The sequence below is a fragment of the Schistocerca piceifrons genome, chromosome 7 (genome assembly GCF_021461385.2).
Source record: "Schistocerca piceifrons isolate TAMUIC-IGC-003096 chromosome 7, iqSchPice1.1, whole genome shotgun sequence".
NCBI lineage: Eukaryota > Metazoa > Arthropoda > Insecta > Orthoptera > Acrididae > Schistocerca > Schistocerca piceifrons.
In genome coordinates this window covers 94,667,567-94,739,655 of record NC_060144.1, presented here as the reverse complement: position 1 = coordinate 94,739,655, position 72,089 = coordinate 94,667,567, and the positions used below count along the sequence as shown (strand labels likewise).

The window sequence follows — 72,089 nt, the reverse complement described above, 5'->3', positions numbered from 1 at the left end:
CCGCACTATTCATTGAGTCTCATCTAGGTACGAGGCGAGTGATACTATATTCTTCATCATCTTCCTGTCCAATATGAATTCAAGTAGATCATCGGGAAGAGATGAATCCATAGGATCTTTGGTAGGCTGGTGTACAGGACACGCAGATATCCTCATATAAAATCAAACAACGAATCAGTAAGCAGGCAATGACCACATACAAACGGGAAAATATCAAAAAACATTTTAAAAATGAGATAAAAGAGGTTTAAATCGAGTAAAACCTGGTGTAATTACAACAAATTGATGGTAAATACATAAAATTGACGAAATATGTAAAGTCGCCAAAAAACTTGCAAAATTGCTTAAACTGACTAAGAATACATAAAATTATAGAAAAATTCAGGAATTTGAGGTGAGCTGATTGTAACCAGACATTGAAGACCGAGGAAAGCTTAAAAATTTTACTCTCGCTGCATTCACGTTTAACACTCCCCCTCCCCTGTAAACTAAATCGGTTTTTGTAACACATACTCCAAGAAAAGTGACGTAAGTATTACACACGCAGGTGGCATATTAAAGCAGACAAAACACATGTTTGCCAATCCATAACTGTGTTTTCACTCATGCAGTCGAATGTAGCTATTACAAAACTACGACTGGTTCTCACAAACAATCTTATTCCTCAAATATTATGCAGAAGAATCAGTGAGTTTATTAGACTTAAGAAATTCCCTAGAGTGTTCCGTAAAAGAGTGGACCGATGTCAGATGCATCACCTTCAGTAGCATGAGAGGGATGTACTTGAGAGGTGTGGCGTTAGGAGGAAATTGCCGTATTATCCTACACATGAGCAAAACTGTCTAACATCAAATGAGGACTTCTTTGTGCAAAAGGAATGCTACCAGAGCTGTGGTGATGCTACTGTAAACAGAAACAAGACTGTTACATCTGCTTTGGCAACTGATAATCTGATCATCGTGCTTACTCCCTCATAAGAAGATGCTGCTTCTTTGTGTTAATTTTCATGCAGCCGAATAGGGGTGGTAGACCAATGTATCAGCTATCGAAAATATTCATGTCGGATTTGCTTCGCTCTATTTCCTAGTGAGACCTAGCTATCAAAACCGATGTTACTACTAATGATAATATGCACGACTGATGCAGGAAGTGTGATTGAGGGTAAGTACATTTCCGACTTAAAAAGACATATAAAACCCACTAATTTCTTAAAACACAGAACAGCAATTAAAAACTTTGTTCTAGCTGATATATAATCAGCTCGAATGGCGCATATGCACTTACGATGCCATACTAGGACACCAGAATAGTGTAGAAGTAAGTAGTTTTATCATTATAACGGGACACGGAACTGTTGTGTTGTGGATAGCTCTGCATGTAAGAAGCATTGTTAGTATGGAGGTTGAGCAATCATCTGCGCCGTGTTCGGTCTCTCAGAAAGAACTAATGTGAATCAGCAAAAATTAGTTACCATAAAAGAGTGCAAACAAGTGCCAGTGTCTTGTAGCGAGCGTGAGGATCATCGCGTTTCCGATCAACAATCAGTCGCGTCGCGACGGTTACGCGCACGCTCTTACAACTGAGAACTGTGAACTGTAAATTTAACTTTGTGAACAGTGTTAAAATTTATTAATAGTGTCAAGGAGGACTGGTACCAAATATCTGTTTATGCGTGACGAGCCTAAGAAATTTCGTGCGATCATTCGGCTTCCGCATCGTCAACAATCACCCGAGTCGTGTCGGTTACGCGTACACTCGTCCAAGTGATATTGTGGACAGATAATCATCAAGATTGTTAAATGGGATAAACATTTACGACGTAGAGTGTAAACAGTGCAGCCTGTGATTTCTTATTGTCTCAGAATATAGTTTTTCATACCAGACGTAGAACAGTGTTGTGCTTTGACGTTGAGTGGCTCCCCTAACTCCCTTGCGTATTTCGATAGATAATTTCAGGCAAGCCAGCTGTGGAGCAGAATAGTACGACCGCCGCGGGATTACCAGGTACGTGGTGGGGATAAGGCGCACGGTCGAAACGAGAAGCCAGGTTAAGAATTCCCCCCACCCGTTTGTACTCCCGGGGGTGTTACAACTTGTGGGGTGGTTGTATGTCTGATGTGAGACATATATATTCTGCATTAGAGTATTAAGAGCGTTGTGTTCTGCACGATTAGTACATTGGAAATCGTATGGCTTGAACAATATAGCATTTTTAGGTGCAGAACCATGTAACCATTGGAGTGTGTGTTTATGCTCTATGATCATTCCTCTCATGCCGTTACCTTCCTGGTACTAATTCCAGACAGTGGAATAATGCTTCAGAATACATAGCACAGTTGATGTAAATGAAATGCTTCAAACTCCATCTGTGTGGAGCTCCATCATGTATAAAGCACACATTTCTTCTTAACCATCTGTTATATTACTACAGCACTGTCATGTCTACTATACACCGATAAGAGGAGTTGCACTCCTCAACATGCACGCATGTAGAGAGATCTTTTGTTTTGGAAGAGTGCTGTGGTAAGACTAGTGTTGCAGAGAGCATTAGTTAAGTTAATGTGGGAGGGATCTGTCAATGTCCGACTTTATTCTACAAATGCGAGAATACTCTGTGACGCCCATCCATACAGGGAAATATAGTCAGTCATAATTGTAAATACTACACTATGATCTATGCCCTGGAAATATGTAGATAACCTAACAGCATCGCTTTAGGACGCTGTCTGGTATACTTCGGCGTATCTGGTCGAATGGACGTAGTGCACAGTCATCTAGCTGCATTTGAAATCTAGTATATTGTATCTGCAAAGTAGTGGAGAGGTGATTTAGCGATAATACAAAATTTGGGAGGCATTTTCACAATCTAGTATATTGTGCTTGCGATGTAGTGGAGGGGTGATTTAGCGATGATTGAAATTGAGAAACATTCTGCTGTGTCACTGGTACGCATTGCAATTACGGAACAGCTCATGTAATTGCTGAAATTGATTGTCCTATCAACTGCAGTATTTTAAGGTACACGAACTTTGTCTTTCCCATCCTGCCCATCTTCTGGTATGCTGTTGATTAGCATATAATGACTGAGTGGAAACACCTGGTTGATATAGAGAGCATTGGCTGAACACTGGATATCTGCTGCTTGTAGCTGTGGAGCATGGTATTAAATGTAGAGGTCACCACTTTCAGAAAGTTGTTTGGAAGCATTCCTTAATGCTGCAGACTAGTCTTATTTCCATACGCTGCGACACCCTACACATATTTCTTTTTTCTTTTCATCAATAAGATAACAGTACCTCCTTTTATTTCTACTACCTCACATGTGTTGAGAACAGCACCTGCCAGCGATGACCAATACCAGAACAGTAATCATGTACATGACTGCAAAATGAGGAATCAATGCTCTTTGAAACAGACCACCGAGACATTTGCTACCCTGTCGCTCTGGAAGACGAGATTAATTGTACAGGTGACCATCTTCGGATAGCTGTTGGAAACACTCTACAATGCCAAAAACTCTTCCTGTTTCCGTATGTGGCAATGTCTTCCACATTTTTGTCAATGAGAAACACCACCTCGTGTTTTATTTCTACCAACCTGTGCACTTTAGGAGCTTCATAGTTTACACTATGCAATGTTCAGCTTTCTGTGAGAGCCAAAGACATGGTAAGAAAACAAAGTGTATGGCGGTGTACGAAGCTGTAGTCATAGACAGCTCGGATGTGTTACGGCAAAAAAACAATACACTAAACAGCTTATGAAAGACCAATACAGTAACCCTCTCTTGTGATTTGTAGTCTGTTTTGATTTGGTCATCCTCTAGTACAGTTATGAAAACTTTATGCAGGTCTGTGCAAGCGACTTCGATCACTGGCCACGTGCCCCAATGGAGCGATAGTGTATATGTAATATGCTCGATGTCAACACGCAGATGGTATTTGTTTTTTACGTACGCTGGAAGAGAGAGACATGGTAAAATCTTATAGGAGGTTCTGTTACAAAGAGTGGTAAAAATGGTTAAAGTTTGGATGCATATAATTCGGTCAATACTACACCAATTTTGATAATTAAAGTTACAGAAATCGGCTGTATCTATTCTCGTGGAATCATGACTTTTTTGGTGTTATTGTCATGAGTGTGTGTTTAAAAAATAGGTGTTACTGCAACTTCTGTACCGTTGCATACTTCATAAGCACTAATTTATAAAGCAGACACCACTAGAATTATAGCTCGTTGTGGAACACAGAAATAATAGTCTTTTTTCCCAATGTGTGAGTAGAGTGTGTGAAAGAGGATGTGATGGTTAAATTGCTTACGAAACTAGAACGCAAGTATCTGTTGTGTCGTAGAAACTTTACAGACGTGTTTCACAGGGAAGTTATGGAGAAAAACATGTCAAATGTAAGCACACAGGTGGTAACTGGTTTTATGTAACGGAAGAGAGAGAGATGGGGTAAAATCTTATAGGAGATTGTGCTACAAGACAGGCTCTCACAATTTGTTTCATAAACACAGATGTGATATAGCTTCAGACTGGTAAAACGGGGCTTGCCATAGTGTACAAAACAACACTGTCCTCCTGAATTAAACCTTGTCTTGTCGAACATAAAATGATTGTATTTTTTCCAATGTGTGAGTTAATGGCGTGATATGTTGTCTTCTTTAATGTTATTTAACGTGTTTGAAATGTTTGTGATACACAAATGCATGACAGTTTATTTACAGACACTGACTTGAACTTGAGAGACGCTCTCAGATCATGTAATTTGTCCATCAGAGTGAAATACACTGCTTAACATAGATTTTTTTCTTCACAGTTTCTTTACTCAGATGAGAACATCCTGCAGTGATAAGTAGTTTTCACATAAAAATAGTGGAAGACTTTCTTTTCCCGGTTTTAAACAGAGTGGACATGACTTTGCAAACTGATTATTTGTAATCAGCGGTGGTGCACTTCATTAGATGTCCAGAAAATATGAGGTGCGAATTGCATACTGCAGTTAAACGTCAAAATTAAACAGATTTTGCTCATAAAAGTAAAAGAAATTGAATTGAGTCTGTTTTCATGGAAAGAGGACATTTATTATCATCACGATTATGGTTTACTTTTTAATAGATGCCCAATTATAAGAGATCCGTTGACATTAAATACAATTACTACAGTGAATTGTTTTTGCTCCTCAAAACGGCAGTCAGTTGTGTTGCACGGTGTGAGGTGTGGTCCAGTGTGTGTGTGGATGCTCGCGCTAGGCAGCTGTGTCCCAACCAGGATGTGGAATGTGGGACAGGGTGTCCATTTATCTCCTTTTGATTAGTCAGGTTTACATGCTTTTATGTTGGCGAAGGCCCATTGCATCAAGGCAGGCCGGCTGCCTATTGTCTGCCAGCGGAATGGTGGTGGACTGCAGAAAACCAAGGCACTCAGTGTTAACAGTTGACCATTTGAAAAAGCCTGTGTCCCCCATAGGTGGTAGCAGGGAGGCAGGGTTGTAGAAGAGGGATGTAGGGGTAGGACGGCCTTTAATTTTCGGCAGCTTGTGGTCATATATCGAGGAAAATACACGTTCAATTACCGCTTCCTCTGCAACCTTTTAGGACTACAATTCACCCCAGTAGGCGAGTTGCATTATTACCCTTTCATTATGAGTGCTGGTTATTTTTTCATGACAGTTTCAGTGTGTAATTATGACAGTTGTGGTAGCGGGTATTGGACTTATTACCTATGCTGCAGGATGATTTTAGAGTAAGCATCTGTAGAAAACCCTGACGTCAAACAGCGATAGATAAAGGCCTCAGCTGTATGTTTGCAGGTAATGCATATGTTACATTCCTCTCTGCACAACACCAGCATCTTGTCAGATAAACACATTTCCTCATAAAAAGAATAAAGGTAGTACGTTACACCCCAGCCTTTTTCCTAGCAGCTTGTAGGTGATTTTGGCTGCGTCTGTCCTAGTTTCGAGTGGTATTATGAAACGTTTTCCCAGCAGGATAACACCAGTTGAACGCCATCGTGAATTTTTGAGCTGTATTGCACTTTTAAGCGGTCTTTGTGTAGCGCTATGCACACAGTTGTGTAATTAGGACCGATCTGTATGATTAATTAGAAATTAGGACAGACCTCTACTTCTGTTTCCCAACCAAAATAAACAAAATATACTAAACTGACCTTCCTTTCATGTATCTGGACCGTTTCCATGTGTTGGGGAGATGCACTTGGGTTTTCCATCCAGGAGCACCAGGGTCCAAGTCCTGGAAAGCGCACTGTTGTTCTCAATTTCCCTCCAATTTCTGTGGGAGGAGGTGGAGTTAGACGTCAGCAGAGTTCTGGTGCAAAGAATTCCCACTAAATTTCGAAATTCCCACCAAAATTCGAAATTACCCCAAAAATTTTGAATTACAGCCAAAATTCGGAATTCCCGGCAGTAGGGTAGGTGGGGGAGGGTCAGAGGGTGGGATGGGGAGGGGAAGCTGTGGGGACCCACTTTCAGGCTGAGGAAAAGACATGATATCATCTGGGAGTTTGTTGGATGGAGTATGGGTGTGGGAGTGATTAATTGATCAATTTAGTTAAATCGCATATCAGCCTGATATGAAAATTGCACTAGCAGTCCAAATCTCCCTAGTACTGAAATCTACCTCATTTTGGTCCTCACTACTTTTTTACTGTGAATAATGACGAAACATTATTTCAGTACTCTTCCTCACGATTCCTGTATCGTAAATGTTTGTTCAATAAAGTGCTATATAATAATACCATATCTAAGCAAATGTTTACTATTTAACTTTGACAACAGGTGTTGTATACTGACCGCTGTCAGTCAGCAGCAAAGTTCTCTAAACGAGTTTTGTGAGATCTTGCGGAGTGACTAGCTTCACCATCGCACTTCTGATTTATTTGCATTATTATGAGTAGATGGTTCGACATGGTTATGCAATGAGTTTACCATCTTACTGGCAGAATACGTTTCACAGCATTTCTGCAATCATCAAATGGCTCTAAGCACTATGAGACTTAACATCTGAGGTCATCACTCCCCTAGAACTTAGAACTACTTGAACCTAACTAACCTAAGGACATCACACACATCCATGCCCGAGGAAGGATTCGAACCTGCGACCGTAGCGGTCGCGCGGTTCCAGACTGAAGCGCCTAGAACCGCTTGGCCACTCCGGCCGGCTGCAATCATCAATGAGTCAATTTTATTCAGGTTAGGTTGTACAGGACACTCCTCATAAATTCATATAGCTGGGCACAGTTTCCTCTGTAGTTCTTGTCCTCATGTCCCCTTATTCATGAAACATTAGTTTTCAAAATCAGAGAAACGAAATTCCCGTAATTTAATCTGAAAGCACAGCTTCTCTTACAGAAATAAAATGACAGCAGATCTACAATACACTGATTGAAACGTTTTTCTTTTATTTTTTGAGAACGTTGCAATTGTCGGTCGCCGTATAAATTATTGAAACTGCTAATTGTAAGTAGTCTTTGCAAGCTATTTTGTTACATTTCGGCTATCGGACTCGAAAATGGGAGTATCACATAGAAAACACAGTTCGTTACGAAATAATACGTGCGTCTTATACTTTTCAAATGTAAAACTACATCAGTTACGAAATGGAAACGTCACTAGTGTCCGTCTTGTTTGTGGTTAAGTACTTTGTTAGATAGTCGTGGACTAAACATCGTGAACATCCATAAAACCGACAAACTTTGGGGACGGATTCCTCACTGGAAACGGAGGACAAATGGTCCTGTCAACATGTGTCCAGAAATGCATCGTTGCCACTGTAGCTTATGGATATGACGAATGACAGTTCCTCTGACCACGCGCCGTGTCTTTCTAGCGTGTTCCAGGTTGTGTGATTGATGCAGCGTTCTGTAAGCAAAAGAATGGTCCTGTACTCATGTCGGTAACAATCGAGATGGTGTGTGTGTGTGTGTGTGTGTGTGTGTGTGTGTGTGTGTGTGTGTGTGTACTTCCGAGTAGGTGGAAACGGCTGAGAGGCAGCACAGTTATACTCTCACAAACACGAAGCACATCAGGTATTTACACAGAATTTCAAGGCAATTGGAGAAGGAGCGGTTCAAAATAGAGTTCCGAGATTGTTACCTAAACAAATATTGATGATGTTAAACAACATGTTGTCAAGTACACTCTAACTGCAAAAAAAAAAAAAAAACCGTTTCAAGAGAAAGAGCTTCACAAACTGAGCAAGTCGATAACGGGTTGATCGAACTCTAGTCCTTATGCAAGCAGCTATTCGACTTGGCATTGATTAGAAAAGTTGTTGGGTGTCCTCCTGAGGATTGTCTTGCAAAATTCAAACCAATTAGCGTGTTAGATCTTCGATAACGCTACAAAAGTTGGCGATAGATCTGGCAACTTTGCTGGCCAAGTTAGGGTTTGACAAGCACGAAAATGAGGAAGACACTCTCACCGTGTGCGGGCAGGCATTATCGTGCTGAAAAGTAGTCCCAGGATGGTGTAGCCGCCCTCCGTTGATAAGCTGTCGTCTACTTCTCTGACGTAAGATATTGATGTTGTTATCTACTGTATATGACCGACTTTTCGTTATATCTACACATCAGATGGAACAACCACAAACATCAAACCTACTTAGACCTCAGTACAAGTATCAGCGGAAGTCTGTCCCGTATAAATAGTCACTTTTCTTGCAGTTTAATAGAAGTGCCCTGATTCCTTCCGCAGCATATCACACAGAAATGCAGGCTATATCGCACGCCGCAGCTACGTAGACTTATTCAGAGCGCAGAAAACAAGATAAGAGAACTAACAATACCCGCGCATGGTTTATGTAGTAGAATTTAGAAACAAAGTAGCCGCGTTGAACCCTGTTTGATTTCGCTGCGACGCTACATTGTTGCGGGCGTTATTCTGATGAGAGATTATATGAGAGATTATACAGGGTGGTCAATTGATCGTGACCGGGCCAAATATCTCACGAATAAGCGTCAAACGAAAAGACTACAAAGAACGAAACTTTTCTAGGTTGAAGGGGGAAACCAGATGGCGCTATGGCTGGCCCGCTAGATGGCGCTGCCATAGGTCAAACTGATATCAACTGCGTTTTTTTTAGATGGGAACCCCTATTTTTTATTACATATTCGTGTAGTACGTAAAGAAATATGAATGTTTTAGTTGGACCACTTTTTTTGCTTTGCGATAGATGGCGCTGTGATAGTCACAAACATATGGCTCACAATTTTAGACGAACAGTTGGTAACAGGTAGGTTTTTTAAATTAAAGTACAGAACGTAGGTATATTTGAACATTTTATTTCGGTTGTGCCAATGAACTTATCATTTCTGAGAACGCATGCCGTTACAGCGTGATTACGCGTAAATACCACATTAATGCAATAAATGGTCAAAATGATGTCCGCCAACCTCAATGCATTTGGCAATAAGTGTAACTACATTCCTCTCAACAGCGACTAGTTCGCCTTCCGTAATGTTCGCACATGCATTGACATTGCGCTGACGCATGTTGTCAGGTGTTGTCGGTGGATCACGTTAGCAAATATCTCTCAACTTTCCCCACAGAAAGAAATCCGTGGACGTCTGATCCGGTGAATGTGCGGCCCATGGTATGGTGCTTCGACGACCAATCCACCTGTCATGAAATATGCTCTTCAGTACAGCTTCAACCGCACGCGAGCTATGTGCCGGACATCCATCATGCTGGAAGTACATCGCCATTCTGTCACGCAGTGAAACATCCTGTAGTATCATCCGTAGAACATTACGTAGGAAATCAGCATACATTGCACCATTCAGGCTGCCTTCGATAAGATGGGGGACAATTATCCTTCCTCCCATAATGCCACACCACACATTAACCCGCCAAGGTCGCTGATGTTCCACTCGTCGCAGCCATCGTGGATTTTCCGTTTCCCAGTAGTGGATATTATGCCGGTTTACGTTACCGCTGTTTGTGAATGACGCTTCGTCGTTAAATAGAACGCGTGCAAAAAATCTGTCATCGTCCCGTAATTTCTCTTGTGCCCAGTGGCACAACTGCACACGACGTTCAGAGTCGCCGCCATGCGATTCCTGTTGCATAAAAATATGCTACGGGTGCAATCGATGTTGATGTAGCATTCTCAACACCGACGTTTTTGAGATTCCCTATTCTCGCATAATTTGTCTCCTACTGATGTGCGGATTAGCAGCGACAGCAGCTAAAACACCTACTTGGGCATCATCATTTGTTGCAGATCGTGGTTGATGTTTCACATGTGGCTGAACACTTCCTGCTTCCTTAAATAACGTAACTGTCGGGCAAACGGTCCGGACACTTGGATGATGTCGTCCAGGATACCGAGCAGCATACATAGCACACGCCCGTTGGGCATTTTGATCACAATAACCATACATCAACACGATATCGACCTTTTCCGCAATTGGCAAACGGTCCATTTTAACACGGGAATGTATCACGAAGCATATACCGTCCGCACTGGCGGAATGTTACGTTATACCACGTACTTATACGTTTGTGATTATTACAGCGCCATCTATCACAAAGCGAAAAAAGTGGTCTAACAAAACATTCATATTTCTTTACGTAATGAACGAATATGTAATAAAAAATGGGGGTTCCTATTTAAAAAACGCAGTTGATATCCTATATTGTAACAAATAAGCCCTCGGTCACAAATATTAAGTCAAAAATTGACCTGGTTTTTACGCTACTATGAGCGTCGTCTTCAGAGTTAGGCTAACTGTGCTAAAACATTAGGTATACAGTACATTAATAAAACTAAAGTTTGTACTGACTCGAAAAGATGCAGTACTTACAAGTCACATAGTAAAAAAGATCTCAGCCGGAAAGGCGACGTCATGAACACTTGTCAGATGGCGAGCCGCTAAGGGCTGCTCGTAGTGTGGACAATGGTTGCAACAAGACCGAGGTGCCCACTTTAGAAAGTGTGGGCAAGTAAACATGGTGTTGCTACGAGCGCCATCTCGTAGCCGCAGAAACAACTAGGCTACTGTACGTTCAAAATTAGACACATGAAATTGTGATGCAGCTGATTCAGGCATAACGTAAGCATTAATAATAACAGGATGAAGTTACATATTTATCTGCTTTACATAGAGATACATTTTGTAACGTAAAAACGTTAGTTATGACATACAAGAAAACAGAATAGATGTCACAGGAAAACAACTTTTCGGTAAACTGCATGAGGAAATATGAATCAAATATCAAGCAATGGCCTTATACAGTCACAAAAGTTTTTATTTCGCAGCTGCAGCTGTTCGTTGAGAATGAGGCCATCATGACGAGAGAGGTTTGAAAATCGCCAATTCCTCTAAGACATCTAACCTACACCCCTTCTTTTCGGTATGCAGAATATTGTTATCGCCTATGGCTTTAGGCACGTGTCCAGTAATTAAGAGATGATCGGCAAAGGATGAATACAGGGGACTGGTGCCGTTCTTTCTCAAAAGATGTTCTTTATATCTGATGGTGAAAGCATGTCCGGTTTGCCCTATATCGCAGATGATCGTATAAACGTCAGAACTTTCTGTAGGGGAGCGAATGGGTTTCAAATTATGAATGAAGTTTCTCTTTAGATTATTATTAGTAGAGAAGGCAACATTACAATTGTATTTGTTGCGAAGCATGCGCTGAATCTGATAGGAAATGGGTCCTATGAAAGGAACAGAAAAACGTTTTTTTTGCGTTAATTTCAGTGCATGAGGTGTTGAGCGTGGTAGTTCTTGCAGTTTTCTTTTTCAGGATATCGTCCACTATGTTAGGCGTATATTCATTATTGACTGCTATGGTTTTAAGTAAATTAATCTCCTCATTAAACTTTTCCGTTGAAAGTAATACGGAGGTGGCTCGGTGGACGGCAGAGTGAAAAAATGCCATTTTTGGAGACTGTGGATGAAAAGAGGAAGCAGGCACGATTTGGTCAGTATACGTTTCTTTTCGAAAGATATTGAAAGTGATGTTATTGTCTTCTATTGGAAGCGTCAAGTATAAATAATGTAATTGGCGGTTATCGTTTTCGAGTTCAATAGTGAAAGAAGTCTTTTCATGGAGGTCGTTAAAAAGTTTAAATATATGATCAATTCTATCGGCGGGTCCGTTAAAGATGACTAGAATATCATCAACGTATCTTGTGTAAGAAAGGATACATAGTGAAGCGGCTGAGACACGGTTAAACAGCTTTTTTTTCCAAGGAATAAGATGTCGGCGAGGATGCCGGCTGAAGGGTTGCCCATAGCGAGCCCATCAGACTGCTGGTACAGTTGTCCGTTGAATTCAAAGAAGTTGTACTTGACAACGACATTAATGTTAAATTGACGTAAGTTTTCTTCCACAATGATGAGCGTCTCATGTACCGGGACATTGGTATACAGATTTTTAATATCTAAGGAAAAAAGCTTGGTGTCTGAACTGCATACTAAGTTTTTAAATATTTTAGACCAAAACGTGGCTGTTAGGAACGGAATAATTATTTTCGAAGACGAAGGATTTTTTCAAAGTTTCGTGTAGAAATCGGGCCAAATCGTGATATGCGCTATTCATGCTATTGGAGATAGGACGTATTGGATGATTAGGTTTATGAATTTTGAACTGGGACCGAAGTTTAGGGGGCTAAGGGTTCATATTGATGAATAGTTTCTTTTGGAAAGGTTTTATAAGAAATTTTGCATTGTTGATGGCTGACCTTACTTCTTTCTGTAATTTAGGAGTCGGATCATCATGCAGCTCCGATATGTTTTTTTCACTGAAGAAATTTTCAGTTTTAGAAATATACTCAGAAATATAAGCAATGACTAGACAACAACCTTTATCGGATTTAGTTATTAAAGCATTTGCTGTTTTAAGTTTATTATTAATGGAAGTTACTAAAATTATGTCGTTATGCGTAGCATTAGACAAAGTAGCTGAGTTTTTCTCTAGCATGCGGATTACATCATACGCAATTCTGGATTGAGAAGCATTATCTATCTTATTATAATAGAGACCGATTTTTAAATCAACAAGCATATTTTCTCTTACATTTCTGTCTGACAGGTTAGGCCTGACATTGTATTTTAGTCCTTTTCCTAACAGGACGTTTTCATTCTCAGTAAAGACGATGTTGGTTTTATTTAAAATTCTTTCATGAAAGATGTGACTGCTTTTTTGAAATGTATTCTGAGGGCATTTTTCATTACAAAGCGGACAAAAAAGACTGCTGAGCTTTTTCTCGTGTTTCTGCATCATACCTATTTTACAAATCTCTAGATGAAACTTCCTGGCAGATTAAAACTGTGTGCCCGACCGAGACTCGAACTCGGGACTTTTACCTTTCGCGGGCAAGTGCTCTACCAACTGAGCACCGAAGCACGACTCACGCACGGTACTCACAGCTTTACTTCTGCCAGTATCTCGTCTCCTACCTCCACCAGGTTCGCAGGAGAGCTTCCGTAAAGTTTGGAAGGTAGGAGACGAGGTACTGCAGAAGTGAAGCTGTGAGTACCGGCCGTAAGTCGTGCTACGGTAGCTCAGTTGGTAGAGCACTTGCCCGCGAAAGGCAAAGGTCCCGAGTTCGAGTCTCGGTCGGGCACACAGTTTTAATCTGCCAGGAAGTTTCATATCAGCGCACACTCCGCTACAGAGTGAAAATCCCATTCTGAAATCTCTAGATGTTCGTTAATTTGCGTCCACATGTTGTCAATATTAAAATTATAGTTAACACGATAAGTGTTTGTGATATTTAAGTACAAATGGTTAAGACGGTCTTTTTTAACGTACAGCTCTTTTATCCTATTACAAATAATATTCTTAATGATAGGTCTAAAGGACTTTGGATTTTTCTTACATACAGAAAAATTGGTATAGGCTTTTGTATAAGTCGGGACAAGTCCCCTTTCTTCACACTGCTCGTTAAAATAGATAGTCATACTTGTATTTAGAATTTTCTTTTTTAATTCTTTATATTTAGAAGCAGCCTTAGGTACCTGGGCAGGTAACAAACGTAAAACTTTGAACATAGCTGCTAAGGTTCAGTGACCGTGTCAGAATTATATTGTAACAAATATGCGCTTTCCTATCACATTCACCGCATGCTTCGCAACAAATACAACTGCAATGTTGCCTTCTCTACTAATAATAATCTGAAGAGATATTTCATTCATAATTTGAAATCCATTCGCTCCCCTACAGAAAGTTCTGGCGTTTATAAGATCATCTGCGATACTTGCTCCTCCTACTATATAGGGCAAACCGGACGTGCTTTCACCGTCAGATATAAAGAACATTTATTGAGAATGAACGGCACCAGTCCCCTGTATTCATCCTTTGCCGATCATCTCTTAATTACCGGACACGTGCCTAAAGCCATAGGCGATAACAATATTTTCCATACCGAAAAGAAGGGGCGTAGGTTAGATGTCTTAGAGGAATTGGCGATTTTCAAACATCTCACTCGTCGTGATGGCCTCATTCTCAACGAACAGCTGCAGCTGCGAAATAAAAACTTTTGTGACTATAAAGCCATTGCTTGATCTTTGATTCATATTTCCTCATGCAGTTTACCGAAATGTTGTTTTCCTGTGACATCTTTTCTGTTTTCTTGTATGTCATAACTAACGTTTTTACGTTACAAAATGTATCTCTATTTAAAGCAGATATATATTTAACTTCAACCTGTTATTATTAATGCTTACGTTATGCCTGAATCAGCTGCATCACAATTTCATGTGTGTAATTTTGAATGTACAGTAGCCTAGTTGTTTCTGCGGCTACGAGATGGCGCTCGTAGCAACACTATGTTTACTTGCCCACACTTTCTAAAGTGGGCACCTCGGTCTTGTTGCAACCATTGTCCACAGTACGAGCAGCCCTTAGCGGCTCGCCATCTGACAAGTATTCATGACGTCGCCTTTCCGGCTGAGATCTTTTTTACTATGTGACTTGTAAGTACTGCATCTTTTCGAGTCAGTACAAACTTTAGTTTTATTAATGTACTGTATACCTAATGTTTTAGTACAGTTAGCCTAATTCTGAAGACGACGCTCATAGTAGCGTCGAAACCAGGTCAATTTTTGACTTAATATTTGTGACCGAGGGCTTATTTGTTACAATATAATTCTAACACGATTACTGAACTTTAGCAGCTATGTTCAAAGCAGTTGATATCCGTTTGACCTATGGCAGCGCCATCTAGCGGGCGAACCATAGCGCCATCTGGTTTCCCCCTTCAAGCTAGACGAGTCTCGTTCTTTGAATTTTTTTCATTTGACGCTTATTTCGTGAGGTATTTGGCCCGGTCATTATCAATAGACCACCCTGTGTATCGATAATTTTAATTAAAATTATTTCAGTGCTATTAAATATTTCCGATATTATCGATCACCTCTCCCCAACATGAGAATAAGCCTGATAAAATTGTTCTCAATTAAAAGAGCGGTTGCAATGGCTTGCCAAAAAGGGCTACTAATCGGGGCATATAGTATCTTCGAAGTACCAGTGTCTTGTAAGTGTGCCACAGACGACAGCCAAGGAGGTCCTGCTATAAAAAGAAGTGGCACCTCATGTCATCACTTCTCATCGTCGTGCCGTATGGCGGACAACACTCACATTGGTATCCTAACGCTGTCCAGAGCGTTTGCACATACGTCTTCGGCCTGGAAGCTTATTGACTGGAGTAGAATTGTATTCGGTGAGGAGTCCCGCTTCGAACTAAGCCCCGCTGACCAGCGAAGAAAGTTATTTGGTCGTTTTAGAGTATAAAGTAATTTAATTTTATGTGCATGCTACGTATTCGTGATGTTATGATTTTCTTTATTTATATCATGGTTTACTGTTGTTACAGTCCATCTAAAGTGTAAAGGATACATGTAAATGGAGCATCGTATCAAAAGGAAAATCAAGGAGGTAGTTATCGGAAAAAAATGAAGCGGCTATACTTAAGTTAGTAGAACTTCTTTGGATACTCCAGAATCTACGCAAGGATCACCAAGTGTGAGTTCTTCAGAGGCTAGCGTTTTTCAAAACCAAGAAGAAGCTAAGGTACTGTAGTGCAAGTGACCTGCACTGATGAGTTGTTAGGACCTAAAGCTGATACTACTAATTTTTCAGCCTCAGGTGCTTCCGATGCGACTGCTGAAACTGCTACACCAGAACAATATCTAGCCACATCAACTGGGTCAGACTTTGACAGAAGCGATAGTGAAGTATTGGAAGTATTTATTCAAATAACTGTTCATATTGACACGGCGACATCCCGAAGTCTTTGAGCACATTAATACAGACTTCGAAAAAGTTCCAACAGTACGATGCTCAGTTCAGTCAACAGTCAGACACGGACTCCATCGTACCCAAAATATTTCCAAGGAGACGTTTAACACGAGAATAGTCCTGGCGCAGTGACAAATGGTGACAAAGTTTTACTAAGTAAGAGAGCTTATTGTCCCTCTAATAAACACTGAATTGCATCTGTTATCGTTTGTTTGAGAACGCACCGAAGTTTTACTCCTCCGGTGGTTTATTACTTAATTGCAACTGAGGTCGTCAGAGTGCTACACATAATCAAAATTTTTGCAAGTGAAAGGAGTCTGAAACAATACTTCAAAAATGACACACTATTAATAAAAACGAGGAAGAATATGTGGCCAAATAAACTAAAAAATGGCATGATATTCTACCAAGAATATTCCTGGCTAAGCAACATTAGGCGTTACATGGCCACATAGGAAATGACACCATTGTCAATAGAGGATTCTTTTCAAAAGTAGTGTATCTACTGGAAAAGCATAATCTTCTTCTCCGAGAACATTGTTTCAGTAAGAATAAAAAATAGACTGAAAAAGTCACTTACTTATATGTCATTAGAATTTCAAAAATAGATCACTGAAATTTTAGGGAATATAGTTCGCCAAAAGAAGTGTAGGTTAGATTAGGTCAAATATTACTCCACTATATCTGACAGTGCACTGAATGTTCCCCACAAAGATCAAATAAGGCAAATGTTTCTATACGTGATAAATAAGGAACGGGAAGTACGAGTAGTGGGATCTTTTATACATTTTGTTGAAAGTAAAAAAGCAAAACAGCTAAAGGTATTTGTGAGATGATACTAAGTAACCTCGATGCTGATGCGCATGGCATTATGAGCATTAACATTAGCTGTAGTGCCCGGAAGAACAGTGTGAACGCAGAAGTCTTATAGCTCAGTCGCTTACGTCACTCAAGTTCCTTAGAAGACAATTAACGCTCTCTTTCAGCACCCAGCCATACAAAGGGAGACAAACTCCAGTGAGGACTGCTGAATCATGATTAGGTGCAACTGAATAGCGGGGCTACCGATGCAAACATCAAGACAGACGAGTGAGAGAAATTTACTGAATAAATCTACTAATGTCTAACGCGAAATGAGATTTTGATGGGACACAGGAAATGTAAAATTGACGTCATACTCAAAATAATCCGACGTCGCATTTCATTATTACAACCTAAGAACAGGACGTGAATAAGCGGCTCCAGGGAAAGTGGGAATAAGAAAATTTTACAACGATTTCGTCACAATACTTTGAGAAAGAACGTCGTTCCATGGACGACGGTTATCAACAACAAATAACAACATAGAAAAGACGTACGCTGTGTTGGGCAGTAAACTGAAATATGAGAAGAAAAGTAACTTCCAACAGCATCTAAATAAAGGACTTAATAACGTTGAAGTGAAAAGAGAAGTTCGGGATTATGCAGGGTGTCCATAACTAAAGCTGCAGCTTCAAAGCGCCGCAGAGAGGGATCCACTGCTCAGGATGACGCCAAATTTGAACAACATATTCCTGAAGCAGGGGGAAACGTCATGGAACAAAACAACATTTACAAAAATTTGCCCAAATGATGGCGCTGTAAGAGTCAGAATATGCACACCAATAGACGCTCTTTTACAAGAACGGTGAGTGTGTGCCAGTAGCCCAGCAGAAGCTTCTGTCACACAAGTGTATGGAAAAAAGGCTGATGCCTATTAAGGGTCTAGAGAAAACGATTGCAGAATTCGACAGGTGCTTTTGAAGTGCATTGTGTTAGAGGAAGGAAAGCAGTTAATACGACGTTTGTTGATGATGTGGCCACAGTATTGAAGGAGGGGTCAAGCGACGGTACTCAGGCAGTGCAGGGGGACTGCCGGTACATTAGACATGCCTGAGAGCACGGTGCGTAAAATCCTATGAAACATCCTGCGTTGCTAACCATACAAAATTACCCACATTCAGGATTTGCTGCCTGCTGAGCTGCTTGCAAAACAAACATTGGCTCTGGGCGCACGTAAGTGGACAATGAACGGCCATGAAACATTCTGTGCACAGACGAACCCCGTTTTCATGTGAAAGGTTATGTCAATACTCAGAATTGCAGAGTATGGGCAACCGAAGAACCGCACGCACATTAACCGGTACCACTTCTTTTTGCAAAGGTGACTGTATTGTGTGGATTGGAGGTATTGTTTAATGTAGGGCCGCATTTTTTCGAGGAGGTGCGTCTTGCAGGTACCGTCACTGGCAAGCGCTATGATAGTCTTTTCCGCACCAACGTCAATCCAACCCTTCAACAGCGTTGTACATCCAGTGAAACGGATAATTCAGAGACATATCGTAAATGTTAGAATCATCAACCGTCATTTCGCTGCAGCCCGAACGTCCAGATCACCTGATCTTAATCCGTGTAACTTCCGGCTGTGCATTTATCTGAAAGATGTTGTAATCAGTGGTCCAATTACGAACATATCTGCTGTGAAGGCACAAATTGTGCAACACATTCTGAACGTGACCCCTGAGGCACTCAAATCTGATGTAGAAACATGCTGATTCTCCACCTCAGCTTGTGGCAGAAAACCGTGGACAGCATAATGAACATGACCTGCGCTAGTCTCACAACAGAAACGGACGTCTTTACGCGATTTTTGATCCCGTGAAAATTAAAAACCGATGTCGTCTTGCACTGTAAGCGATTTTTAGTCTCAGGACAGTTAATTCCGATTTCCCCCATTCGATCTTGCCGTGGTGGATGGGCTTACCTAACTAAGTGCCAGAACTGTTGATTGGCGAGTTTGTGCAGTCATGCACATTGGACAGAAAGGATTCTAATGTGCAACTCATACCGTAGCCGGTGTATTGCGATTCGTCTGTCATTTGTAACTAACTCAATTTACGTCAGGACGCTTACAGCGGTACCAACCGGTAAAAGTTCTGTATCTCTTTTCGGTTGTTTGTTTGTTTGTTCCATGACGTTTCACATGGCTTCAATAATTTTATGTTGTTTGATTGGACGCCATTCTGAGCAGTGGTTATGTTTCTGCAGCGTTTTGAAACTGGAATTTTAATTACGGACACCCTGTACTTTTTGTCAATAGCAGCCTGGTGAACAACGGTAGATACGACCATATTCAAGTCAAAGTACACACGAAAATACCAGAAGATTTCGTGGTGGACTAAGGAGATCTCCTGTCTCGGGTCACAGGGATGTAATTGACTCAGCAGTCGACGTCGCTGCTGCAGCAGCCGACGACCGATACGTCGGCGGGTCATCTCCACACAGCGCAGCTCACCGGCAAGCCGCGTCGGCTATTAGGTTAGATCAGATTAGATTAGATGTACTGATTGCCGGCATTGCAACGCAGGGAGCTGTCATCTGCTGAGCTGTACTCAGTCCAGAACTGGTATATCGTTTGCTTTTTTCTTGTAGAAGTGTTGTGTACATAGTTCCGCGTAGTCAGCGCGTACACAACGTTCCCACTAGAGAGCGCCCCGCTAAGCACAACAGTGCAGGTGCAGCGCTCGTCCATCTCCGCACTACGAGATGGCGCTGCCATAGAGATGGACCAAATTCTGCTTCCGCCGATCCGTGTATTAATATGTAACGCAGCCAATGAGATTGCTGCTAACGTAGAGCCTTTTCTCCTTGCGGATCACACTCGCGCAGTGATACATGAACGCGCGAGGTATTATAACGAGTGTAAAGACCTCCGGTTAGTCAGTATGCATTTGTCTGCATCAGTCTGTACCAGTCTATAGTCAAGTTTCAGTCTGCGCCTAATACGATTACCATATTCCTGTACATAGCCATGAAGATAAATGTATAGACACTTTTGTCAAGTATCAGAGATATGTGTGAGAATAAGATTAACATACCAATACCAAAGGAACTTCAGATTGTCAATTGTAAATAGCATCCAGAACCAAGTTAAGTAATTTTTATGCTTGTTATTATTTTAATAAATGTGTGCGAAAGTTAATCAAGGTTTGTTTAAGGTTGGTCACCGTCAATCTGCTACTCTAAGCATGCAAGTGGCATTTCTATCGTCTGATATAACGGCAGAAGATAAACACGCCACGATAACACCACGAGACATATTGCTGACACTCGCCCACTTCGTTGGAGCGACAAGTCAAATAATCTGATGGTGTGTGTACGGAAGGTCTTACTGTATGCACACCACAAAAAGCTTCCAAAACAATTGAATTGTTCTAGAAGGGTAGACACGAAGCATTGTCATTAAAAAAATTCAAAAAATAAATATTACTTTGGTGAGTATTGACATTGGAAGTATGGAAGTGAATGTAACTGCCGAATTTGCAAAATTAGAGAAGTTGATGACCAAGGTTAAAGCCACTGAGACAGATTTAACTACTACCATTAATACACAAGGGCGTAATATTTCGAATTTGTGTAAGGAGTTACAGATTGAAATAAATAAACAGTGTGACTTAGTAAAAAACAAACTGAACTGAATGAGCAGTTTAAAAAAGAACACGGGGACTTAAAATATTAAATGCTCAAACCTCAGGTACAGGAGGACGGGTAGCGGTGCTAGAGCGTGATAAAGAATTTAACGAAACACATTGACTAGTTTGGGGAACGGCTACGTGAATTAGTGGAGCACTAACTACAAGAAAAAGTTGAATCTGCCATCGCTACTCCTAATTATGTAGAGGATGTAAAAGCTTACGAGTTCCAAAAATTGTGGGATGAATTAGAATGGGGTTCCGCGTACCAGAACAATTTTGAGACAGCATGTAAGTTCAATGAAGCCTTTAAGGGAGAACTTTGGTATTCGAGTGAGCTTACTAAAGTACACAGTGATCGTAAACCTAAGAATGATAAATATTTAACTTGTAATTAGTACACCGGTGAAGATTTCAAATTGGATTTCAGTGATGCGGATGGGTGTGTACTTGCCAGTACTGATATACATACGTGTTCTTTATTTAAAGTGTGTTGTTTTTGTAAAGAATGTAAACAAAATGAAAATTTAAAAGAAGCTTTACGCAACGAACGTGTATTTCTTAATCTGTTTTCTGAATTCGTGTTGGTTGGAAGGATAAAGTTTATTAACAGTAGAGGCTGTGTAAGGACACTCATACTAAGCTACGTAGGTGAGATGTATACAAGATAAATACACTACTGGCCATTAAAATTGCTAAATCGCGAAGATGACGTGCTACAAACGCGAAATTTAACCGACAGGAAGAAGATGCTGTGATATGCAAATGATTAGCTTTTGCCGCGCGGGAATAGCCGAGCGGTCAAAGGCGCTGCAGTCATAGACTGTGCAGCTGGTCCCGGCGGAGGTTCGAGTCCTCCCTCGGGCATGGGTGTGTGTGTTTGTCCTTAGGATAATTTAGGTTACTTAGTGTGTAAGCTTAGGGACTGATGACCTTAGCAGTTAAGTCCCATAAGATTTCGCACACTATTGAACATTTGAACATTTTGGAATCGGTGGGTTCAGGAGGGTAATATGGAACGCTCTGCTGGATCCCAACGGCCTCGTATCACTAGCAGTCGAGATGACAGGCATCTTATCCGCATGGCTGTAAAGGATCGTGCAGCCACGTCTAGATCCCTGAGTCAACAGATGGGGACATTTGCAAGACAACAACCATCTACACGAACAGATCGACGACGTTTGCAGCAGCATGGACTATCAGCACGGAGACCATGGCTGTGGTTACCCTTGACGCTGCATCACAGACAGGAGCGCCTGCGATGGTGTATGCAACAACGAACCTGGGTGCACGAATGGCAAAACGTAATTTTTTCGAATAAACCCAGGTTCAGTTGACAGAATCATGATGGTCGGATCCGTGTTTGGCGACATCGCGGTGAACGCACATTGGAAGCGTGTATTCGTCATTGCCGTACTGGCGTATCACTGGGCGTGATGGTATGGGGTGCCATTGGTTACACGTCTCGGTCACCTGTTGTTCTCATTGACGGCACTTTGGACAGTGGACGTTACATTTCAGATGTGTTACGACCCGTCACTCCACCCTTCATTCGATCCCTGCGAAACCCTACATTTCAGCAGGATAATGCACGACCGCATGTTGCAGGTCCTGTACGTGCCTTTCTGGATACATAAAATGTTCGACTGCTACCCTGGCCAGCACATTCTCCAGATCTCTCACCAGTTGAAAACGTCTGGTCAATTATGGCCAAGCAACTGACTCGTCACAATACACCAATCACTACTCTTGATGAATTATGGTATCGTGTTGAAGCTGCATGGGAAGCTGTACCTGTACACGCCATCCAATCTCTGTTTGACTCAATGCCCAGGCGTATCAAGGCCGTTATTATGGCCAGAGGTTGTTGTTCTGGGTACTGATTTCTCAGGATCTATGCACCCAAATTGCGTGAAAATGTAATCACATGTCAGTTCTAGTATAATATATTTGTCCAATGAATACCCGTTTGTCATCTGCATTTCTTCTTGGTGTAGCAATTTTAATGGCGAGTAGTGTATTAATAAACCGTCAAACTGCAGGGCCTGATCCCTGTCTGGAAATGCAGGAAAGAAGTGCTATGAACATGTATCCGTGAATGGATAGTGTGCGTCCAACGACAACAAATCGTCCCGGAACACAGAGCAGAGTTGCATCCCATTCTCGTCGCAACAGGTGCTCACAGTGGCCTCCAATGGACGCAATGCAAGCGTTCACTTGTCGCACTCATTTGCACATCCAGGACTCTGTTAGAATAGTGTCACGGGTGACACGGACATGCTGATGAAGGGTGTGGACATCAGGAACCGGTAAAACATACACAAAGCGTTCCAGATGCCCTCAGAGGTAAAAATCCCAGCGGTTAAGTTCGCTAATGGAAATGTCGTGTGGCTAGGGCCTCCCGTCGGGTAGACTGTTCGCCTGGTGCAGGTCTTTCGATTTGACGCCACTTCGGCGACTAGTACGCCATCCAACAGGTCCTCTGAGTTCCACCCAGTATCCAGATATGATGTTGTTGAGGTGTCGACGGACTGTAATGTGGAAGTGGAGTGGTGGTCCGTCATACGGAAACCACACAAGCTGCCGTACTGCCAAAGTCACGTTCACAAGCAGGCTGGGCAGAATATTTTGCAGGAAGTCCTCCGTCGAGGCGCTCTGGAATAAAAACCGGTTCAAAGGCGTGGTCGCAAAAATCCCTGCCCACACATTGACGCTGAACCGATATTGACGAGACGCCTAAACCATTCTCCGAAGATTGTCTGTAGCCCACGGATAACGATTATGCAGATTTATGATGCCAGTTCTGGTAAAGGTTGCTTCGTCGGTAAGTAAGACTTACGACAGAAATCCCATAATTGTGATGGTCTCGTGTAAAAACCACTGACAAAATCCTTCCCACAAAGGGAAATTCGCTGCTAATAGTCCTTACACTTGTTGCATGTGATACGGACAATAGCGGTTGTCATGCAAGATCCACATAATAATACTTTGGCTAACACCTTGCTGGCGGACCATTTGCCTTGACCTTGTACTAGGGTTCGTCTCAATCAAATCTGTATAAAAATATACAGCTTACAGTTGCAGGTTAACTTTATAGTTTACCTATGTTTCAACGTTAGTAATAACGTCTTCTTCACAACCTGCAAAAAGTTAATTTTGTTTTCTTTATTGTGATTTTGATCACATTATACAAAGGCGGGCTAGCAGCAGCATAGTACGCCGCTCTTCAGCCCTTAGTTTTACAATAAGTATTACATATAGGTAGCACAGAGAATACAATCAAATAGGCGGGCAAAAAATGTAGACACTAAAAAACAAGAAAAACATGGAGCCGTTCACGCTGGACGAGAAATATCACTAACACTAGTTGACACTGCGCACATAACATGGATGTCGGCGACGGCACACGTGAACAGTGGTGGCGTGGCGGCGAGAGAACACGAAACACAAACGAAGGCACACACACGAGACACTGATGGCGATGATCTCCGGCGCGCAAATGTTCACTGAGCGTGTGCGAGTTCGGGGACCTGCCAAGAGAGGAGGAGGAGGAAGGGGAGTGGGAGAGGGAGAGGGGAGAGCAGAGAGCAGAGATGCCAGGGGCAGGGGAGATAGGGGGAGGGAGGAAGGGGGAGGGGAAGCCCGGGGGAAGAGGGGTGGAGGAAGGGGGATGGGGGAAAAGGAAAGAGAAGGGAGGGAGGGTGCCTAAAGGAAAGGACACAGGAAGTGGGGTGGATCAAAGTTGATAGGAGGGGTAGATGGAGGGGAGAAGGACATCATCAGGGAGGGGGAGCTGGCGGAAGCCACCTTGGGAGAGCGTAAGGAGGGTGGAGAGATGGAGACCTGGTGGGACGTGGGAATACAGGTGCGGCAGCAGGCGGGGTTGGGAGAGGATGGGTGAGACAAGCGGGTGAGGAGGATCGAGTTTGTGAGAGGTGTACAGGATCCGTATCCTTTCAAGGAAAAGGAGGAGGTGGGGGAAGTGGATGAGATCGTACAGGATCCGCGTGGGGGAGGGGAGATGGATGCGATAGGTGAGGCGGAGAGCATGGCGTTCAAGGATTTGGAGGGATTTATAGGGGGGGGGGGGCGGAGATTCAGGCCAGATGGGCGTAACAAAGGATAGGGCGGATGAGGGATTTATAGGTGTGGAGGATGGTGGAGGGGTCCAGACCCCACGTACGGCCGGAAAGGAGCTTGAGAAGACAGAGTCGGGAGCGTGCCTTGGCTTGGATTGTCCGGAGATGGGGAGTCCAGGAGAGGCGACGGTCGAGGGTGGCGCCAAGGTACTTATGGATGGGAGTGAAGGTGATAGGATGGCCATAGATGGTGAGATAGAAATCAAGGAGGCGGAAGGAAGGGGTGGTTTTGCCTACAATGATCGCCTGGGTTTTGGAGGGATTGACCTTGAGCAACCACTGGTTGCACCAAGTGGTGAACCGGTCAAGGTGGGATTGGAGAAGGTGTTGGGAGCGCTGCAGGGTGGGGGCAAGGGCAAGGAAGGTGGTGTCATCGACAAACTAGAGAAGGTGGACGGGGGGCGACGGCAGCAGCATGTCCGTCGTATACAAAAGGTACAGAAGGGGGGAGAATAAAAAAGTTAATATTATAATGTGCTATTTAATTATATTACATATGGTCATCCTACAGGATGCAACGTGTAGTACTTACATAAAATATTATTTAAATGTCTCCCTAAAACAAGCCATGTCGTAAGTCAACTCTATAAAACTTGATGCATAACCATAAGGTTTTGTCACTTCTGTTAAACAAGCTGTAGCAAATTCACTTTAAGCCCGTTGTATGGGCCTCATCGTGATTCTAGAGACTGCGGACCGCGAGGGCTTCGCGGTCTGCCTCACAGAGGGCGGCACGCATGCGCGAGGCGTGTAGAACCAAACTCTTATTACGCACGCGTCAGATAACATTTTTGCTATGAATTAATTTTATGCTTTACTATTGTAAATTAATTACAGTATCCAGCATGACTACGTTTTACATTCTACTACAGAGCCTTATAAACTGACTAACAAATCTCATATGAACATCTGTAGGAAAGGTTCTATTATCACAGAAACTGTAATGGTCACATATATTATGAATTATTGTAAACCTAATATAGGCTGGAAGCCTTCGAAGTATGCCCCTAGTTGATCGTTCAGTAAATTGCCTCTATCTGTAATTAGGTGTGCATGAATTTGTAGTTCCTCAAGCGTATCGAGTCTATAGCCCTTAACTTCATGATGTAATAGCTCTATGTCACGTAAAGGTTTAAGTGAATGAGCCATTTGCACCTGATGGTTCCGCAAAGGCTGACCCCCGTGTTCCTACGCCCTTTATTGGAAGATGTTCTTTAAACCTTACTGCTATAGCTCTGCCTGTTTGACCTATGTAATAACATGGGCAATCATCACACATAATCTTATATACGCCTGATTTCGCAGACTTATCACTGTTTTTCTCAAGGGTATGAATCAAATTTCGCTTTAAACTATTACTCGTCGAGAAGGAAATTTTAAAACCTGAAATTTCCAACAGGCGCCCTATCTTGTAGGAGACATTACCTGTATAAGGAACCGACAACCATTTCTTTGTGTGATCTTGGGTTTGAGTATTTGAGTTTACTAAAAATGTTAAAGATCAATCAAATGTGGTGCACGCCACCTCCCTGCACATTCTTCTGTCTGAAAGGACCCATAATCTCACAAACGCTCAAAAAGGGCTTGAAATTTTGTGTGATGTTGTTGGTGTCTATGAGGGTTCTTGTTTTGGTACATCCGTGCTGCCTCTCGACCGATTCCATCTGCTCCGCCGTACACAAACACTACCTCGTCTCGTTCCCGACATGATTACCGGACCATTCTGCTGCTTACAGTACGCTGCGTCAATCACACAGCCTGCAGCACACAGCAACACCCGGCACGTGGTCAGAGGAACTGTCATTCCACAGCGCCATCTACCACGACAACGATACATTTACTGACACAACTGCATAGGATGTTCCCTCTCCCATTTCCAGTCAGGAATCCGTCCCAGCAATTTGTCGGTTTTATTTACGTTTACCCTATACACTTGTAAAGCAGGAAAAGATTTAAGGTATAGCTATTCTCCTGACCCTAGAGGAGCCTGTCATCTACTCGGCTGAGAGCACAAAAAAGATCATTGCAGATGCAGTGCCCCTCAAGTGAAACAGTCATCGAACTGGAAAAAGAGCTAGGGATTATTTTAAAGCCGTAGGATAAATTTTTACGATTTCATTTATTTTTATTACGAGGGCAGTTCAATAAGTAATGCAACACATTTTTTTTCTCGGCCAATTTTGGTTGAAAAAACCGGAAATTTCTTGTGGAATATTTTCAAACATTCCCGCTTCGTCTCGTATAGTTTCATTGACTTCCGACAGGTGGTAGCGCTGTACGGAGCTGTTAAAATGGCGTCTGTAACGGATGTGCGTTGCAAACAACGGGCAGTGATCGAGTTTCTTTTGGAGGAAAACCAGGGCTTCTCAGATATTCATAGGCGCTTGCAGAATGTCTACGGTGATCTGGCAGTGGACAAAAGCACGGTGAGTCGTTGGGCAAAGCGTGTGTCATCATCGCCGCAAGGTCAAGCAAGACTGTCTGATCTCCCACTTGCGGGCACGCCGTGCACAGCTGTGACTCCTGCAATGGTGGAGCGTGCGAACACACTCGTTCGAGATGATCGACGGATCACCATCAAACAACTCAGTGCTCAACTTGACATCTCTGTTGGTAGTGCTGTCACATTTGTTCATCAGTTGGGATATTCAAAGGTTTGTTCCCGCTGGGTACCTCGTTGTCTAACCGAACACCATAATGAGCAAAGGAGAACCATCTGTGCGGAATTGCTTGCTCGTCATGTGGCTGAGGGTGACAGTTTCTTGTCAAAGATTGTTACAGGCGATGAAACATGGGTTCATCACTTTGAACCTGAAACAAAACGGCAATCAATGGAGTGGCGCAACACCCACTCCCCTACCAAGAAAAAGTTTAAAGCCATACGCTCAGCCGGTAAAGTCATGGTTACAGTCTTCTGGGACGCTGAAGGGGTTATTCTGTTCGATGTCCTTCCCCATGGTCAAACGATCAACTCTGAAGTGTATTGTGCTACTCTTCAGAAATTGAAGAAACGACTTCAGCGTGTTCGTAGGCACAAAAATCTGAACGAACTTCTCCTTCTTCATGACAACGCAAGACCTCACACAAGTCTTCGCACCCGAGAGGAGCTCACAAAACTTCAGTGGACTGTTCTTCCTCATGCACCCTACAGCCCCGATCTCGCTTCGTCGGATTTCCGTATGTTTGGCCCAATGAAGGACGCAATCCGTGGGAGACACTACGCGGATGATGAAGAAGTTATTGATGCAGTACGACGTTGGCTCCGACATCGACCAGTGGAATAGTACCGTGCAGGCATACAGGCCCTCATTTCAAGGTGGCGTGAGGCCGTAGCATTGAATGGAGATTACGTTGAAAAATAGTGTTGTGTAGCTAAAAGATTGGGGAATAACCTGGTGTATTTCAATGCCGAATAAAACAACCTCTGTTTCAGAAAAAAAATGTGTTGCATTACTTATTGAACTGCCCTCGTACTTACCTGAGTCTCTACAGCCGAATTACCTATTTATTTAGGTGTCAGTTCAAGTTAAACGAGGGGGTTTGAACAACGCGACAAACAAAATGGGCAGTACCTACAGTTTTCAGGAATCAGCTGTTAGGTTAAACGAATTAAAGATGATCTCTGGAGCTGCAGCTATGGCACCTGAACGCTGTGTAATCTCTGGAACATGATGAATAGTACGAGACATCGTAAATATGATGAGCTCAACTACTTATTAACCTTGTTAGACTATTGTTGGAGGGAAGGGTTGTTTATTTGTGTGCGTGGTAGGTTTATTTGGAACCAACAGTAATATTAAACAGCGTTTTAAGGCAACACATTAAGTTACACGAACACTATATTTTTACGAATAGACAATGTTTTTTGACACATTATAAATTATAGGATCATTTACGTTATTGTTTAAAAACATCTAGGCAGCTTCAATTGAAAGAAGGAAAGAGAAATGGGGACCATTCCCTCAAGGAGGCTGCGACATGCTGACATGTAAACGGGGAGAAGTGGCCAGCATATCAATTGTTTTGTCGCAGAAGCGATGAAATTAGGCAAAATATAGTCGGTTGCACGTACGTATATAACAAGAGCTATAAAGATGAAGGGATGAAAGAGTAAGAGAAGCTATAACGTCGTATTCTTTACCTATTTCACGTTTTAAGAAGAGATAGTTCCGAAAGAAAGGCTGCCATGCATGGATAGAGAAGAGTTTTTCACTATTTTATGGCTCGCTGGGAACACGCTGATGGTACCGTACGTTCAAAACAAAAATAAAGCAGTCATTTTAGTGTTTACATGATATATTCGACACTAATCTATATGAGAAGAAAAAGTCAGAGGTTATTTCATTCTACAACAGCATAAAATCTGGAGGAGACAATGTTGACATGATGGCAAGGCAATATTCAATTAAACGAGCTACTAGGAGATGGCATAGTGCTATTTTTTGTGATATGATAGATACGGCAAGTATCAATGACCATGTTCTTTACTGGAATATAGCCACCATGCAGGAAAAAAATAACAGAGCAAGGAGGCAGTGTCTAATAGGCCTTGCTAAAGAAATGGCAACACTACAAAAAAGTGGAAGAATCAGAATGCACAGAAAAGAACTAAGGCCATAACAGGTACAGTAAACTCTAGTGGTTTTCAACATGTGCTGAGATTCTGACAGGGAAGTGGATGGGGAGGAAGAGAACTAAATGTGTCTTGTGTTCACGGAAAACAAATTGAACATGTGATGGCTGTGGTGACTTTGTATGTAACAATCATTTGATGTGAAAATACTTTGTAACAAATGTCTTGGTCGTTCTGTGAAATAGGACTGTGAGATATTGAAATGAACACTAGAGTGAAAAAACTTTGAATGTTTTATGTAAGATTTATTCTATAATTTTCTTTCATGATCTGTATAAGTGTGAGACAACATTCCACATAACAATTATCTTATAACTTTTTCATGATTTATTTAAGTGCAACAAATAAGGAACTTTATATATCAACTTCCTAATTAGTTTATAACAATAAACAATAGAAATATCAGTAAAATAAAGAAAAAAACATTTTAAAAATTAGAAAACAATAAATAGCTTCCGTATAAGAATATAACAGACATAAATTGCTGGAGCTACACATGACGCCCATACAGAGTTTATGTGATTCTCGAAGAAACTGGGTACTGAGGTTAAATAGGATGCTTGAAGTAGGAAAATTGAAGAATGATACTGAATTGGCTATAGAAAAATTACTCTCCTTATTTCCTCAGAGATCAAGTAAAATCACACACCACAACACTCATACTAGGGATTATCAGAAATGTCATAGCAAAATCAATGAAAACTACCTTAAATGTTCTCAAGTGCTCCAATTCTGATTGTACTTTCAATAAAATTTTCAGCTCATACCGGTCATGATATATACAAAACTAGTGATACGTCTTAATGCATTATTTTTACATCACTGCAATGGTAAATGAATTGGTACCACGCTGTACCACTCTATTGGAATTCTGCATGTTTTGAATGTATTGCTTTCTAGCTCTGTATCATACTTATAATTACATACTGAATATTGTGAAAGAATTTTCCATAACACAGCTAAACATGCTTTTCCATATGCACATTAAAATAAATCTGATAAATATACAAATAGAATATATGAGTGGTTTCTGTCATTATTTCCTGCATAGTGGTATTAATGTGAATCAGAATATGCAGTTGGTATATATGTTCATTGTTCATGTTAACTCAAACTGCTCATACTGGAGCCTTTTGGCAACTCTTATATCACATCAATGTCTATACATGACAAATATGTGCAAACTAAGCATTTCAGACCTCTCAGAATTGACTCATTAGTATACACTGGTTACATATATATATATATATATATATATATATATATATATATATATATATATATATATATCGTCACTATAGTAACAATAATAATAATTAAAAAATAATTACAGTACTATGACATAAATAACATCTATAAAGAGATCAGTGGTAATTATAAATACTCTAACAACTATAATTAAAAATAGATTTACTTCTCTCTTTCAGTGTCATGGACACGAGACAGTAGAAGAATAGTTGTAGAGAATCAAAGGCATGTGGGATAAAGTGGAAGAATGCTTGATTGGAGCATGGAACTTGCCTTGAGTCTCAAGGCAGTTCAGAGGAACCATGAAATCTTTAACTCTCATACTGGCGTGTTTGTTTAAAGGTTTGCCTTCGATATAGCAAGTATGAACTTTATTCCTGGTGAAAAGGGAACCACATTTTTCCATTACCAAGAATTTATGAGTTTTTCTGACTCTTTGAAAAAAAAATTTAGGCAATGAATGGCGTTCTCATGGATGGACAACAACAGAACATTACTACATAGGATTATGAGAAACGACTTCATTAATATTTTTTATTGTGACAGCCTTTGCCTAGTATCTTACAATATTCCATAATGTCTTTCTATAATTGTATTTCTACATTCAGTTATTGAAGTTAAATTGTAATGAGTCTGCTGTTTAGAATGTACCAAAATATTGTTATTACTTGGACTCATAATACTATCAATATTCAAAATGTGTTTCAGGACCAGTGCTCACGTCATTCAAAATGTTCAAAAGAGTGTAAGCATTATTTTAAAGGCAAGAGTTGACGTTTGTAAGACATTATTGAAGGTGAACGACAAGCAAATTATGTAAGTAATCGGCGGAAGGCAAGTGAACAAATGTACAAAAGTACAGTACTGCTTGCCCAACTGGAACCTGTTGCTGGAATGAACAGTCGAATCTGTGAGGAACCTCCAGTGGCGTCAGCGACATCTGAAAGACGAAATGCGTTTATTAGGAAACTTACAGCAATGCTGTTACATTTCGTAAGAGTCTGTATTCCTCATGTTAGGCATACTGTTATGATCTATGAGGCACGCATACCAGAGGCTCGGGTGAAGTAAGGCAGGACGCTGAGTGGAGCCGAGTAGTTGGTGAGCCAGATAGGGCCCTCTATGATAGGGTGTTTTGGGTCGGCCTCGTCCCTCCAGCTGCCTCTGGGCAGGTAGATGTCGCGGCTGACGGCGCCCTCCTCCAGCACCGGCGCCACCAACAGGTCTTCTCCAAGCAGGAACTCTACACAGAAAACGGCACATGTCACAACCGTCTGAATAGTCCAGACTCTTGGTAAGAGACGAGCAGTACGAAAGTGCCAGACACGTAGTGGTATCACGATACAACATATTAGTTCCTTAGTATTCACCAGTCCAGTGTGTGAGGCTATGCAGTCCACTATGCTGAAATCCAGTTTCGGTACTGTGTTATTGGAATCGTCATTGTTTCCTTAATTTGAGGTTAACATCAAGCATTCCTATGCTCTGCCTGATTCACAATCTCTACATAAGTTACAGGGAATGGCATAAGTTCATATGCTGGATTTGCATGTGCTGACAAAGTTGGGGGTGATTCGGTTGCTCCTAGCGTAGAACCCGTAATTCTATATCCGACCTTCAAAAACCAAGCACGAAATGTTTATATTCTCTCGTTCGAACGCGCATACAATTGGACCTACAGAAGAAAACTGAGAATGATTTTTCTGTATGAAATTGAATGTAGTTAAATTGTACTGCGATTCGTTTTCGCTGGAAGCCCCGCTTTTCGAGTTATTCAGGAAAAAAGTACAAAAGTGACCTTCAAACGCACCACCAGTCCCACACTCACTCCTAGCTAGTCAGATTTCCTGTTACGTTGGCCGGCCGGAGTGGCCGAGCGGTTCTAGGCACTACAGTCTGTAACCGCGCGACCGCTACGGTCGCAGGTTCGAATCCTGCCTCGGGCATGGATGTGTGTGATGTCCCTAGGTTAGTTAGGTTTAAGTAGTTCTAAGTTATAGGGGACTGATGACCTCAGAAGTTAAGTACGATAGCGCTCAGAGCCATTTGAACCATTTTTTTGTTACGTTGCTCGTGGTACTTCCTCCCACCACTTTACAAAAATTTCCGACGACACGAACTATTCGCGATATTCGACCTGTTTTCAGTCTATTGATTGGGCAGTTACATCATTATTAATTGAAAGGTCCTCTTGACGGTGATGAAAGGAAAACTATTTTTGTAAACGTTACGCTAAAACATATTACGTTTTGCATTTCGATCATTTACAAGCACTATAGATTCGTGGTCAGAAGGCCTGAAGAACACAACGATTTAATTGTTTCTTTTGTGCTGTTAAATCTTCACTATAAAGATGGTGTTTTCCTGAATAAAGACCTAACACTGTACACCAAACTGATGGTGTACAAAGCTGTAGTCATTTCCACCCTGCTATATGGTTACGAAACCTGGACGTTATATTGCTGTGATCTGAAGAAACTAAAACGCTTCAACCAACAGAAGCTAAGATATATCATGAATCTGAAATGGGATTTCATACCCAACACGGCTGTTCTTGAGAAAGCAAAAACGTATAGCATGGAAGCTCTTATCATTGGGCATCAACTCAGATGGGTCGGACATGTCCAGCGCGCGGATGAAAAGTGACAAGACTTCCACGCCAAATGCTGTACAGCGAAGTGAGAACAGGTAAAAGGCCACGAGGTGCGCCTCTCAAACGTTATAAGGATCATTACAAGAAAAATCAGAAAAATTTGAACATCGATCCGCGTAACTGGTCCACAATAGCAGAAGATCGAAGTCACTGGCGCTCAGTTACCTCGAATGCTCTTCAAAACTTTGAGCTGGAACGTCGAAGAATGGAGAATGACAAACGCCAGAGACGTAAACTCCTCCAGGCTGAGCCACGTCCTCCACCTTCCATCAGCTGTAATGTCTGTGGCCGCCTGTTCCACGCAAGGATTGGATTGCTAAGCCATCAACGACACTTCAACGCCTGAACCGTGACAAAAAAAGCTCAGGAGAGAAATAAAAACTCGGATACGAGTATCAGCCGACGACGACGCCGATAAAGATGAACATGGAGTCTGTGATATCGTTACACAGTCGATACCGCATAGGGTTCGGTCACCGTCGTAGACGCTGAAGTTGGCAGCACAAGTGCAGCGGCCGTCCACCAGCGGTCGCTAATGCAACGTTCGCTTTCCAAACGCAAGCGGCGCCAGGCCCGCGACTCTTGTGTGGCAGCACCCACCAGGGTGCGAGACACAGCCGCGTGTAGAGGCGTCGTCTGCAGTGGCAGACCATGCACTCTCCAGTTACTCTCCAGTTACCCTCCAGTCACTCTCCGGGGCCCAGCCAGGCCAGTCCACGACGACGCCAGCGGAGCCACTTAGCAGTACAGTGATGTACATCGCTATTCTGTGTTTACCTGACCTCAGACAGGGGATGTCAAATTGATTCCATATTTTTAGATTTCCAGAACGCTTTCTACCCAGTTCCTCACAAGCGTCTTCCAATCAAACTGCGTGCCTACGGAGTATCGCCTCAGTTGTGCGACTGGATTCGTGATTTCCTGTCAGAAAGGTCACAGTTCGTAGTAATAGACGGAAAGTCCTCGAGTAAAACAGAAGTAATATCCGGCGTTCCCTAAGGAAGTGTTACAGGCCATATATTGTTCCTGATCTATATTATCGACATAGGAGACAATCTGAGTAGCCGTCTTAGATTGTTTGCAAATGATGCTGTCATTTACCGTCTTGTAAAGTCATCAGATGATCAAAACGACTTGCAAAATGATTTAGATAAGATATCTGTATGGTGCGGAAAGTGGCACTTGACTCTGAATAAGGAAAAGTAAGAAGTTATTCACATGAGTACTAAAAGAAATCAGCTAAATTTCGATTACGCGATAAGTCACACAAATGACATCGAAAAAGTACAAAGAAGGGCAGCTCGTTTTGTATTATCGCGAAATACAGGAGATAGTGTCACAGACATGATACGTGAATTGGAGTGGCAATCATTAAAACAAAGGCGTTTTTCGTTGCGACAGGATCTTGTCATGAAATTTCAATCACCAGTTTTCTCCTCCGATTGCGAAAACATTCTGTTGGCACCCACCTACATAGGGAGAAACGATCACCACGATAAAATAAGAGAGATCAGGGTTCACACATAAAAATTTAAGCACTTGTTTTTTCTCCCGCGCACCGTTATAAAGTAGAACGGTAGAGAGACAGCTTGAAGGTGGTTCATTGAACCCTCTTCCAGGCACTTTGTTGTGAATAGCAGAGTAATCACGTAGAAGTCGATGTAGATGTAGATACTTCGCTTCACAGCTAGGACAGGTAGCTTTATGAAATTTTAACTTCAGTCAAGGAAAACGGATTTATCGAATAGAGACTTACAATTATGCATGTCAAGGATATCAACAGACAAAGGACTTTGTACTGTACCACATGCATATTTTCAATGTGTAAGCTGACTATTCACAACACAACTATTTTACAGTGATGTTTGTTTATTCGTTCGACGTTTCTTTTATGCAACAGTTCCTGTGCGCTTCCCTGAAGTGAACTGTTTATTGTACACGTGTCTACCACTCAGTCACATGAATGGTGCAGGCTTTGGCAGTTGACCCTGAACGTAAATAAATGTAACATATTGCGTATACACTGGAAAAGAAACCATCTACTGCCTAGTTACACTACTGATGACAAATTTCTGGAAACAGTGCCTAAAGTATCTAGGACTAAGTAGCCACAGGGACCTTAAGTGCAATGAGCACATAAAATAAATAGTAGGGAAAACAGACGCCAGACTGAAATTCATAGGATGAATCTTAAGGAAATGTTACTCATCTACTAAGGAAGAGGCTTATAAGGCGCTTGTTCCACCGATTCTTGAGGATTCTAGACCAGTGCGGGACCCTTACCAGGTAGGACTGATGGACGAGATAGAGACGTTCCAACGAAGAGCAGTGCATTTCGTCACGGGATCTTTTAGTCGGCGCGAGAGCGTTATAGAGACGCTCAAAAAACTCGAGTGGCAGACGTTACCAAAGAGGCGTTGTGCATCACGGAGAGGTTTACTGTTGAAATTTCGAGAGAGTACTTTCCAGAAAGAGTCGTGAAACGTTTTACTTCCTCCAGCATACGACTCGCGAAATGACTACAACGAGAGGCATTCCGTCAATCATTCATGCCACTCGCCATTCGCGAGTGGAACATGTTAGGGTATCCTCAGCCAAAGATTGTAATATGACTTGCAGAGTATGATGTAGATATAGATTCGAGGAATATCATACTGTCAAATTAACAGCTACAGAAACATGACTGCACTACTGAGTACTGCGTGTACAATAAGTAAATAGCCGGCCGCGGTGGCCGTGCGGTTCTGGCGCTGCAGTCCGGAACCGCGGGGCTGCTGCGGTCGCAGGTTCGAATCCTGCCTCGGGCATGAGTGTGTGTGATGTCCTTAGGTTAGTTAGGTTTAAGTAGTTCTAAGTTCTAGGGGACTTATGACCTAAGATGTTGAGTCCCATAGTGCTCAGAGCCATTTGAACCATTTGAATAAGTAAATAGTATTTGATTTAGTACCATTACTACGAAAAAGGAGCAAATGCTATGTGGTGTTATGAAGTAGTATTTTCTAAGGCGAAAACTTATTTTGCGGCTAATGGATACTGATGAGTCATCACCCACATGTGATATAATCAGAAACAATAAAAAGCGATCATAAGTATCACCCATGGGTGTGTGAAAACACCAAAACTATTACGTATGTGCTGTAAGTTGCATCAGTATCTGGAGACTTGTTGCTAGTGATTAAGATCATCGGACTTTCTTACTTCAGTTTACAAGCTTGTATGTTTGGTAAGCAACCACCAAAGTATAGAGATAAAAAGTGTAATCAAGGGAAAATGTCATTGCGATTGCATGTGGACAAATAAGGAAAACTTTGTAACCCAGCTTTGGTTACCAACACTGTATCTGTCAGTAAGAGCAAGAAATTCCGTACCTGTCTGGAAGGGCACGAAATTACACTGAAGCAGCCAGCTCAGAACTTAAATTAATAAGGAAAGATTTAATAAACCAAAAAATGTAATCATATTTGAAAATATTCCCACGTGAAACGCTACCACACACATTTCAAAAGCCGTTGCGACTATACTATACTTCTATTGCATGTTGTTTTTTGTCTTCATTGTGGTCGATACTGACTCTAATTAAATTTTAAATTACATTCTAATGTGATGGGTAAACGTAAGACATCACAAGAAGTCATAAGAGGTATCCGAGGTGAGAAATTGTAACAGTAGGATGAACACACACACACACACACACACACACACACAGTGTCAGAGAGGGAAGCCTCGCCCTCCGTACCTGAGTTTATGGCGAGGGCCGTGTCGTCGGTGGGGTCGACCCACCAGATTGGAGGGTTGACGGGGCTGCCATCTTCTGCCGCCTTCCTCATCAGCTCCACGATGCGAGGGGCGTACTGGGCGTGCAGCGCCACCAGCTGACGGCTAAGCTCCACCGTCTGCAACAGCGCCGACACTCCCAGAACTTTCTGGCCAATTCACTTACACCCCACAGAGTACAAGAGAGTGCAGTTATCAGAGAAAAAAGAGTGGGTAACAGGAACAATGGACCCTGTTGCGATTAACCCTTCTGAATACTATAATTCTTTCACTACACGTAGTGGAACATGCCTACAATCTGTTTACAATAAACTTATCAGGTACAATGCTATCTCTATCTGAAGTACTTGTTAGACTATAATTCATTCTTTCTTCTTAAATAACATAACATTTTGATGAGGACAAGAGGTCACTCTTAAAGACGTTATACACTGAAGTAGCGAAAGTCAAGCGATACCTCGCAATATCGTGTCGGACCTCCTTTTGCCCAGCGTACTGCACCGACTCTACGTGGCATAGACTCAAAAAGTCGTTGGATGTTTCTTGCAGACATATTGAGCAATATTGTCTCTATACCTGTCCATAATTCCGGAAGCTTTACCGATGCGATAAGAATTGACCTCTGTTTATGTGCCATAAATGTGGGATGGGATTCATTTCGGGAGATCTGGGTCGCCAAATCATGAGCTCCAATTGTCCAGAATGTTCTTCACACTGATCGCGAAAAATTGTGGCCCGGTGATGTGGCGCGCTGTCATCCATAAAAATTTCATCGTTGTTTGGGAACAAGAACTGCGTGAATGGCTGCAAATGGTCTCCAGGTAGCCGAACATAACAATTTCAAGTCAATGATCGGTTCAGTTGGACCAGAGGACCAAGCCCCTTCCTTGTAGACACAGCCAATACCGTTACGGAGCCTCCACCAGCCTGCACAGTGCTTTGTAGATAACTTGGGTCCATGGATCGTGGGGTCTGTCCTTGCCGACTGAAATCTGTCCAGGCCGATGTCATGCTGCCAGCTAAGCCACTCTCTTCGGTCGTCTGCCCTTATAGCCCATTAACGCCAAATTTCACCGCATTGTTCCGAAAGAATGGTTCGTCGTACGTCCCACATTGATTTCTGCCGTTGTTTCGCCCAGTGTTGCGTGTCTGTTAGTTTGCTCGCTACGTAAACCCCCCTGCTCATGGCCTTTAGGAGAAGGCCGTCGGCCACTGCTTTGTCCATGGTGAGAGGTAATGCCTTAGGCTTAGTATTCTTGGCATACTTCGGCAACTGCGGATCTCGGAATATTGAATTCCCTATCGATTTCCGAAATGGGAAGTCCCACGCCTCTAGTTCCAACAACCATTCCGCTTCAAAGTCTGTTTATTTCCGCCGCACTGCCACAGTCACGTCGAAAACATTTTCACATGAATGACCTGAGTACAAACAACGGCTCCGCCAATGCAATGGCCATTTAAACCTTGTGTACGAGATACTGTATATGTGCTAACCTATGACTTCCGTCACCTCTCTTCGTGCATTCTCTTCCTGAAATATTGCGTCGTCCTCTGGGAAGGTAACTTTTATTACCACACGTTCCATGTAAGTGCAGGAAAATGTTTTCTATAGAAAAATACAGCTTCCACCAGTCTGTATCTGTGGCGCGCTGCACGTTTCGAGCCGCCGTTCACCTCGATGACGTCTTTTGTGGAGATGACCATTGACCTGTGATTCACCCGAAGAGCCGACATGTTGTCACTGATAGACAGTCGAATCCTGATCTTCCCGTGCCCACTACAATCGTAATTGACGATGTCGTTGTGTCAACATGTGAACCCGAAGGGGTAGTCTGTTGCGGAGCTCCATGTTCAACAATGTACGATGAACGGTGTACTCTGAAATAATTGTGCATGCACCAACATTGTGCTGTTTCGGCAGAGATGCTATCAATTACCATCTACATTACAGAGCAGACAAGCCTCCGAATCCGAACATTCTGTGAAGTGAACATTCGAGCAGCTTTAAAGGTACTCGTTCACGGGCTCTGCGTAATAATAATCATCCCTTTGTCAAAGTTGCTTATTCCCCATTTGCAGCTCATATCTTCACTAAGGTGATCACCTGTCCGCCTCTGCACCGCTTATATACTTTTGTTAGCGCCAGGCAGAACAGGACGCCGCAATGGGCAGTGGTCATAATGTTTTGACTTATCAGTGTATGTCTGCCGTAAGCCACATTACAACACTCTATCTGTGGTGTCACCGCCAGACACCACACTTGCTAGGTGGTAGCTTTTAAATCGGCCGCGGTCCGCTAGTATACGTCGGACCCGCGTGTCGCCACTATCAGTGATAGCAGACCGAGCGCCACCACACGGCAGGTCTCGAGAGACTTACTAGCACTCGCCCCAGTTGTACGGACGACTTGCTAGCGACTACACTGACGAAGCCTTTCTCATTTGCAGAGAATATAGTTAGAATAGCCATCAGCTAAGTCAATTGCTACGACCGAGCAAGGCGCCATCACCAAGTTATATTGAGATGATAATACTGTATCAACAAGACCAATGTTCACCAATTGTGGATTAAAGTTAAGTATTCCAGCAGCTACCTACTTTTCTTTATAGCATTCATTACGTATCCTGTTTCAGACCTCACGCCAGCCTGCGTGAGTTTAAGCGCGTGCCCTTCGGTTACCCGTCACTGTGGACTGGCTGTCAATTACGATTGTAGTGGGCACGGGAAGATCAGGATTCGACTGTCTATCAGTGGCAACATGTCAGCTCTTCGGGTGAATCACAGGTCAATGGTCATATCCACAAAAGACGTCATCGAGGTGAACGGTGGCTCGAAACGTGCAACGCGCCACAGGTACAGACTGGTGGGAGCTGTATTTTGCTATGGGAAACATTTTCCTGCACTTACATGGGACGTGTGGTAATAACCGAAAGCACGGTGAAGCTGCAAACCACCTGGATCCCTTTTTACTTGATGTCTTCCCCGACGGCGATGTCGTTTTTCAGCAGTATAAGTGTACATGTCTACCCGCCAGGTTAGCCGAGCGCGCTGACGCGCTTCTTCCTGGACCCGGCTATGCGCGCCGGCCCCGGACCGAATCTGCTCGGAGAATTAACGACGAGGGCCGGTGTGTCAGCCAGCCTGGATGTGGTTTTTAGGTGGCTTTCCACATCCCCCTAGGTGAATACCGGGTTGGTCTCCACGTCCCGCCTCAGTTACACGGCTCGCAGACATCTGAACACTTTTGCACTATTCCACGGCTTACACTAGTCGCAGATAATTTGGGTACACCAATTCCTTCCCGGGGGATACGGGATGGCGGCAGGAAGGGCATCCGGCCACCCCTTCAACTAACATTGCCACAGCCGATTAACCACGCCGACCCTGCGTATCCGCGGGATATACGGCACAAGCAAAAGAAAGAAAAAGAATTGTACATGTCTCGGAGCCAGAGACGTGCTGAAGTGAGCTGAGGAACATTAGGGCGAACTCACGTTGACGTCTCAGCGACAGTATTCGCCTGGTGTAAATCCTATGGAATCTATCTGAGTGGCTTAGTTGCACCACCGCGTACGCAGATCAGCGGCCCGTTATTTATGCGAATTACATGTCCTTGCGTGGACATCTAATGCCACATCATCCAGTAATCTACCAACAAACTGTTGGATCCGTGATACGCAGAATCAGTGATGTATTTCGTTCTAAAGATGGGCAAAAAGCTATTAAGCAGGTGGTTATAATGTTTGGACTCATCAGCGCACATTGTGACTTTCAGTATCATTCGCAGGGTGTTTTTTCTCTCATGTTATCTGCTGACGGCCATGAGAACCGAGAAGCGAATAAATTGAATTTAATGGAGAACGAGTTTAGCTTCCAGACTTCAGTGCCATAATTTAGATCCTCTAGGGGACAAGAAGATTTTCTGAAATGATGTGAACGAATAAGGTGGCCCCATGGCATGACACCACACTCGTATTCGAGAGGAGAGCGGTTAAAATCTGGATTCCACCATCCGCGATTTCCCTAGTTTCTTCCTTTGAAACTGACTTGGGCGACTTTCATCCGCATTCTTCCTCAATCTTTTTGCACTCATTGCCGTTTCGGTTATTCTCGTAGATAATTCGTTGAACCCTAAACTTCTTCCATTTTATATGCTGTAGTAAGCATGGAGGTAGTCATGGTCGCTCTGTTTCGGACAATATTACTCAGTTGGGTTCGCTCACCTACTGGGGTTAACATTCCAGTTGTGACAGAAATTTACCTCTGCGCTGCTCCAATATTATGTATGCCTGGTTTGTAGGCAACTATCTGAAAAGATACACCTACAGCACCAGATCAACGCGTTTACACAACCGATATATATCATAATCACCCACTCGACTCCCAAAACGATATTTATTGGTGTAGTGGTACGCGAACACTTAACACGTACTTCCAACGTGAAATAAGGGCAGAAAAAGCAAATTAGATAACATAAATTCTTTATTGTAATTCTGTGACAGCTGCGATTTATTTTGCTGCAAAGTAGATTCCAACTACCAAGTTCATTTTCAAAAGATCCCTATTGAAGCTAAAATACAAAACATTTATGAGAACTCATAAAAAATTTACTAAAAATTTCCGTAGTTGTTCACTCAACTGTAAATACCTGGAGTAATAGTGCGTGGTTGGGTCACAACAAATTCAGATATAGATAATATACACATAACACAATATCACATGGAACCTCGGATCAGTTTCACGGTATAGATGTATTCATGACGTGCAGTTAAACAAGACAAAGAACTAGCGCTGGAGACATTTCCAGAGGAGAGCAGCTGGTGTCGCCAGTGTATCGCCTTATGTATCCGTGCACGCTCCTGCAGCCAACGGAGACTTGCGTCTCATATCCAAAGCCTTCATGTACGTGCAACATTTGCATAAATCAATCTACCGTAACACAGTTCGAATTACATAATTTACAGCGCCATGTACTTATCACTAACAGTTATTTTGTTACAATCACAAAACCTTATTGAAAAACACGGACTTCAGCGTTAACATCCTTACATAGGAATAATACGAATAACAAAAGTTTGACATGCATATCACTCCTGTGTGATGCCCTATATAAAGAAATACATGAACAGTTTGGATCTGATGTGCAACTCCCCGTTGGTTGTTGGTGGGCCCACGTACACTAAACGAGACATCAGCTATTTTCCTTAGGAATCTCCAGGGATAGTCCGTAGTTTAGTTTAACTGCACTTCGTGAACACATCTACAAAGTGGAATTGGTCTGACATTCCATGTGACAATGTATTATGTGTACATTACCCATGTGCTAACTGATTGTCGCCTAACCAAGCAATATTAGTGCCGGTATGCTACAGTTCAGTGAACGCCGACTGAAATTTTAAGAAACGTATTTTTATGAGTCCTAATTTTGTTTTTAGGTGTTCTTACAAATGCTTTGTGTTTTACTTTTAGTAGGCCTCGCTTGAAAATGTGTTTGGTAGTTCGAAACTAGTGGCGGAGTTAAAATAAGGCACTAATGCAAAACGTTTAATTATGCGATGTTTCAGGAACACTGATTCATGTTGCTCCAGAAACCGAAATACGTTTAGTCAGTCTTTGTTTTCCTATTTTTGTCTGTGCCCAATGTAAGCCCATGGCGTCAACATGACGTACCATTTTCATTAATATTCACAAACTGTAAATATACTCCCCCAAACTCTCATCTACATCTACATCTACATCCATACTCCGCAAGCCACCTGATGGTGTGTGGCGGAGGGTACTTTGAGTATCTCTATTGGTTGTCCCTTCTATTCCAGTCTCTTCTTGTTCGTGGAAAGAAAGATTGTCGGTATGCCTCTGTGTGGGCTCTAATCTCTCTGATTTTATTCTCATGGACTCTTCGCGAGATATACGTAGGAGGGAGCTTGACTCCTCGGTGAAGGTATTTTCTCGAAATATCAACAAAAGCCCGTACCGAGCTACTGAGCGTCTCTCCTGCAGAGTCTTCCACTGGAGTTTATCTATCATCTCCGTAACGCTTTCGTGATTACTAAATGGTCCTGTAACGAAGCGCGCTGCTCTCCGTTGGATCTTCTCTATCTCTTCTATCAACCCTATCTAGTACGGATCCCACACTGGTGAGCAATATTCAAGCACTGGGCGAACAAGTGTACTATAACCTACTTCCTTTGTTTTCGGACTGCATTTCCTTACGATTCTTCTAATGAATCTCATTCTGGCATCTGCTTTACCGACGACGAACTTTATATGGTCATTCCATTTGAAATCACTCCTAATGCCTACTCCCAGATAATTTATGGAATTAACTGCTTCTAGTTGCTGACTTGCTACATTTTAGCTAAATGATAAGGGATCTTTCTTTCTATGTATTCGTAGCACATTACACTCGTCTACATTGAGATTCAATTGCCATTCCCTGCACCATGCGTCAATTCGTTGCAGATCCTCCTGCATTTCAGTACAATTTTCCATTGTTATAACCTCTCGATATACTACAGCATCATCCGCAAAAAGCCTCAGTGAACTTCCGATGTTATCGACAGGGTCATTTACGTATATTGTGAATAGCAACGGTCCTACGACACTACCCTGCGGCACACCTGAAATCACTCTTACTTCAGAAGACTTCTCTCCATTGAGAATGACATACTGCGTTCTGTTATCTAGGAACTCTTCAATCCAATCACACAATTGGTCTCATACTCCATATGCTCTTACTTTGTTCATTAAACGACTCTTGGGAACTGTATCGAACGCCTTGAGGAAGTCAAGAAACACGGCATCTACCTGTGAACTCGTGTTTATGGCCCTCTGAGTCTCGTGGACGAATAGCGCGGGCTAGGTTTCACACGACCGTCTTATTAGAAACCCATGCTGATTCCTACAGAGTAGATTTCTAGTCTCCAGAAAAGTCATTATTCTCGAACATAATACGTGTCCCAAAATTCTACAACTGATCGACGTTAGAGATATAGGTCCGTAGTTCTGCACATCTGTTCGACGTCCCATCTTGAAAGCGGGGATGACCTGTGCCCTTTTCCAATCCTTAGGAACGCTACGCTCTTTTAGAGACCTACCGTACATCGCCGCAAGAAAGGGGGGGGGGGGTGAGTTCCTTCGCGTACTCAGGACTATTTCTTCATAATGGATGTTGAAAGTAATGTAGAACGATCTTCATGAACTATAACTGACAAAAGGGAGAGCGATGATGTGTCCACAGAGAGTTACGTACCTCGTCGTCAAAGTCCCAGGGCACGTAAGAAAACTGAATGGCTGGCATGAAGACGGTGGCCTGCAGCCAGCGTATGAAGAGCTCCTTGGTGAGGACGTCGCTGCCGTAGCCGTTGCCGCCCACCATGTCTGGCAGGACGAAGGGGTAGCCCACCATGTTCATCTGCAGCAGCGTCGTCACCAGCGAAGCCAGGCCGTTGTCGAAGCCCCACCTGCTGTCCTTGTCGAGCATCCGGACGTAGTACGGGAACTGCTGGCTGTGTTGGCCGACGCGAACCTCTATCATTGACCCGAACTGGGCGGCGTTCTTCACATAGTCCATAGAGTACTGCACGGGGTTCGTCTCCGTGGGCCTCAGTACGGGAAGCTCTGGGAGCCAGCTGGTCTCGCCGGCGTCGAACTTGAACGAGTCGATTCCCGTCTCAGTCTTGATTTTCTGAAAGGAATTTGCGAACAGGTAAATATTGAGGCTTATTTGTCACGAAGCTGGTGATATATTGTGTAAGTTAAAGACAGCTGTGTAATGAACGGCCACTAATGGCGTGGAAGTTAGCAGGGTCGGTGTATTAGTTTATCACTCTGAGATTTATTCCACCTGACTACCATTATGACTAAACCGACTGCTGTAATGTGATATAACCTGAGCTGCATACTATTATTAATGTATCAGAGCCAGTGGTTAGTCACTTGAGAGGCCTGGTTCCACTTGGGTTGTATTAAATCGGACGCGCAGCGGGCCAACGTCCACCTAACGTTTGTTACGTGTCATAAGCAACACAGACCCCGACCTTTATATTTCTCGAAGATATTTGGCTCTCAAAGATAGTCCAGCTCTCTCGCTCTCAATGCTACTCACTGTAAGCAATACGGGAAGCGCCGGCCGGAGTGGCCGTGCGGTTCTAGGCGCTACAGTCCGGAGCCGAGCGACCGCTACGGTCGCAGGTTCGAATCCTGCCTCGGGCATGGATGTGTGTGATGTCCTTAGGTTAGTTAGGTTTAATTAGTTCTAAGTTCTAGGCGACTGATAACCTCAGAAGTTAAGTCGCATAATGCTCAGAGCCATTTGAACCATTTGAATCCTGGGAAGCAACAAGTCAACCAATATTGTAATGGAAAAAGGTGTCGCAGAAAACAAGAACATGCACCTACCGTGATAAATAAATATAATTCAGAGGCGCAGTGTCCTCCTGTAAAGCATACGTCACAACTACAAGGGATTGTTATTACAGTAGTGTTTGGCACCTGTAGTTAATCCGAGAGCATACATATGACATAGCATGAGGCTAACGTCTTCCCACACACGACATATGATGACACATCTGTCATGTATCTTTTGTATGTCCATCCTTTAGCAGGACGTCTCTGGGACGACGGCCGTTTATTATCGTTACAAAAAATAAAAACACCTACAGCCGTCCTTATGATTTTATTTTATTTTGTCGCTACCAGTTTTGACGCTTCATTGCGTCATCTTCAGGCTGTTTTGACGCGGTACAGGTTGATACGATCCCCATGCATAACCCATCAGTTGCCAGCATTACTGGATTCGCAGATAATGTGTCAGCACTCCAACCGTCAACTGTCTCTCATTTATGTTTATAAATTATCATCACAATGAATCAGACTGTATCCTTCAGAACAATGCAATATACGTTAGCCCCTTCTAGAAAAATCTGTCTTCTCCTTACATACATAGAATTTAGACATTGGTTTCACTCAGAGTTAAACAATTAATTTCGCACTGTCACGCGAGATTTCTAACGATGCAACTACAACAAACACTCGCTCTCCTGAACATTATCACATTACACGACGAATTTAGATTTTCTTAACTGCAATCGAATATACGCCCATCTTGCGTACAGTAAAACCTTGAAGACCTACAGGAAATTCAAAGCAGCACAGAGCCATGCAAGAAATCAGTTACCCAAGATGATAAGACTACATCTTGATTGCGATACGTGGCTTCGTATCACACAATCAAACTCACAGCCTCACGTATGCTTTTACTGGCGTATTAAGTTGCGGAATAACCTGTCGCTACTCAGCTTCTGTTCCAGACACTGTGAGCAGTGCCTGGAAAACTATTTCTACTGTAAAAGTACTAACTGACGGAATAAAGTTAGCATCTCATCGGGGCGGACAGATACGGGTCTGTCCATCAGGAAGGACCCAGAGCGAGTCTCGAGAGCGAAAATGTCAACGCCACAAGCGCTCCTCTCCACTTTATCCTTACCTCCGCGTCGATAAGTAACCACGTCGTTACTAATTTTATAAAGCAATGAAAGAGGAAGTTTTCATAAGCCCTGTCCTTTATTACGTCCTTCAGATTACATTTAAAACACATTTTTCTTAACCTGAAGGGTTAAGAACAAGTGGGACTATTCTCTTGGCACCAAAATCTCGCAATATCGCCATCGAAGTTCCACAGAGTGGAGGGCAACTGAATGTTTAGTTGCAGCTTTCTGAGGCCACAGTAACCAACTAGAATTATTTTATCCAGTTTGGTTAGAGAACGCTACCAGCTGTTTTCGTAAGCAGCTCCTTCGAGTGTAGGTTAATCTAGAGCGAGACGATTTTAAGTGGAATGACCGTATAAAACAAATACTAGGAAAAGCAGACGTCAGAGTGAGATTCGTAGGAAAAATCTTAATGAAATTTAGCTCTCTCACAAAGGAGGTGATATTGCGAAGGTTTTACATTCCTTGCCGTGAATCTGAAGAAATAAACAGCAGTCCCCAACATGAATTCGCAAATTCATGTGTATTCCTGCTGTGAACTACTGCCGGCCGCGGTGGTCTAGCGGTTCTAGGCGCGCAGTCCGGAACCGCGCGACTGCTACAGTCGCAGGTTCGAATCCTGCCTCGGGCATGGATGTGTGTGATGTCCTTGGGTTAGTTAGGTTTAAGTAGTTCTAAGTTCTAGGGGACTGATGACCACAGAAGTTAAGTCCCATAGTGCTCAGAGCCATTTGAACCATTTAAATTTTTTGTGAACTACTATAAGAAGCCAGTGGTTGCTCGTGAGGGACACAACGATCAAGTATTAGACAACTGTAATATCTTTTATTGTGATGACTGACCACATTGGATGTTAAAGTGAAATAAGTAGTGAACTTTGTCGACTAATTTTTTACAAAATATAAATGGTAAGTTCTTCTGTATACTGTGTTGTGTTTTGATGAAATTTGTTCATCACATAAAATTATAATTACCATAGTAATGTTAAGGTAAACAGAAATGTGAGTTATAATTAAAGGTGGCTTTTCAATCTGCATTTAACTTTAACTGTAGTTTTCTGAGTTTCCTCTGCACTGGAGTTACTCGGTTTGGCCTCTTAATGGCACAGTTGTCGAAGGGAGGATGAATGCTACACAGCTCATGGTTGAAGTGGTAAAACCCTATTGTCATACCCTTCAGCCCTCGGATCCAAATGGCATGTCGCGCCAGGTTGTTGCAAGACCCACATTGCAGTTCATATTACAAATACCTCGAGAAACGTACTTATTACTGACTGTTCTGCCCAGTCCTTTGATTTGTCACACATAGTGCGAGTCTGGCATGCGATGTATACTTTCACGCCAGACTAAAGCCACGAATTTTCGTTAAATGAAGCAGTATGTGTTGCAGAGAGGACAACAAATTCCTCAAGATGATATGTGGAGTTTGCTTGCTTTCATGCCCCAAAGTTTATTTCTCACTGTGGGGGCTACACGCGATGCTGATGCTGATGTTGATGATAGCACCAGTTCCAAATAGGATGGAAGTTTAATAAAGTTATTTCCGTTATGTAATGAAGATCTCTATTCATTAAATATCGCACTGGTGTTTCATTTCTTAGATTAAGTTACTGAGGCACTGTGCATGCGGAGCAGTTACTTGATTCGCAAAAATCACGAGCTTTTTTTAATGATCCAGATTGTTAATGAAATTCGTCTGGGTATGTGACCTGACAGAAGGACGTAGCCACGATTATGTCAAAAAGGGGGTCCAATTTGTTAAAGAGGATCTTATAGCGGCTCAAGTTTCTCATTTATTCTCAAAACATATTTTTTTTTTACTTTGATCTATGTAATTCGGTCTGTAAAATTAAACAAGAAAAGATTTTCTTGGAAAAGTATAACATATACTCTCAACAGTATGTAAGAAATACTCAAATGCACTATTAAATATTTTTTTCTTTGACAACGAGATAACTTTATTGCCAAGCGAATTTTACACTACTGGCAATTAAAATTGCTACACCACGAAGATGACGTGCTACAGACGCGAAATTTAATCGACAGGAAGAACATGCTGTGATACGCAAATGATTAGCTTTTCAGAGCATTCACACAAGGTTAGCGCCGGTGGCGACACCTACAACGTGCTGATATGAGGAAGTTTCCAACCGATTTCTCGTACACAAACAGCAGTTGACCTACATTGCTTGGTGAAATGGTGTTGTGATGCCTCGTGTCAGGAGGAGAAATGCGTACCATCGCGTTTCCGACTTTGATAAAGGTCGGATTGTAGCCTATCGCGATTGCGGTTTATCGTATCGCGACATTGCTGCTCGCGTTGCCCAGATACAATGACTGTTAGCAGAATATGGAATCGGTGGGTTCAGGAGGGTAATACGGAACACCGTGTTGGATCCCAACGGCCTCGTATCACTAGTAGTCGAGATGCAAGGCATGTTATCCGCATGACTGTAACGGATCGTGCAGCCACGTCTCGATCCCTGAGTCAACAGATGGAGACGTTTGCAAAACAACAAGCATCTGCACGAACAGTTCGACGACGTCTGCAGCAGCATGGACTATCAGCTCGACCATGGCTGCGGTTACCCTTGACGCTGCATCACAGACAGGAGCACCTGCGATGGTGTACTCAACGACGAACCTGGGTGCACGAATGGCAAAACGACATTTTTTTTCGGATGAATCCAGTTTCTGATTACAACATCATGATGGTCGCATCCGTGTTTGGCGACATCGCGGTGAACGCACATTGGTAGCGTGTATTCGTCATCGCCATAACGGGCGTATCACTCGGCGTGATGGTATGGGGTGCGATTGGTTACACGTCTCGGTCACCTCTTGTTCGCATTGACGGCACTTTGAACAGTGGACGTTACATTTCAGATGTGTTAAGACCCGTGGCTCTACCCTTCATTCGATCCCTGCGAAAACCTACGTTTCATCAGGATAATGCACGACCGCATGTTACATCTCCTGTACGGGCCTTTGTGGATACAGAAAATTTCGACTGCTGCCCTGGCCAACACATTACCCAGGTGTCTCCCCAATTGAAAACATCTGGTCAATGGTGACCGAATAACTGGCTCGTCACAATACGCCAGTCGCTACTATTTATGAACTGTGATATCGTGTTGAAGCTGCATGGGCAGCTGTACCTGTACATGCCATCCAAGCTCTGTTTGACTCAATGCCCAGGCGTATCAAGGCCGTTATTACGGCCAGAGATGATTGTTCTGGGTACTGATTTCTCAGCATCTATGCACCCAAATTGCGTGAAAATGCAATCACATGTCAGTTCTAGTATGGTATATTTGTCCAATGAATACCCGTTTACCATCTGCATTTCTTCTTGGTGTAGCAATTTTAATGGCCAGTAGGGTTATTCTAATATAACGTATTGCCTCTTTGCTATTAAAGCACAGTTTAGTCTTCTAATATAAGCTTCACTTTAACCTTTCCGAATGCCGGAAGGGCCGTGCTAACGGGAGCGGGTATCCACGCAGGTCGAACCAAATTCGAGTAATTTTAAACTAATCAGTACCATTCGTGCCATGTAACTGCAAACTTCAGACCTTTCTCGTGCATGTTCGCATATTCCACATTTTCATTTTTTTTATACTTAATGTGATATGTTTTACACCTTAATCCTGCATATTATACTCCCTTGAGTGCATAATAATACACTGCGTACATAAGAGTGCATTTTCTTAATTTTGCTCCACAAAATATGGAATTTTCCGAAAGAACGTTAAACCATTTTATTCACAATGGTCTCGGGACTTTCAGCAAGCACAGATATAATCTGGTTACTCTACAGTGCTGTGTTTTGGCAAACAACTACGAGGCAGTCATGTTCTACTCTCCCTTCAGCTTCCAAGGTTATATTACACTCTTCTTTCAATTTCGATTTGAGCTGAGGAAGTGATCAGGATCAAAGAACGTGAATTTTTCGGGTGGCAGCAGCCTTTTCAGTAGTTGCAGGGGCAACAATCTGGATGATTGACTGATCTGGTCTTGCAACACTAACCAAAACGGCGTTGCTGTGCTGGTACTGCGAACGGCTGAAAGCAAGGGGAAACTACAGCCGTAATTTTTCCTGAGGGCTTGCAGCCTTACTCTATGGTTAAATGATGATGGCGTCCTCTTGGGTAAAATATTCCGGGCGGGGACTACTCGAGAGGATGTCATTATCAGGAGAAAGAAAACTGGCGTTCTACGGATCGGAGCGTGGAATGTCAGATCCCTTAACCGGGCAGGTAGGTTAGAAAATTTAATAAGGGAAATGGATAGGTTAAAGTTAGATATAGTGGGAATTAGTGAAGTTCGGTGGCAGGAGGAACAAGATTTTTGGTCAGGTGAGTACAAGGTTATAAATACAAAATCAAAACGGGGGAATGCAGGAGTAGGTTTAATAATGAATAAAAAAAATAGGAGTGTGGGTAAGCTACTACAAACAGTATAGTGAACGCATTATTGTCGCCAAGATAGACACGAAGCCCATTGCTACTACAGTAGTACAAGTTTATATGCCAACTAGCTCTGCAGATGATGAAGAGATTGATGAAATGTATGATGAGATAAAAGAAATTATTCAGGTAGTGAAGGGAGACGAAAATTTAATAGTCATGGGTGACTGGAATTCGAGAAAAGGAAAAGGGAGAGAAGGGAACATAGTAGGTAAATATGGATTGGGGGAGAGAAATGAAAGAGGAAGTCGTCTGGTAGAATTTTGCACAGAGCATAACTTAATCATAGCTAACACTTGGTTCAAGAATCATAAAAGAAGGTTGTATACATGGAAGAATCCTGGAGATACTAGAAGGTATCAGATAGATTATATAATGGTAAGACAGAGATTTAGGAACCGGGTTTTAAATTGTAAGACATTTCCAGGGGCAGATGTGGACTCTGACCACAATCTACTGGTTATGAACTGTAGATTAAAACTGAAGAAACTGAAAAAAGGTGGGAATTTAAGGAGATGGGACCTGGATAAACTGAAAGAACCAAAGGTTGTACAGAGTTTCAGGGAGAGCATAAGGGCACAATTGACAAGAATGTGGGAAAGAAATACAGTAGAAGAAGAATGGGTAGCTCTGAGGGATGAAGTAGTAAAGGCAGCAGAGGATCAAGTAGGTAAAAAGACGAGGGCTAGTAGAAATCTTTGGGTAACAGAAGAAATATTGCATTTAATTGACGAAAGGAGAAAATATAAAAATGCAGTAAATGACGCAGGCAAATGGGAAAACAAACGACTCAAAAATGAGATCGACAGGAAGTGCAAAATGGCTAAGCAGGGATGGGTAGAGGACAAATGTAAGGATGTAGAGGCTTATCTCATTGGGGGTAAGATTGATACTGCCTACAGGAAAATTAAAGAGACCTTTGGAGAAAAGAGAACCACTTGTATGAATATCAAAAGATCAGATGGAAACCCGGTTCTAAGCAAAGAAGGGAAAGCAGAAAGGTGGAAGGTGTATGTGGAGGGTCTATACAAGGGCGATGTATTTGAGGACAATATTATGGAAATGGAAAAGGATGTAGATGAAGATGAAATAGGAGATACGATACTGCGTGAAGAGTTTGACAGAGCACTGAAAGACCTGAGTCGAAACAAGGCCCCGGGAGTAGACAACATTCCATTGGAACTACTGACGGCCTTGGGAGAGCCAGTCCTGACAAAACTCTACCATCTGGTGAGCAAGACGTATGAGACAGGCGAAATACCCTCAGACTTCAAGAAGAATATAATAATTCCAATCCCAAAGAAAGCAGGTGTTGACAGATGTGAAACTTACCGAACTATCAGTTTAATAAGCCACAGCTGCAAAATACCAACGCGAATTCTTTACAAACGAATGGAAAAACTGGTAGAAGCCGACCTCGGCGAAGATCAGTTTGGATTCCGCATAAATGTTGGCACACGTGAGGCAATACTGACCCTACGACTTATCTTAGAAAATAGATTAAGGAAAGGCAAACCTACATTACTAGCATTTGTAGACTTAGTGAAAGCTTTTGACAATGTTGACTGGAATACTCTCTTTCAAATTCTAAAGGTGGCAGGGGTAAAATACAGGGAGCAAAAGGCTATTTACAATTTGTGCAGAAACCAGGTGGCAGTTATAAGAGTCGAGGGGCATGAAAGGGAAGCAGCGGTTGGGAAGGGAGTGAGACAGGGTTGTAGCCTATCCCCGATGTTATTCAATCTGTATATTGAGCAAGCAGTAAAGGAAACAAAAGAAAAATTCGGAGTAGCTATTAAAGTCCATGGAGAAGAAATAAAAACATTGAGGTTCCCTGATGACGTTGTAATTCTGTCAGAGACAGCAAAGGACTTGGAAGAGCAGCTGAACGGAATGGACAGTGTCTTGAAAGGATGATATAAGATGAACTTCAACAAAAGCAAAACAAGGATAATGGAATGTAGTCGAATTAGGTCGGGTGATGCTGAGGGAATTAGATTAGGAAATGAGACACTTAAAGTAGTAAAGGAGTTTCGCTATTTGGGGAGCAAAATAACTGATCATGGTCGAAGTAGAGAGGATATAAAATGTAGACTGGCAATGGCAAGGAAAGCGTTTATGAAGAAGGAAAATTAGTTAACATCGAGTATAGATTTAAATGTCAGGATGTCGTTTCTGAAAGTTTTTGTATGGAGTGTAGCCATGTATGGAAGTTAATCATGGACGATAAATAGTTTGGACAAGAAGAGAATAGAAGCTTTCGAAATGTGGTGCTACAGAAGAATGCTGAAGATTAGATGGGTTGATCACATAACGAATGAGGAGGTATTGAATAGAATTGGGGAGAAGAGGAGTTTGTGGCACAACTTGACTAGAAAAAGGGACCGGTTGGTAGGACATGTTCTGAGGCATCGAGGGATCACAAATTTAGCGTTGGAGGGCAGCGTGGAGGGTAAAAGTCATAGAGGGAGACCAAGAGGTGAATACACTGAGCAGATTGAGAAGGATGTACGTTGCAGTAAGTAATGGGAGATGAAGAAGCTTGCACAGGATAGAGTAGCATGGAGAGCCTGCATCAGACCGGTCTCAGGACTGAAGACAACAACAACAACAAAAACATCATTATTAGCGATAGAGTTGTTGGGATAAACTGATCTGATGTTGGTGTGTTCGACAGACTTGCTAGGGCAATTTTTGGTAGCGAAAATGCAAACGAGCTGGAATTATTCAACCTTACACTTTACGAAATTTCCTCCCTTAAATATTTATCTGTCGCTTCTTGTAGTGGAGAAACATAAATCTCTGCAGATGCACGCGTTAACCTATATTAGGAGAATTTAGGTTGTTATTTAACAACGGGAAAATGTTCCTATCAGTGCACAAAAAAGATGAATATGCTCCTCTTTGAAAGACTGACTCGGAAGTACTGTGCCAGATGCCTCATTCTACATTCCTCAGCACTTTTCAAAATTTTAGCGAACGTTTTGGTACTCTTTTCTAACGTGCAACTCACCCTCACTCTCAGAAGCTCCAGTAACTTAACTCGCCCACACCCACTACTCCATCGCTGTACGTGACTCATATCCATCCACTCCCACTTGCCCAGCTCAGTCACTTATTCAGCCTAACTCACTGTCATGATCTCTTTGTGTCTCTCTGTCATTCTCTCCTGTCTCATGGCCGCAGTCTCCTTCGTTCTGACGTTCTGGTACTGTCTTGTGCCATTCTCATTGTCTCCCTCTTGCTCTCTCTTACTGCTACTGTCTCATTCATTCATTCTCACTGCTGCAGTCTCTTCTCACTGTTACTGTCTGTCCCTTCTTCGTTGTTATTCTCATAGAGCCTATCTCTCATTACCACTCACTCTCACTCATTTTTCCACTTTCTTCATCTCTTTATCCTCTCCCCACTGGCACTGTCTCCTTCACTCTTTTCCCAGCACTGTTCTGCCACTGTGAACTATGTTCCGCAGCCACTGTGTCCCTCTCTTTCTCCCACACTGCCATCGTCTTCTACGATCTTTGTTTACCACGACCACTGCTTACTACCATCCAGTATTTGTTACTTCTCCATCTCTCTCCCACTGCCAGTCTTCTTCTCTCTCAGCATAACAAAGTGCGAATAAGCATGCATACCAAACTATTAGGAAAAAATTTAAAGGTGCCAAGGAAATAGAATGCGGTAGCTGGTATCCCAACTTTTCAGTCAGAATTTTTTAAACGTGAACATATTCACCTTTTTTGCGCTCCAGCAGAGGCATTTTTCCTTCTCTTCCCTGCTACACCAGAGCATGTTACTCATATGGAAAGAACTGTATGGGTCAGTTACATTTTGATAGTTTACTTATGTGAAATTGAATTTTATGTGCACAAGTATTTTGCATGTGCTTCAGTACTGCAGCATGTGGTTCCCAGAACCCTTCTGATGATGACGGAGAGGCATATTTGTCTCCGCTACGTAGTTTTATAAACTACATTTTCGCCTCACCCCAGACTTTACGTTGCATTTTACATTTACAAGTACGGTGACGTTTGCACTTCTGTATCTCAGAAACAGATAAAGATACCAATAAAATTATCGCGATTTTTTGAGATCGGGATCTTAGGAAGCCACTGTAAAAATTTTAACCATTTTCTGTGCGTAACCGTCTTCGAATCCGCGACTCCGTTTCGTTTCGAAAAAATGGTAAGAAAACCTCTTTGTGTGTTTTAATGGTGCCTACATAAGCCCCTTAAGGCCAATCGTAGACCACAACAAATGCAAAAGGAACCAAACGATGTTCTCCATTTGCCTCAGCAGGAGTAAGCGTGTAACAGTCATATTTTGACCCGATATGTAGGATAGTGACACTAAGACTGTCCTTCTGTCACATCCGTACCGATTTATCGTGATGTTTTTGTCGCTGGGAATCTACGAAGAGATACCCTGTTCGCCTTCGATACGGTTCTTTCCCTTTAAGCAGTGAAGCTGCATTTAAGAGAAGTAGAATCTGTGAGGAAAGAAAGAAATTTTGAAGGAATTGGCTGTGACCTGTAATAAGCGACCAACAACGGCATTCGCCCGAATTGAAAACGCGAAACCAAAGAAACCCATTTCAAGGTAGCCGGGGGATATATTCGAACAACCATGTTACCTCCTGAATTCAGGCGTTGTTAGTTCAGCGCCTTTACGCATGAATCTAGACCGGTCATTACAGAATTTGGGAAAATCTGGTTGTTGTAAATTGTTTTAGCATCGAATGGATCAGAACAAAAGGAAAAATTTTGATACCGCATGTTTTTCCTTTAATTGTGTGTATCTGGTCATTTGATGGTGTACGAATGCATGCATTTAGATTAAATTTACATGGAATATCTGGCTTCGGCTATTACAACATTAGAAGACCGTAATAGATTTTGTACGAAAGAGCGGAGCAGATGCAGGCCGCAGTTAACTGGATCGAATTCAAGGAGCTCGCTGAAAAAATCTTTAAGAAACGAACGAACTGTTGGCTGTGCTGTCATTACGTACTCTTGTCAATCTGCACAAACCCCTCCCCATCGTTCCATACCGGAATTGGTTTTCGTAATTGATTACCAACTGGGTGACCAGACTGCGCGATATTTTGCCATTCGGGCTACTAACGGTAGGTTCAAATGGCTCTGAGCACTATGAGACTTAACTTCTGAGGTCATCAGTCCCCAACGACTTAGAACTACTTAAACCTAAATAACCTAAGGACATCACAAACATCCATGCCCGAGGCAGGATTCGAACCTGCGACCGTAGCGGTCGCGCGGCTCCCGACTATATAGTGCCTAGAACCGCTCGGCCACTCCGGCCGGCACTAATGGTAGAATTTTGAGAAATTATTTTTTAATGAAATGCAACCACTGATGTTTGGGCAAAATTTTTGTTTATCAACACAATTTTTGGGCAACACAGGCAAGTCCAATTGCGTTTTGATGCACTGGCCTTACCACTCCGCTACTTTGTAAAGCACTGAATTATTTCAGCTTCAGATTGCTACCAGTGTCCAGATAATGACTCCAGTGCGAACATTAAACAGCTGTAGGTAGAAAATGACGCTACTATAGTTGTGCGAGTATAATTTTAACTTATCGTAACGCTAGCGAATGAATCAAAATGCTTTTTCCTCTTCTTTCTTGTTAAAAAAACTTATCCGTAATTAGAAATTATGAAAACAGCACACAGTACAAAAACAATAAACGGTAGCAATCACATTAAATGCAATTACAGATAGGAAGTGAACTGATTAATAAAACAACAACTGAGTTCAAGTGAGGGCAACGATGCACAGTAGTTGATCTTGGCTTAGTTAGTGGTTGGTGATAACCGATAGAGCTATCAGTATATTGATAGTTTAAATCTGCTGCACACCTTGGTGACTATCGATACTACGTATCCCTTTGTTGTCGTATGGTTGAAAATCAAAATATCTTTCGATACACTACACAGCAACTAGGTTGTGTGTAACTTTATTTGGGTGATAGAATGATCTGGACAGCCCACATTCAGCCTCTTCTTTGGCGAAGTCCTTGCCTGACAAGACACTATGAGGAAGGCCATTTGCAAAGTGACTGGAACGTCGGAGAATTTTAAATATTGACAATGCTGCCACATACCCATAAGTATTTTAACGGCAGTGACAATAGCTGCATGTTTCCTTTGGATCAGTGTTGAACAAACATGACAATTTTTACTTCATGGACTGTCTGACAGCAACTGAATGAAACACAATTTTAGTGCCATACGCGTTTCGCCTTTATTTTCTGCAAGGCATCTTCAGTGGCAGGTTGCGTGGACGATTTCCTACAAACGGTCCATAAAGTAAAAATTATCAATATACCGTAATATTACACGCAACTGAGGAAGACAGGACTGCAAAAGTTGAAGATGACGTCTAACAATTTTCTATGTAGAGCGTTTACTTTTTCTTACGACATTTCTGTATCTCCCATTATATTACACTGTTGATGTAAATGTCAAATGCGATTCATATGAACGTATGGTCTCTTTTGAATTCAGCTATCCACAACTTACCTACCGCAGATGGGTTGGATATTACATTGTTGTTGTTGTGGTCTTCAGTCCTGAGACTGGAGCTCTCCATGCTACTCTATCCTGTCCAAGCTTCTTCATCTCCCAGTACTTACTGCAGCCTATATCCTTCTGAATCTGCTTAGCGTATTCATCTCTTGGTCTCCCTCTACGATTTTTACCCTCCACGCTGCCCTCCAGTACTAAATTGGTGATCCCTTGATGCCTCAGAACATGTCCTACCAACCGATCCCTTCTTCTAGTCAAGTTGTGCCGCAAACTCCTCTTCTCTCCAATTCTATTCTGTTGTGGACTGGCAAGACAGCCAATCCACAGTGACGGGTAACCGAAAGGCACGCGCTTAAACTCACGCAGGCTGGCGTGAGGTCTGAAACAGGATACGTAATGAATGCTATAAAGAAAAGTACGTAGCTGCTGGAATACTTAACTTTAATCCACAATTGGTGAACATCGGTCTTGTTACTGTACATGCTTCATTAGATACATAGCGCCTTGCTAGGTCGTAACAATTGACTCAGCTGAAGGCTATGCTAACTATCGTCTCGGCAAATGAGAGCGTAATTCTCAGTGAACCTTTCCTAGCAAAGTCGGCTGTACAACTGGGGCGAGTGCTAGTAAGTCTCTCTAGAGCTGCCGTGTGGCGGCGCTCGGTCTGCAATCACTGATAGTGGCGACACGCGGGTCAGTCGTATACTAATGGGCCGCGGCCGATTTAAAAGCTACCACCTAGCAAGTGTGGTGTCTGGCGGTGACACCAGATATTCAATACTTCCTCATTGGTTATGTGATCTACCCATCTAATCTTCAGCATTCTTCTGTAGCACCACATTTCAAAAGCTGCTATTCTCTTCTTGTCTAAACTATTTATCGTCCACGTTTCACTTCCATACATGGCTACACTCCATACAAATACTTTCAGAAACGACTTCCTAACAAATCAATACTCGATGTTAACAAATTTCTCTTCTTCAGAAACGCTTTCCTTGCCATTGCCAGTCTACATTTTATATCCTCTCTACTTCGACCAACATCAGTTATTTTGCTCCCCAAATAGCAAAACTGCTTTACTACTTTAAGTGTCTCATTTCCTAATCTAATTCCCTCAGCGTCACCCTACTTAATTCGAAACATTTACAAATTTTGCGGGAAGTTACGTGGCCAGTAGCAAAGTATTTACAGCCAGACTACACTGCAAAGGAAGTTAGCTCCTGACTCCTGCTATTCTGTAACGCGCAGTGCAACGCAAGAAGTTTAACCAAGTACAAATGTATAATTACAGAGATCTTTTCAAATCACAAAGATCTATGATGTATACATGCAAACTGAAGCGGAAAATGAAAATTTGCATCAGGTCGGGATTCGAAAACCGTTCTCCTGCTCACTAAGCAGACAATCTGACCACTGTGCCACCCTGGCACCATAGCTTTGCACATCCGCGTGGAGAGCATTGCAGAGGCTCTCAACTATATCGTTTTACAGTGGAGTTGGAGATCCTCAGCAATACTGGTCGAGTTTAGGGGGAGTACCGAGGGAGCTAAGACGTGAATGGGAATTTGGATTCTGAAGGGAGGCATGCTACTGCAGTTTGTGCAGTTGTGCAAAGCCACTGCTCCGGAGTGGGGTAGCGGTTAGTGCTCTGCCTAGTGATTAGGACACCCGGGTTCTAATCCCGGCCTTGGTGCAAATTTTCATCTGTCGCTTCAGTCTGCATATGTATATATTGCAAAAAGTTTAGCTGATATGCGTACCATTTTTACCACAAACAGAAAATATTCTGCCATCGTTTGGAAAGAAACGAGTCGGAGCCACAGATGTCCAAAGCTCGCAGCAGCGCAACTCACCCAGAGCATGCAGGACCATTGGCCCGAAGCTGCAACGCTGTTGAAGTCGATGATGCCGCCCTGGCCGTTCCACCAGCTGGTGTTGGTGCTTCCCTCGGAGTCACTGACGAACCAGTACTCCTCCAGCGCCCTCGAGTAACGCGGTTCGCAGTCAGAGTTGATGAACGGGTGAACCCACAGCGTGACACGGAACCCCATTGCGTGCAGGTCGTCTACGAGCCCTCTGACGTCAGGGAACTTGGCGGGGTCGAACGTGAGGCTGCCGTAACAAGTCTCCCACTTGTCGTCTATCTCAATCTGGCTGTTGCTGAAGCCGTGTTCGACTATCTCGCTGGCGAACTGCCTCACTGTCGTGTCGTTGATATCTCTCTTGTAACGCGCCCACGTCGACCATATGGGATGCGTGGTCATGCGCTCGTCTGGAATGCCTAGGGGTTTGTCGAAGTGTTCTGCGATGGCCTCTTCGTGCGCTACCCTTGCATTTTCGTAGTAGCAGACTGTGAACTCCAGAACAGTCTCTGACCGATTAACTGGGTAAGGTGGCTTGTTCTCCGCAAAGAAACATAGTTGATCCTCCGACGTGTTTGTATTCTGTTCTATGAAAAGAGGCACATATGGAGGAATGTAAAGGTACCGGCCACCGGAGAAGAGCCAGTAACGTTCGGCCACGCCGACGTTGTCTTGCTCTTTGCTGACGTACGAGTAATCGCTGTACACGTTGTCCTCTATTAGCCAGGTCTGATTGTACTGCTCGGGTCCTCCATAGATATGGCTGCCCGAATGGTCGACACAGCTCCGAATAATGATTCCACTGCCCCCCACTCCCGTCTTTGATGTGGCACAAATGAGGGCTCGACCTTGACGATGTGTGGTGATTGTTGGCTCGGGGAATGGTAGACAGTTATCATCAGACTCAGGGTCAGAGCACAGTTTGCGAGAGCCCGTGGTGTCTTCAACTGAGACATAGCCGACTTCAACATCCTCGCCATCTGAAAAAATTAACGCAGCTATTATTCGAGTCATTGAATGTTGAACTCTTCTTATGAGCAAAAATGATGCACTTGATGATGACTTACAGTAGCGAAAACAATATGCTGGTATCTGGTTACTTTTAATTGCACTGGTACACTTAAGGGGTTTTTATAACACAGTTTCGGTACTAGATTCATCTGAACACGAGAAAATTGCGCAATTTGTAGTGCAAAACGGCTCCCAGAATAGACTGAGGATAAGCGTATGAAATGGATTATTGTTTTCAGTTAGTTTTCTATAGCTAACACATTGTGACATTCCAAATAGTATTCCTGAAATCTGTTGTGGCAGCCATATATGGTTTGTATGCTAATTCGCTGCTTCCTGGACTCGGGTAGGTGCGCCGGCCCCGTATCGAATCCACCCGGCGGCTTAACGACGGAGGCCGGTGTGCTGGCCAGCCTGGATGTAGTTTTTAGGCGCTTTTCCACATCCCACCGGGCTGGTCCCCACGTCCCGCCTCAGTTACACGGCTCGCAGACATCTGCACACATTCGCACTATTCCATGGATTCCACTAGACACAGACAGTTGGGGTACACTAATTCCGTCCCGGGGGTACGGGGTGGTGGCAGGAAGGGCATCGGGCCACCCCTTCAGTTAACTTTGCCAAATACGATTAACCTTGCCGACCCTGCGTCACTGCAGGAAAAATGCGCAAGCAAAAGAAAGAAAGCAATATATAATTTTTAGTACTGAAGAGCAAGTACCGTGAGCTACAGTGGAATCTTACATTAGAAATAATGGGGCAGTAAAATCCGTAACACAATAAGTGCTCCATGAAAATATTTTATATAAACAATGAAAGGGCCTGTGATATGTAAACGAAACTGAAAACTACGTATTTTTCAAGACATTGCATCATCACTGGTGTCCCTCTGTATTGGAAATAAATTAGTTTAACGATGTCTGAACTGCTTGCACCGGCTCGGGAATATATAAAGTACTAGTGTGAAACGCTGAGTTACAATTCGCAAGTCGCTTAAACAACAAGAATCATAGTTGGCAGGTAGAGTCGCTTGAACAATAAGAATCATAGTTGGCTGGAAGAACCGACCATAATACTGATCTTGAATGTCCATGTATGGTGTGTACTATCGTCTCAAGGAATCAACTTAAGTTTTACATTTTTATAAATGCTGTATTTCGATGTCGAGGTGCTATACCGTGTTCTTCAACTCAGCTTTACAACTGCTAACTGCGATAAAAGAACACTGACGTTTCTGATATTGTATTTCACTTACAGTTGATCTCACGGGTTAGCTTATTCGAATATTCAGCATCACAGTGCAGCAACTAGTAATGTATGACTGTTATAACTGTAATTGTTTGCGAATGACGATGGATTCATCCATCGTGAGTTTCTAAACACAGCAACTTGAACCTATCATGACTGAGAATAATGAACAAAAATCAGTACGTTTAACAATAGTGACGAATTTATAAGGCACCAGGAGCCATGTCCTGGGGTTTGTGTCGCGATTATACCACTTGATCTGTCTAGCCTAGTAATACGCTAATGTTATCTTTTGAGTTATAGTTTCACTGAGATAATGAGTAGCGGCGTGTAGCAGCACGTCGAATACTATTTGAGGTGGTTAAATTCGCGTGAGTAAGCGTCTAATATATTACTGCAACTCAGCGAGAAAGGGTAGAATATGAGTTTATTTAATAATAATTTTGTTTACTTGGTTTAAATTTTATTTCGTGTTCCACTACACTGTGACACAGTTTGCCGATCTCCAACTAGCGAATGTAATTGGTGTCCGTGGTAAGGCCCCTTGCTCTTGTAATTGGCGTCTGTGGTAAGGGCTGACTCACATTATAGGGTAACTCAGTCCAGACCCGAGTGACTTAGTATCTAAACGTGTTTGGCGAAATTAGAGTACTCGATCTAATAAAAAGGTATCAGACATTCGGGTACCTTCCTCCAAGTCAAATTGCTTATCAGTGTTGCACCACTGGACGGGCTGCAAAACAGTCTATTCTGTAGGGTCCTCCCTGTTTTTGAGGTGCTGTAATGTACTGGAGTCAGGATAAGACAGTCAAATCTGTCACAGCTTATGCTGGAAAGGCGTGCTTGCAGAATCTGAATTAGCCTAAGGAGTTGAGTAATCTACTCGAAAGAAATGCGTTATGGTTATTAAAGTGCATTTAGTGCAAAACATAATAACAAATCTGAGATTTTATAGTTATACCTTCCTAGCAATATTTAAGAGCGGAATGGATATCAGCTTTTACCTTCTTATCAAACAGTGGAGCATGTTTTTGAATTTTAGTGTCTGTAATTATTCTTTAGTGTTTCCAGACAAACATATCACTACTCTTTGCCTACCATACCCACAGCTAGATTCCCGTACACTCTATTGTTTCTTCAGATACCGATGAACGCTGTGATGCCGGGCTAGGCACTCACCCTTTGTCGTGGTGATTACGAGGCGGTTGCTGCTCTCATCGAGTCGCGTCTGGAGGTCAGTGGCTGCTGACGTCACCAACAGCACCAGCAGCAACGCTGCAACCTCGGTCACTGAAACGCGGCCAGGGCAGAATGAGGTCTCTTACCATAATACATCCCGTTACTCAGTACACAATAATTACTCGCACGTAGTATACAATTGTTCTCTAATTAATTACCATTATACATAACTTCTATGTGCACAGTTCTTTTAGATCGGAGCTTGACACCCCTTATTGAATCTAGTTATACACTCCGCTTAAATTCTGTTAAAATGAAATTTTATGTTATATACTCATTAACATAAACGAAAAAAATTACAATTAGACTAAGTTCAGTTTCTAGGCAATTAGAAATTATGTTAGAAAATGAATAGTAGTGATAAAAATATAAACAACGGCAGTAAATAAGGGATTTAAATGTTTCGAGGAGACACTTATTTGGACAGTAACTTTTGCAGCACTGGACGTAAAGGAAGAACAAGGAGAGATGGAATCAGAATAAAAATACAAATGATGTGGAGGAAAGGTGTATTTGTTGTACAGAGATAAGTCACAGTATATACACAAAGAGAAGACAGAAAGTATGGAAACTTGACAGAGTGTAAATGCAGATTTCTGTTTTTGTTGTATTTTGACACACTGAAGGCAAAAGACGACAGGCAATTGTTATTCTGATTTGCACTTGTATACCACAGCAGTTCACTAATTTACCATGAATGGTGCTTATCTGCAGCCAGTGGGTACTGACCGTTCATTATGTGAGACTACTTCAACACTCTCTGTCGTATTAAAAACAGGAAGGGGGAGGAGTGTTGTAATATCGTTGAGTTTTCTTGATTGTTAACACAAATCTACAAATAATTACTGGCAGTGTAAAGTGAAATAGTTTTCAGTTCTTATAGGGATTGTTACACTTAAAACGTTGCGTGTAACCAGTGGACTATAAGATACCAACTGAACAAAACAGCCGGCCGAAGTGGCCGTGCGGTTAAAGGCGCTGCAGTCTGGAACCGCAAGACCGCTACGGTCGCAGGTTCGAATCCTGCCTCGGGCATGGATGTTTGTGATGTCCTTCGGTTAGTTAGGTTTAACTAGTTCTAAGTTCTAGGGGACTAACGACCTCAGCAGTTGAGTCCCATAGTGCTCAGAGCCATTTGAACCATTTGAACAAAACAGATGTCTCAGATTATAGGACACGTATACTAAGATCCTATCCATACATCTGGCGTGTTCTTACAATCTGAACTTTCCTCTTCATGACACGGAACGGGCTTCTCACTTACTAGAGCCTTTCTTGTAAACTATTTTTTGTACTTATATTTTAAAGAATGCGTATACCAACAGAGGCGAAACACATTAGAAGTATAATACTCGGTATCAAAAAAAGTGAAATGGTTGTAGATGCAACGAACAATGACAATGAAACTGTCTTGAAGTGATGGTTTTCATTCTAACACTGTAGTTTTTGAAACGTAAATGCCACCAATTTAGAGTACCTAGATTTGCCTGGCTATGTATTGATGCGAATTGTATTTTGTCAGTTTCTTCTCCCCCAAGCCTTTCTCTCTGTCCATCTCCTCCTCAGCTCTATCTGTCCATCTCCCCATCTCTCTGTCAACCTCCTCCACTCCGCCGACTCTCTATCTACACCTTCATACCTGTCGCTCTGTTCGTCTGCTCCTTACCTTTCTGTCCATCTCCTGCTCCCTCTCAAACTCCGCCCCCCCCCCCTCCTTCTACTCACTCCCTCATGCTTCCTCTCTCTCTGTCCATCTCATCCTCTCCCTTTCTCAGTCCATCTCCTTCTCTGTCTCCTATTCCCTTTCTCTTCCCATTTCTTCTTCCTCATTCTCTCTATCCATGTCCCCCTCTTCCCTTTTTCTGCGGATTTCCCCGACCCCTCTTCTGTTTATCTCCACCTCCTCATATCTGTGTTCATCTCCTTCCCACCCCCCCCCTCTCCTCTGTCTGTCCATCTCTTCCTCTCCCTTCTCTCTTCTCATTACCACTGTAGAACCAACAGGTAATTGGTCGGTTGATTTGGGGGAGGGGATCAAACAGCGATTTCATCGGTCCCATCGAATTACGGAAAGATGGGGAAGGAAATTGACTGTGTCCTTTAAAAGGAACCATCACAGCATTTCCCTTACGCGATTTAGGGGAATCATCGAAAACCTAAATCAGGATGGCCAGACGCAGGTTTGAACGTTTGAACTGCTTTCCTCCCGAATGCGAGTCCAGTGTGCTAACCAGTACGCCGCATCGCTCGGTACCAATAGAAGGTTGCTGGTTCTTAGTCACATTGAAGGTCTTTCCAGATAGTAAGTAATACGTGTACCAAGTTTGGCTGAAATCGATCCAGGGATTTAGAAGGAACTTTTTAGCTGCGGATTTGCCAACAAGAGCACATGGCTCATATATTTAGCATATTGCACCTGTTTCTCTAGCAAATTTCGACCTACAGTTTCGTTTGTACGCGGATCGGTGTTAAAGACGTCGTTTCTTCTGAACTGTAAATCGTACAATGGCATAATTTTAAAATTGTATTTAGTAGTATATTAGACACTATCTTCGAATGTGTGACGGATAGCATTATCAGTAATGTGCATCGTACAATGATATAATTTTTCAGGTTTATTTAGTAATATATGTAGGCAGTGTCTGAGAAATTTGTTAGAAATAGAGATATTAGTAAAAACGTAATGAAAGGACATTCCCGCTGCAGTAGGTTTACTGGACGAAAGCGAGAATATAGTAAGCGATATACTTTTTTTCCTTTCATCATTTCGTGAGGCGTGTGAGCGAGAAAAATTTCGTACGGATTTCAAACTATGTCTAAGGTTTGTTGCAAATCACTAAGTGCTCTCATTCTCAGGTACTGCATGAATGTTGTGAGGCCGGGCGCGCGTAGCGAACAGCGCTCCTTTACGCACCCTCCCCATGCCTTTGAGAAGTCCATGGTTCTTGCGCGCTTAGTGGTTCTTTTCAGACAGTAAGAGATTGTGTACCAAGTTTGCGTGGGAGATGTGGAACATAAATACATACACCCACTTTTATAACATGTATTGGTAATTCTGCCAAGAGAAACCTGCTGATGTCAAACACAGGCCTTAATTTGAGCAAAAAAAAAAAAAAAAAAAATTATTTGAGCCGCTATTATACAAAGTAGTCTTGAAATTTAAGTAGACTGATAAGGTAAGGAACGAGAGGAAAGGAATATATGGAAAACACTGACAGGAAGAAGGGACTGGGCGATAGGACATTATAAAGACATCAGGGAATAACTTCCATGGTAACAGAGGGATCTGTAGAGGGTAAAAACTGCAGAGGAAGACAGAGACTGGAATACAACCGGCAAATAATCGAGAACATATGTTGTGCTACTCTGAGATGAAGACGTTGTCATGTGGAAAGAGTACATGGCAGGATCCATCAAATCAGAAGTCCGATGGCTCAAAAAAATGGGTACTTTATGATATATATTTAAATTATAAGTGGTTGTTAATATAATTTTATGGTAGTCTCAATACCTAATGGACACATTGTGTACACTTATGCCACAGTTTATAAGAGTATGGCTCGTCTCAGATTCACATGTTTGCCCGGCGTCCCTACTACTTTGCATGGTGCTGAAAGAGATGAACTGTGATAACATGGTATATAGCGACAACGTGTCGGGAAGTGAAGTAATCTTCTGTAGTATGTGTGAACTGATGCTTAATTCTGTGTACGTGACAACCACTCACCTTTTTCCATACTAATTATGCAGTCCACACCTGAACAGCTGCTTACTACTGGTATACTCTGCCTGCCGTGCATATATATAGGAACGCTTTATCACCGCAGCGCTTCCTTATCACTTACGACTCCTAGCCAGTGCGTCATACATTGATAGAGATAACTAATCATTCAGATCTCATGGCCAGAACTTCCGGAGCAGTTGCGCAAATTCATCTCGTAAATAGCGTGGTAGTATGTTCTTATGGAAGTACTCGAAGCATGTGGAGGATGGTAGATTTTTTGGAAGAAATCCCAGACTCCACAAACGTTACAACAAGCTCATGATCTGCAGACATAGGAACAGAATGTGGACTCCATAATCAATCTCTTACTTAGCAATATTGTTTGTTCTAGGAGTGATAGACACGGGAAGTATACTGGAGAACTTCTGTGGAGTTTTGGATGTACAGTAGAGATACTGGGAGAAGTAAATCAGCGCGGAGTATTAGTGAGTTATAGCTGATTAACTCAACAAGTAAAGACATTATTCGTGAGAGACGAAGCTCTGAATTATATCCTGCTGTTTAAGTTGTGTATCTGAGAAGCAATTATGTAACTAAAAAGTAGGTTCAGGTGTGGGATTAAAATTCAGTGTGATGGGATGTAAAACATGATTCACTGATGACATTACTATTCTCAGTGAAAGTGATGGAAAAAAGAACAACAACAAAATGGAAGAGCTATCTAAGGAGCACAGAATATCGACTGAGGAAAACGAATATTACGGAAATAAGATCTCTAGTAGATATGAGATAAGGTTAACATCAAAATTTGGAACTACGTAATAGGGAAGTGAAGGAGTTCAGCTATGTTGGTCGCAAAATAACGCGTAATGAATCAAATGCGTAAGGAAGCAGAGTAGTATGGACAAAAACGGCAATCTGCTTTAAAACAAGTTATCAAAAAATGGTTCAAATGGCTCTGAGTACTATGGGACTTAACTTCTGAGGTCATGAGACCCCTAGAACTTAGAACTACTTAAACCTAACTAACCTAAGAACATCACACACATCCATGCCCGAGGCAGGATTCGAACCTGCGACCGTAGCGGTCGCGCGGTTCCAGGCTGTAGCGCCTAGAACCGCTCGGCCACCCCGGCTGGCCAAGTTATCAAACGCAGGCCTTAATTTGGGAATAAGTTTCTGAGAATTTATGTCTGGAGCGCAGCAATAAATGGCGCTGAGTCGTGGACAATGGTAAAACCGGCGAAGTTGAGAATCGTACCGTTTGACTTATGGACACCGAAAAATGAGTTTAGGAGTGAGTAATTCGTCTGATAATAGGTCGGGGGAAGGAATAGGAGGAGAACACTGGCAATGTACAGTACGGCATAAGTTAAGATATGAGGGTATAGCTCCCATTCTAGCAGACAGAGCTACAGACGACTAAAACTTAAGGGAACTAGAGACTGGAACATGGACAACAAACATTCTAGAACAATGAGAGGAGATGTTTCCGGGAGATAAAGGGGTTGTCGTGAGAGAGTAAGTGGTGGCGGATCGCAAGAAACCAAATTAGAAGTCTAACGGAAAGAAAGAAAAATGACAAGAAAGTTAAGAAGGCGCTGGATGGAGCCATCAGGTTCGGCGCCCATGTGATCGGGTTCCTCACCGGTGCCGGAAGGCGTCAGGTTCGAAAGTCCGACCATGAAAAACTGGAGAGATGTACGTTAATTCGTATCACCTTAAGTGTCGGTTATTATCCTGTTGCATTGTTCCCTACATGGATCTGCTGTTCAAAACTCTATTGGCACTGAAGAAGAATGTAGGATAGGGTTCGAAACGTGAAGGTTTAAAGTAGAGGTAAAGGTGGATAAATGGGCCCCCACTTTGTTTTTTTTTATATAACACCTTTTATTTTTAGTATAATCATCTGAAATTAACATAAAGCATTTCTCTAGTATCTCCTGCAAATAGTTACGACATGTTTTGGCTCAACTTTTTAATAGTTAAAACAAAATTTTATTTTTCCTGATAGTCTGCATTTTGTTGCTTCAAGAATTTGTGCTGGTAATATGGGCCCCAAGGTAGTTTGAAATAAAAAGAAACAAAAATTTTAAAAACTAATTTTATTTAATTTTTGTGTATAATGAAAGAAAGATTCACTCTGAACATTGTTAATTAGTCTACTGGCGGGATGATTTTCACAGCCTACGCCTAGTCTATTCGTAATAGTCACACACATAACCATCTTTTTACACGTTACAAGTGATCCTCTTTCAGCTGCTGATAATGCACCAACTTGCCTTTTTCCCCTCAGGCCGATGACACGAGAAATTTTTCTTTGAACGACACTAAGACTTGACTCGTCTGCCGGCTGGTGTGGTCGAGCGGTTCTAGGCGCTACAGTCTGGAACCGCGCGACCGCTACGGTCGCACGTTCGAATCCTGCCTCGGGCATGGATGTGTGTGATGTCCTTAGGTTAGTTAGGTTTAAGTAGTTCTAAGTTCTAGGGGACTGATGACCTCAGCAGTTAAGTCCCATAGTGCTCAGAGCCATTTTTTGATTCGTCTACATTAAAAACTCTGTCTGCAGGATATTTGTAGAAATTGTTCAAAAATGGCTCTGAGCACTATGGGACTTAACATCTATGGTCATCAGTGCCCTAGAACTTAGAACTACTTAAACCGAACTAACCTAAGGACAGCACACAACACCCAGCCATCACGAGGCAAAGAAAATCCCTGACCCCGCCGAGAATCGAACCCGGGAACCCGGGCGTGGGAAGCGAGAACGCTACCGCACGACCACGAGATGCGGGCAAGAAATTGTCGACAGCTTGTTTATTAAACTCATTAGCACGTGAAATCGAAGTTGCGGATGGCTTCAAAATAGACAGAATATTTTTGTGCCGTGACATAAAATGGTCAAACCAAGTTCGACCAGAAACTTCGCCCTTTACAAATGGATGAGGGATTTTTTTTCTTGTGCAAAGCTGGTAGGCCATGCGCCTGACGTCATTTCTGGTAAGGCTGTAGAATTTGGATTCCATAATGAGAGGATATTTAACCAGTTCGTCCTAAAGTCCCTGTGGTAAAACCGGTGGACGGCCCAGTTTAATATTAACTATTTCTGCGACCGTTTTATCGATTCGTGAAAGCCTTTGGACCGTAGAACGAGGGACAGAGTACACTTCAACCGCTTTTTTCAACCCCATTTTTTCTCTTTAATAGCTACAATAGCATTTGACATATTTGCTTTGTCCCACGATTGCCGTTTCGATTTTTGTGGTGGTACAAGATGTCTTCGAAGCATCTGAAACATAAAGAGTAGCAATATTTGTAAATGGTCCCATAAAATCTGATTGATTTTACAGGGCCCATAATACCAGCAGCAAAAGGGGCCCATATATCCACCCTCGACATCTTGGGAAAAACGACTTTGCCTACAGTTAGTTTGGTTCGCACCCGACGTTAATTAATGTAAAACGGCATCCCAACAACAAGCCAAATACGTACCTTATCTTAGTTTTAGTAATAACATGTTAGAAATTTGAGTTTTATTCAAATAAACACTAACCTTTCAAACTTTTGATGACAGCGAAAAAATTCACAGCACAACTACTCACAAACCTTGACAGCTACTACGTCTGCACACTCTACAGTGAAGTTTGGCAACTAGTTCTAGTAGCTCATGTGCTCTCCGCTAGAATTCATGGCCTGTACTTCCAAATATGTAGGGGGCCCATAATACCATCAGGGGCCCATTTTTCCACCTTTGCCTCTACAATTTGGAGCTGAGGCTCCTTTCAATTCCTTGCCTCATTATAAATCCGTAATCATTTAGTCTAAATTTGCCCCAATATTTCTTAGGTCACATTATTGAAATTCGTGTTGATGAAATAAAAATAATGACAGCTGCTGTCATGAATATTTTGCCTTTTTTTATCCTATTATGGCCATTTTCACTGCTGTGTCACGCCAAACATCCCCAATTTTTACACATTAGATCTATTATCTCCTTTGTCCACTACACTTCTCGACATACTGCTATCTTTTACTGGCCCTTGGCTTAACTTCCTAGGATGTAGCTATTCGTATCTTACGCGTAAGGTATTCGATGAAAATTCTTTTCAAGTTACACGTGTTATCAATAATTCTATCAACTGTTACACACAGACAAAAAGAAAGAATGCGACGCATCACCAAGGAGTTATACGAATTGTCGAATGGGACGGAAATCTGTGTAAGCCGTGGTAAAATTTGTTGTTTTGAAGAGCGCGCCGCAGCGCGTAGTGTAAAGCAGTCGCCCTCAGTTTCTGGCGGTGGCGCCGCTGTGGCAATCGCAGCTTTGGTGTCTCCCTCTGGTGTGAAAGCGGAAAGGTTGTCTGTTGAAGTGCATTTAAGGGGCGCTATAAGCTCGCCAGTGACAGTTGGGCAATCCGTCAGTCTCGGCGAGTCTGGTCAGTTGGTCAGCCGGGTCAGTGTGCGGCAGTTAGTGTCTGTCCGTCGTTCGGAGTTCTAGTACGTCTGTCGTTTGGATCAAACTTTAAAGCCAGCACGAGGGGGCGAGTCTGGTCAGTTGGTCAGCCAGGTCAGTGTGGGCCAGTCAGTGTCTATCTGTCGTCCGGAGTGCTAGTATGTGTTAGGCCGCCAGTCTGCTCGAGTTTGCTCAGGCAATGGGTATTGGCGGTTGGATCGATCGGTTGGTCGGTCCCGCAGTGAGACACCAGATGACTTGTGGAGCGTCGGCGCATGTGAGGTCCCCACGTCAGTCCAGTGGGCCGCACCGTATAGCGAGGCGTAGTGGCTTCGCGGCCGGCACAAGAGCGACAGGAGCCAACCTACGAGTGGCAGTCTGGCCGGCGCGAGCTGCGACGCCGTGAGACGGGAGATCGGCGCGCCTTCCTGCGTCCGTTGAAGCGGCTGCCAGCTGACGGTTCGGGAGAGCGCGTTGGGAGTGCCGCGCCAGGTCTTCGCCAGACATCGCCGTTTATTAGAAGTTAAGTGACTGCTGATATGTTATTTCATTTACTTGTTAAATTCTACTTGTGTTCCTGATCAGTCTCTCGTCCCCAGCTTGCTCGCCTGTATTTCGTCCGCATTTCTTAGGCAGTTAGTGTCTGTGTGTCTGTCAGTCTGCCGTACGTTAATAGCTGCGTCATGTTTGTCGGATTCGGTGTTAATGAATTTATTGCTTAAAGGCCGAATTCTTGAAATATGGTTTTATCTTGCCTACCATCTTGCGAGGTGGTATATGTGTAATGTAGAGCATGTTGTACATTTTATGTAAGTCTGCATTTTATGGGT

General features: G+C 42.7%; 1 protein-coding gene across 1 annotated transcript; it reads right to left on the bottom strand.

Moving 5' to 3' along the window:
• Positions 1 to 31,584: 31,584 nt before the first annotated feature.
• Positions 31,585 to 66,816, bottom strand: LOC124805471 (myogenesis-regulating glycosidase-like). Its single transcript, XM_047266035.1, has 7 exons — positions 66,807 to 66,816; positions 63,020 to 63,130; positions 59,573 to 60,561; positions 44,464 to 44,898; positions 37,174 to 37,330; positions 31,836 to 32,027; positions 31,585 to 31,724 (listed from the first exon to the last, which is right to left on the bottom strand). The coding sequence occupies exons 1-7, from the start codon at positions 66,814 to 66,816 to the stop codon at positions 31,597 to 31,599; spliced, it is 2,022 nt and encodes a 673-aa protein (XP_047121991.1). The 3' UTR covers positions 31,585 to 31,596.
• Between the last annotated feature and the right edge of the window lie 5,273 nt (positions 66,817 to 72,089).

What these genes read in the sequence shown, in the direction of transcription:
- LOC124805471 (XM_047266035.1), bottom strand. An exon ending in AATGGTCCTGCATGCTCTGG is followed by an intron (nt 44,899 to 59,572) that starts GTGAGTTGCGCT and finishes AATTCCTTTCAG; the next exon opens with AAAATCAAGACTGAGACGGG. An exon ending in TTACTTCACCCGAGCCTCTG is followed by an intron (nt 31,725 to 31,835) that starts GTATGCGTGCCT and finishes TTCGTCTTTCAG; the next exon opens with ATGTCGCTGACGCCACTGGA.